General features: G+C 45.1%; 3 protein-coding genes, 2 long non-coding RNA genes and 1 pseudogene across 10 annotated transcripts in view; 2 read left to right on the top strand and 4 right to left on the bottom strand.

Annotated features, from left to right (window-relative positions):
* The window catches only part of LOC112907778 (uncharacterized), a 16,101-nt gene extending 11,293 nt beyond the window's left edge, over positions 1–4,808 (bottom strand). The window contains exons 1-2 of the long non-coding RNA XR_003232814.2: positions 4,577–4,808; positions 1,316–1,510 (exon numbers count right to left, since the gene is read on the bottom strand). This is a non-coding gene — a long non-coding RNA (uncharacterized lncRNA). The remainder of the gene's footprint in view (positions 1–1,315; positions 1,511–4,576) is intronic.
* Positions 4,809–28,748: 23,940 nt separating this feature from the next.
* LOC112907777 (BCL9 transcription coactivator) lies at positions 28,749–30,693 on the top strand. Its single transcript, XM_072766718.1, has 2 exons — positions 28,749–29,049; positions 30,377–30,693. Exon 1 carries the CDS (start codon positions 28,749–28,751, stop codon positions 28,953–28,955), a length of 207 nt encoding a protein of 68 aa, XP_072622819.1. The 3' UTR covers positions 28,956–29,049; positions 30,377–30,693.
* On the top strand, positions 28,918–42,942 carry BCL9 (BCL9 transcription coactivator). 6 transcript variants are annotated; one of them, XM_072766715.1, is made up of 7 exons: positions 28,918–29,049; positions 30,377–30,471; positions 31,922–32,111; positions 32,998–33,097; positions 35,784–38,025; positions 39,285–39,545; positions 40,562–42,942. In XM_072766715.1, exons 1-7 carry the CDS (start codon positions 28,997–28,999, stop codon positions 41,641–41,643), a joined length of 4,023 nt encoding a protein of 1,340 aa, XP_072622816.1. In that variant the 5' UTR covers positions 28,918–28,996; the 3' UTR covers positions 41,644–42,942. The 6 variants fall into 6 exon arrangements, with proteins under 6 accessions (XP_072622816.1, XP_025838916.1, XP_025838915.1 ...); XM_025983131.2 differs by having other exon boundaries at positions 40,526–42,942; XM_025983130.2 differs by having other exon boundaries at positions 30,377–30,693.
* Positions 42,908–48,098, bottom strand: LOC140599965 (uncharacterized). The gene is made up of 2 exons (XR_012003051.1): positions 48,014–48,098; positions 42,908–47,318 (listed from the first exon to the last, which is right to left on the bottom strand). It is a non-coding gene; the product is annotated as an uncharacterized lncRNA (long non-coding RNA).
* Positions 48,099–53,283: 5,185 nt separating this feature from the next.
* LOC112907796 (small nucleolar RNA SNORD22) lies at positions 53,284–53,396 on the bottom strand (annotated as a pseudogene).
* An 11,957-nt stretch (positions 53,397–65,353) lies between these two features.
* Positions 65,354–70,358, bottom strand: part of ACP6 (acid phosphatase 6, lysophosphatidic) — an 18,762-nt gene continuing 13,757 nt past the window's right edge. Inside the window, exons 7-10 of the mRNA XM_025983094.2 lie at positions 70,284–70,358; positions 67,845–67,940; positions 66,207–66,372; positions 65,354–65,544 (exon numbers count right to left, since the gene is read on the bottom strand). The exon at positions 70,284–70,358 is cut by the window's right edge and continues 26 nt beyond it. Coding sequence (XP_025838879.2) covers positions 65,404–65,544; positions 66,207–66,372; positions 67,845–67,940; positions 70,284–70,358 — 478 coding nt within the window. The 3' untranslated portion in view covers positions 65,354–65,403. The remainder of the gene's footprint in view (positions 65,545–66,206; positions 66,373–67,844; positions 67,941–70,283) is intronic.

The raw sequence follows: 70,358 nt of genomic DNA, 5'->3' as shown, positions 1-70,358 counted from the left end.
CTCTTCCACACTAGAACAAAAGAAGCAAGCCTTGGTTGTAGAATTCTAATTTTGTCCTAAAACTTGAGGTAAAAGCTGTTTTGTGGTTTATTGTTTGGGGGAAGGTGGGGGTGTTGGGGGTTAGGAACAAGAAGCCATCTGTGCCCCCCCCCTCACCCCCAGCCCCACTGCGCACAAGGACCCAAGGCAGCCTTTTCTTCTCGTACTTCTTTTTCTGGATATGTTCAGTTTAGGGGCAGTTGTAGATTCCAGGTCTCAGCTGCTTTTGATCAGAACTTTTTTTTCCCCCTCCTGTGGTGATTTTGCATGAATTTTAGACCCTGGCGACTTTCAGTTGCCTGGGTCTGGTTTTCATTGCAGATTTTGTCAAGATTTTACATTTTGGTTGTATTTGAAAGGCTTTTTTTTTTTTTTCCTTCTCTCACTATTCTGTGTGAACTTAAGGTTCTGGACTTTTTCCACCAGTTTATTTTATTTTAAATATAGTATTAGTGTACTTTCTTTTAAAAAAGATTTTATTTTTAAGTAGTCTCTACACTCAAGATGGGGCTCGAACTCACAACCCCAAGATCAAGAGTCACATGCTCCACCAACTGAGCCAGCTAGGCGCCCCAGTGTATTTTCTTAATTACAAAAGTAATAACTATTCACTGTATAGAATTAGAACAAAAGAATAGGGATCCCTGGGTGGCGCAGCAGTTTAGCGCCTGCCTTTGGCCCAGGGCAGGATCCTGGAGACCGGGGATCGAATCCCATGTCAGGCTCCCTGCATGGAGCCTGCTTCTCCCTCTGCCTGTGTCTCTGCCTCTCTCTCTCTCTCTCTCTGTGATGACTATCATAAATAAATAAAATTTAAAAAAAAAACAAAAAGAATAAAGAAAAATGTAATCACCCGCAAACCCAGCAACCAAGACTCTATTCACATTTAATGAATTTCCTTCATTCTTTCCTTTATGCGTATACATGTTCCTATGTAAATTGTATTACATATGTTTTGCAAAACTAGGAAATAGACATTTTGTCTTGTTTTTTTTTCACCTAACTTTATATTGTGAGCATTTTTTGTATGTCATATGTTTTTTCCAAAAGATTTGTAGCTGCATAATATTTCACTGTATGAATGTATCAGATGTACTTAAACCATCCCCACTCTGCTCAATGTTGAGATGCTTCTTTGTATAAATTTCCGAGTTTCCTCATTTCCTTTTTCCTTATAAATGATTCCTAGGGAGCGAATTATTAGGACAATTGGGGAAAAGAATATGTGCTTTTTTTATCCAAAGAAGTATTCGTACCTGCTTATTGTAATACCAACCTGTGCATAGCCTTTACAAAGTTTCTTGATTAGGGGATCCCTGGGTGGCGCAGCGGTTTGGCGCCTGCCTTTGGCCCAGGGCGCGATCCTGGAGACTCGGGATCGAATCCCACATCGGGCTCCCGGCTCCCGGTGCATGGAGCCTGCTTCTCCCTCTGTCTATGTCTCTGCCTCTCTCTCTCTCTCACTGTGTGCCTATCATAAATAAATTAAAAAAAAATTAAAAAAAAAAGAAAAAAAAAGTTTCTTGATTAAAAAATAAACAACAACAAAGTTTCTTGATATATAGTGTCAAGTTGATTTCCAGAAATGTTGCTCTAGGACAGGGAAAACTATACCCATGGGCCAAATCTGTCCCATGACATGTTTTTGAATGATTACTAATGGTGATTTTTATACATTTACATGGTTGGGAAAACTCAGAAGAACAATATTTTATAACACGTTAAAAATCATACGGAATTCACATTTAAGTTTGCACAAAGAACGCATTTTGGGGACACAGTCATATTCTCTCAGGTACATGTTGTCCGTGGCTGCTTTCACCCCACAGTGGCAGAGCTGAATACTTGCAACAGAGATTGCCCTTTACAGAAATAGTTTGCGGAAACAGTTTGCTGACCCCTGCTTTTCCTGCGTCCTCCTACAAACTACCAATGGGATTTTCTTACTCTTTGTTAATCTGAACAAGTCAACAAATACTTACAAAGTCAGTAACCATATGCCAGGCCATCACAGAAAATACAATTGCTGTTTCTTCGATTACTAGTTAGAATGAATGTTTTCACAAATTCAAGTGATTTTTTTCTATCAATTTTCTGGGTGTGTGTGTTAAATGGTAAATTTCAAAATGTTAAAAATTGCAATGTCAAACTTCAACTCAGGCGTTTTTTTCCTATTGCTTTATCTGAGTTTTTTCTATACTAATAAGAGTAATTTCTTTTCAGTCATATTTGTTAAAATCCTATTTGTTGGAAATACTTTGTTTCCATTAGGTCATTGGTCTTCTAGTTTTATGATTTTTTTTTCACACACAGAATTTTACATTTTTATGTAGTTAAATCCACCAAATTATTTATTTATTTTTCCTTTGGTTTTATTCTAAGAATATCTTTCCCTGTCCACAAGGTCAGATAAATATTCATCTATATTTTCTTCTAGTTTTTTTTAATTGATTCACTTTTATATTCATCTCTTTAATCTCTCTGATTTATTATACGATGTGAAATGAGGATCTTAAATTTTTTCCAAACAGTAAACAATTAATTATGCCAACAGTATTTCTTGAGTAATCCTCCCTTTTCCCTACTTATCTGTGGTGCCACCTTTACTAAATTCTTATGTATCCTGGGATGTGTTCCTGGCCTACATTCCAGTTCTCCATGTGTGTGTATGTATATGTTTTGTTGTTGATTTCTTATGGATGTCCAAATCACTGACAAGGTCCGTACGGTAGACAGATTTTAGTTGGACTTTGGCATTATATTTTTTTTTCTTTCTCTGGTGTGTTATTCCTTTAACGATGGTAAATTTCAGTAGCATCACCCTTCTCATGGTCATTTTGTCAGGAAAGCAGCATAAGCTTATCTCCTAAAAGTAAACAAATGGTAAGAAACCTTCCTACCAAACGAGAGGTAAAGGCCAGAGCCAGGCCTCACACACATGTGACCCGTGAACCGTAGTACTTATTCATAACCACTCCAGGTGACAAAGGCTTTAGCTTTTGTAACCTAGGAGGTTGGAGGTTTTCTACCTGAATAGTATCAACTGGCATAAAAAGAGCAAATCTCTGGAAGGGGTTCCCAGAAGAGCTGTTACATGATGCACAGTCCCTAACCTTCTGTTAACGGCTCACCCCAACCCGACCTTGGTTCGCAGTGGAGTTATTTCATTTACCAGGTGTGAAAATTGGATTTTACCACAGAGGAGGGGAATTATTACCTATCAGGTCTGCTCTTTAGGGGAGCAGAGATTGGTGTGGGATTTATTAAGAGATGTGCTATGCATGGAACATACCATTAGAGATGTGTTACTTTACAATGGATTTGCAATCTTTGTCATTTTAGGAGTGCTATTTTTTTTTCTTTTACTTTTTCTGCCTGACAGCCTTCTTTCCCTTGTAGATTGCATGCATCCTACCTAGGACCTGAATATTTTATATGGCACCATTCTGCCAAGAGAGGGACCTCAAGGGTGTGACAAAGAGTGCAGCATAGGGGGATGGTGGGTACTGCCTGCAGTTTGGGTACTATTAGTCACACATAGATACTTAGAATGGGAGGTGGGATGATATAATAATTTTCATGTTGATTAACTGCAGTCTGGCTCAGGCTCTCGGTTTGATGGAGGTATTAGGGTCACTCAGACTCTCTAATAAGGGAATTCTTGAAAATCAAGAATTTAGATCTAATTACCTTCCTATTAGAAGCTACAGACAGCCTGGAAGCTGGTACCTGGTTAGCCACATCTGTTTTTGAAAAGACACCTTGTTTACTATCATGGTGGAGGAGGCGGCTGGATTTGTTATTATTTAGCATTTCTAGCACACTTTGTTCTTGCTGAGTGTCTTAAACTTATTTATGTATGTATATTGGTTGCTCTCCAGCACTCCCATGAGATGAGTGGGTGATAAGTTTTATTATCACCTGCTTTTCCAAAGAGGAAACGGTAGCTCCTGAGAAGAGCAGGGACTGGCCTGGGTTTACAGCTCAGAGCTCCTGTCACCTTGTTGGGGTACCCTCCACGAACCGGTGAGGAAAGCCAGCCCTGCAGCCTTCTTCTGCCGCGGGCCAGTCTTGGCGGGCCACCTGTGTCTCCTCCTATATTCCACTAACCACAGTGTGCCCTCACTCAAAATAAAAATCAACAGTGTTCTCAGCCTGTGACCGTGCCAGAGCTTTCCATCGAAACACACAGCCTTCCTCACGCAGGCGCTTCTCTCCCCTGCTTTTCTGGTAAAGGTCCTGCTGTTTTCCTCATTGCCCAGCTCCAATCTCTGGAGTCATGTGTGACTCAGCCCCTCCACCCACTTCAGTTGCCCAGTGAGCCACGTAGCTTCTGTCACCAAACGTCTTTACATTTGCCCCTTCCCTCCTCTTCCCTGCGCCGCTGTCGCCGTGGTCATCGCCACTGCGATGATTCAGGCCCTCGTGACGCCCTACCTGGACCCCTGTAATAGCCCTTTCCTGGGTCCCCACACTTTCCATCCTCAACTCTTCAGTCCCCTAAAGCTTCTTCAGGCACCGTCGGCTCGGCAAATACCTTTCCCCCCTCGGGGTCCATTCTCCGCAGCGCCGCAAGGCCTCCAAGGGGAGCGCAGATTCTTAGCCCACCTTCCCGTCTGGCCTTTTCTCCGGCTCAGCCCCTCAACGATTCTCTTGCGCCTCAAGATCACCTGGGGCGTTTGGGGGACAGGCTCCAGCCCCAGAGGTTCTGACCGGGGGCGTCGGCTCGAGGGCCAGGGACCCGCGCGGCCACCACCGCGCCCCGCCCCGCCCCTCCAGCCAGGTGTGCGCCGCTCGCCGCCTCCCTGCACCTCGCACCGCGGCCGCGCCGTCCCCACCCGGCCCTGCGCGACTGGCCCCTGCTGGCGGTGTCCCCGGAGCCCCGAAACACTCCCCGCCCGCCCCATCTCCACCTGTTGACGTTTGTTTAATGGTTTAATGGCCCAGCTCAAACAGGAAGGCCTTCCTCCATGAAGACTGCCTGGTTGCTCCAAAGGAATGGGGTACAGATTCCTCCGCGTTAAATTTAAGATCCTTTCGCAGTACAACTCGGTTTTACAATTGCAGCCCCGTCTCCTCCCAGGTTCCTCCACTACCCCGAGACTCTCACTTCGGATGCGTCCCCAGAGCAGGCCCTCCACCCGCACCTCTGCCAGGAATGCGGTGCCCCTCTCCCCTCCCTTCCCCCATCCTATCTTTTTAAAACTTTTCCTACTAGGCTCAGCTCCTGTGTCACTTCCTCTGTGCCACATTCATCACAACCCGCAGTCTTTCTGGACCCTCCCCTGCCCCCACTGACGCCCCCTCCTCTGGGCTTCGCGGGCCCCGTGTACCTAACGGAGCTCTCAGCCGCCTAGCTTACTTGATGCTTTACCTGTTGAACGCAACCCTAGGCAGTGAACTTGGCCAGCGCTGTATTCTGAGGTTCATACTCAGTCCATCCTGGAAAGTGTGCTTGGAGTCCCTTTCCTCCAGGCCATCCCTTCCCCTGGATGCGCTTTGCTCCTTGCACTTCTCTGGGACCATTTCTCTTCTCCTGTCTTTTCTGCACTTGTTTTATTCCTTCCACTAGATTGCAAACACCCTTGAGAGGAGAAACCTTGGAGGATTTCACTCCCTATCCCTGAGCCTGGTTTCTTACCCGTGGCAGGAGCTCAATAAATGTTTGTTTAATTGAATTGTAGGGTGTTGTGCTCAGCTAGCTGCTAAACAATCCCATTTAAGGGGTTAACTAATAACACTCGGAGAAGTTCTTCTCCTTTGGGGACATTTGCATTTTAATGGGAATCTTAAAAACCCAGAGGAAATGTTGGCTAATGGTGGGATTGCCTGCTTTGTAGGGAGGCTCATTTTTGGTGGTGCTGGATAGAGACTGGGGTAAGTTTTTCCAGTCCTGGAGTTTTTCGACTTTTTTGTGACATGGACCTGCCTTGGGCTGTCTGGTGAAGCCGATGGATGGAATTATGACTTTAAAAAATACATAGCCTTACAAAAAAAAGTTATACTGAAATATGATCAAAATATCAAAAGCATCAAATCTGTGGTGTACTAATATATATGCTTCTTTATTAGAACATTAATAAAAGTCTACTGGCAGATTTAATAACTACCATAATGTTGCATCATCAGTGATGAGTATAAGCAATATTTGGGATATCTGCTACAACGGTAAAGTGATAACAAAAATATCTGTGATTCTTATCAGTGAAAAAGTTCTGAATGGCTCATGCCACCTTGATCTATTGCCTATGTTTGTATTTGAAGGCAATGATAAATTTGAGTTAGAAGTTAGTGAAAGTAAATGTATCTTTTTTTCCTCTATCCAAAATCCAGCCTTAGGCTCCAGGTGAACCTGGGATTAAGAGACTGCTTAGCTGCCCTTCATAGTGTGATGTGAGTGGGGTGGTCCTGAAGTTGGGGGTCAATGTTCCCAATCCTGGGCTTCTTTCTCTATACCCTGCTGTCTCTATCCTGAGCTCCCAGGTTCTTTTTTTTTTTTTTTTTTCTCCCACTTTATTTCACAACCAAGGACAGTGGTCTAAATTTGTTTCATTTTCACCGAGATGTGAAAGGAGAAACAAAAAAGGGCTGTCAGGCCTTGGGGGAAGGAGAGGATCTTTAGTCCCTAGCCTGGAAGGATCCCTCCCCAAAGTTCTCAGCCTGGGAGGGGGCAGAGGAGGATGGGTCACTACGTTCTGAGTTGAGAAAGCAGTTGCCAAGTTTACCTGAGGCTCTGCTGGCTCCTTCTAAATTCAGAAGTCGATATGGAGGCCAAAAAGCCTGATTCTAGGGTTGGTCCAGCATAATATCCACCGTTTTTGGTGGTTAGCGACTAAATGAAATGTCATTGCTCTCAAAACACCACACTCCCTAATGCTGATGTTATTTCTAATTCAGGTGAAAGTATTTGTGCAGTTCTCTTTTTAGCCTCAAAACACAGAGAATACATTCAGTCCATTTCCACTTATCCTTGTGTATTTTAGTCACTTAGAGGCAATTTTCCCCCACATAGACTGACCGTGCTGTTTGCCATGCCTTGGGGCACATACCTCTGCGCTCGGTGGTACGAGCTTAGAGAATATAAGTGAATTTTAATATTAGTGGGACAAATTGTTACCAAGGTGAACATCATTATTAGCCACCACAGTTATCCCTGCCCCTGGTGGTAGTGACACCAAAGGTTTTATTCTTGACATCTTCCTTTTATCTTGTGTGCCTTTTTCCTGGGTGAACTAATTCATTTATATTGCTTCAGCTATTTTTTTTTAAATTTTACTTATTTATTCATGTGAGACACAGAGAGAGAGGCAGAGACATAGGCAGAGGGAGAAGCAGGCTCCCTGCAGGAAGCCCAATGTGACACTGTCCTGGACTGGGATCACCCCCTGAGATGCTCAACCACTGAGTCACCCAGGCGTCCCTATTGCTTTGGCTTTTACCTCCGCACCTGGCAGGGCATCTCCACTTCAGTGTCCAGTTGTCACCTATAATTCTAAAACAACTCTTTTTTTCTTTCACAAGCTAGCTTCACTTTAGGTAAAAAATAAAAAGCTTTATTGAGATATAATTTATGCACCATAAGTTCACCCATGTTAAGTGTATAATTCAATGACTTTTGTTGTGAATTTAGTGTTGCGCAACCACCACCAAAATCCAGTTTTCAAATATTTGCTTCACCCCAGAAAGATCCCTCATGCCCGCTTGCTGCTGATCCCCATTCCTGACCCCACTAATCTGCTTTCCATCTCTATAGGTTTGCCTTTTCTGGACATTGCATATAAATGAAATGATGCAATATACAGTCTTGTGCATCTGGCTTCTTTCACTTCGCACAGTGATTTTGAGGTGCATCCATGTTATAGTGTGTATCAGTACTTCATTCCTTCTTATTGCTGAGGAATACCACACCACGTTTTATTTACCCATTCATCAGTTGATGTACATTTGGATTATTTTCACTTGTTGGCTGTTAGGAATAATGCTGCGATAGAACATTTGCATACAAGTCTGTGTGGGCCTGTTTTTATTTCTTAGGTAGACACCTCAGAGTGGAATTGCTGGGTCATATGGTAAAATGTTTAACTTATTAGGAAACTACTGAATTGTTCTCGAAGGTAGATGTACCATTTTACATTTCCACCAGCAACACTAGATGTCATCTGTCTTTTCTACCATAGTCGTCCCCAGTTGGCATATAGTATGTCTCCCTGTGAACCAGTGTCATTTTTAAACCACTCTTGTTTCTGACCACAATGCTCACCACCACTTCCACCCATTTTAGGCTTGAAACCAAACTTCAGCTTTTCTTTCTTCCTCTTATGTTCACATGCTTCAGAAGTGAGCTACTACAGCCTTCCCCAGACGGCGCCTAGATGTGCCACCTCTTCACTGTCCCCTAAATTACTCTGTCTGGGTCTGCATCACCTCATACCCACATTTCTGCAGCCTTCCAGCTGCTCTTCTTGCCTTCCTGGAGCTGCAGAGAGATTGTTAGAGGGCATACATGGATGTGGAAACTTGGGAGCTGTGCTCCTGTCCAGGAATCACATTCCTTGAATGAGTTCTGCAACTTATCTGAGGCCAACCTCTTTCATTAAATTTTTTAACCTCTGTGAGCCACACACAGTATCTTCATGTGCAAGGTAAGAATGATAACAGAGCCTATCTTACAAGATTGCTGTAAGTCAACCACACAATCCACGTGAGGCCAGGTGTATGGGGAGCATTTGGTGCTGCCTAATATTATTTTAGTGATTATTGTGACTGTTATTATTATTCATTATGATCGATGTTGGAGGTATCTTCTGAACCTCTCACATGGTTATCCTACAAGGATCAGATGTGGCTGTGAATATGAAAACACTTTGAAGAATGCCATACAAATTGCAGCAGTGTTATTTTTACCCAGTTTTTCCCTTGCCCAAGGAGAGAGGCAGTGTGGAATAGCAGCAAGAACACAGGCTTTGCTGCCAGCCTTGTGTTCAGTTCTGGACTGTGCTGTTTAATAGCTGTGAGGCTTGGCCAAGTCATTCAATGTCTCCATTTTGATTTTCTCATCTGTAAATTGGGTATAACTCTAAATCAAATTCTGGATGATACTGTAAAGAAGACTGCCTGTTCCACAAGCAGTGTTTGGTAAACTATGATTTTTGGTGGTGTTTTTTTTTTTTAACCTCACAGTATATAATTCTTGCATACTTTCTTTAAATTATATTCTTTGTGGGACACCTGGATGGCTCAGGCAGTTAAGTGTCTGACTCTTGGTTTCAGCTCAGGTCATGAGCTCAGAGTCAGGAGATCGAGCCCCACATTGGGTTCAGTGCAGAATCTGTTTGGGATTCCTTTTTACCTCTTCCTCTGCCCCTCCTCACGCTCTCTCTTTCTCTCTCTCTCAAATCAATAAATCTTTAAAAAATAAATTATATTCTATGTAATGAATTCCTACCCTATTTATTCAATTGTATTTTGCCACTGCATCCCAATACTTGCACCAAGAGAGGCTGTACTGTAGAAAGCTAAGAGCTTTCAACTCAGAATGACTTGGATTTTCGTCATAGCACCCACTTAGCCACATGATTTTAGAACAGTGACTTCTCTCTCAAAGTCTCTGGTCCCTTGGGATGCCTGGGTGGCTCAGCGGTTGAGCATCTGCCTTTGGTTCAGGTCGTGATCCTGGGTCCTGGGATCAAGTCCCACATCAAGTTTCTGCATGGAGCCTGCTTCTCCCTCTGCCTGGGTCTCTGCCTCTCTCTGTGTGTCTCTCATGAATAAATAAATAAAATCTTTAAAAAAAGAAGTCTCTAGCCCCTCAACTGTAAAATGGGAACAATAGTTCATACTTTGTGGGGTCATTGTGTGTATTAAGTGAGATGATATGACTATAGTCCTTAGAATATTGCTTGGCACATGCAAATACCAAATGCTCAGTAAAGGACAGTTCTCATGATGCTTGCTCTCATCATTACTATTATTGTTTTCTGTCCACACATGCTGTTCTCCTTTGAGTCTCTTGCTTGGCCCCTGGGACACCATCCCCTCCTAGAACCACTCAAATCCTATTCTTCAAGGCCCAGTTCAACTTCTGATGCTGCAAGTGATCGCTCCAGACTCTACTCATTGCTTTTTTCTTTTTTTTTTTCTGGAAGTCCAGAGTTTGTCTCATGTCTGTCATATCTGTAATACAATTTAGAAATCAATCGTTATTAAACTTTTTGTGTTTTCTCAACTGGGCTGTGAGATTTCTGACAAGGACTATTTCTTCACCTTTTTTTTTTTAAAAAAAAAATTTATTTATTTATTCATGAGAGACACACAGAGAGGCACAGACACAGGCAGAGGCAGATGGAGAAGCAGGCTCCATGCAGGGAGCCCGATGTGGGACTCAATTCCAGGTCTCCAGGATCACACCCTGGGCTGAAGGCGGCGCTAAACCACTGAGCCACTTGGGCTGCCCTTTCTTCACCTTTTAAAAAATATTTATTTTGGAGGGAGGGAGAGGGAGAGAGAGTGAGAGAGCACGTGCACAAGTGAGGGAGGGGCCGAGGGTGGAGAGAGAGAATCTCAAGCAGACGCCCTGCTGCACACAGAGAGAGCCCGGAGCCCCAGTCGTGGTGCTCATCTTAGGATCCTGAGATCATGACCTGAACCTAAATCAAGAGTTGGACACTTAACCGACTGAGCCCCTCAGGCACCCCTATTTGTTCAACTTCTAATGAAATTGTCACTCTACTTAATTTGGCACTATGACACATATTAAGTGCTTATTCATTTTTTATTAATAAATAATAACTAAGAAAGCAAACATGTAAAAGTCATTACGAAATCCTAAAGCTAGGGATTTCTTGACTACTTGTATAGTCTCCTTCATTGACATGATTCAACATTGATCCTGAGTGAAATTATTTATTCTGAAACACAGCAGAGTAGAGAAAGGGACAGTGGATGGAGAGTCCCCAAATCAAGGTCAGTACTGTTTGTTAAGTTAGTAAAGCATGTCTTTACTGACACAAATGACCTTGTTTTTGTTTTCTTCATTACTTCTTGGCATCTCTCTCCAATCCAACCCTTCTTCCAGTCCCAGAGGACCTACTGCCCTCAGAAAACCTGGCTTCAATTCCTGGGGAAGGTTGTCCATGCTTCAGAATTAGCCTTTTCTTTCTTCCCCACAATATTTCCTCAGTACAGTTAATAGTTAAGGATGATAGATGTCTGGCCAGATGATTATTAAAATAAAACAGGGCTAATCCTTTGTTGTGTTACCCTTCCCAAGGCCTTGGGGAAGTGACATCTTAAATCCAAAGGTATGAATATCTAGTGGCAGAATTTGAAGGAATGTGTTAGGAGAGTGGAAGAGATACCAGTGAATGAGATTTAAGTGTGGGAATAAGTGAAGTATTGAGGAGGTAACCTTCTCAGTGCTCCTAAAATCTCTGCCTAAAGCCAATCCCGTGGATAATCCAGAGATGATGAAATATATTAATAACTAACATTTATTGGTTAGGCACTTACTGTGTGCGAGGCATTAGTCCTACGTGTTGACATGTAGTTGCTCATTTATTCCTCATGCTACCCTGTGAGGAAAATATTATCGATGTTCCACTTTATGAAGTAAAAGACTGAACCCTAGAGAGGTTAAATAATTTTTCTAACATCACACAGCCATCTGATGGCAGAGCTGGGATTCAAAGCCAGGCGATCTGATTGAGGGCCCTAGAAATGACTCTGTTGAATCTTGAGTCTCCCCTTATAAGCATTCTAGGAAATCAGAAGAGCCAACCTCATGAGAAAAACCTAGATGTCATCATCATAGCTGTCATCATCATGACAGCAGGCAAAGTTTGTGCCATTGTGTGCAGGGCGCTGCATAGAATGCTGAGAAGACAAAGGTGTCTGGCCCCACTGCAGGTCTGGATCAACACGACCCCAGACGCCTTGATGTTGCCTCAAATGCCTCCACTTCCATGAAGCAGTTGCTGCTCATCTCACTCAACCCCTTCTAAAATGTATCTCCTCTGATTGCCATTTTACTTTTTGCCTCTGCTCTGCCACTTATTTATTACTTTCTATCTTGTATTGTGGTTATTTATATACATTGTCACACAGCTGAGCCTTTGCACATTGCTGAGTCTTTTGCCTGACTGACTCCTATGCATTTTTTGAGATTCTGCTCAGGTCTTGTTGAGTTCCCTGACTCTCCTGTCTGGATTAGATGTCTCTCTTCTGTGTGCCCCCAAACACCTGGTATTTATCCATTTCATAGCATTTATTATAATTGATTATAAATGTTCACTTGTCAGTATTCTTACCTAGATTGATCTCAGGTCCCAAAATGAGGGGACTTGTCTTACACTTATTTGAATCTTTGGTACCTTGCATGATACCTGGCACTTACTGAACTCCCCTTCCCCCAGCACATCTTTTTTTTTTTCTTTCTTTCTTTCTTTTTAAATGAATGAAGCCTCTGTATAAGTCTGATTAGATTTTGAAGACAAAGTTGGATACTTTGGATACTTGATTCATTTTTTGTACTTCCCCTAAGATGTCCTGCACTTAGTAGATGCTCAATAAATATAACAACTACTAAGTGACTGCAAAATGCAGAGAAGTGTACAATTTTGTTCTCAAGATAGAGGGCAAGACTAGGAACCACCTTAAGACTACTTTTTTCTTCTTTTTGAAATTACTTTGCTAGTAAATTGCAGTCCAATATGCAATCAAACCCAGGTCCAGGTGACTCTAAAGCCAATATTGTTCCTGTTTAACCACACTGTTGATCTTAGGGTAGAGGGGGTCCTATAATATATTATAAACAGGTCTTTTAGGAAGGTCTGTCTGGAGAAGGAGCATGGAGAATTGGCTGATTCAGGGAGAGGCTGGAGGCAGGAATGACCATTTAGAAGCTATTACAACAGCCCCAGGTTGGGACCAGAAAACAAGAAGTTGATTGAAGGAGAAATTTGTGGATGCAGGTGACTGAGGAGAGATTTAGAAGAGATAGATAGATGGAGATTTTGAATTAGGATTATGCCAAAGTTTTGAACCTAAACTACACTTAGTGTGGTGGTCATTTCACCATATATATATATATATATATATATACATCAAATCATTACATTGCGTACCTTAAACTTATACAATGTTATATATCCATTATATATCAATAAAATTTGGGTGTGTGTAGGGACACAAAACCAGAATATCACTGAAATTCAAAATATAAGAGATTCAGAAAGGAAATGATATTCATTGGATGCTTTGGGCAATTAGGTTTGGCCATGTTGAAGAGAGAATTCTTGCAGAATGGTTGGGTGATTTACAGAGGAGGAAAAGGATTTGTGATAATGTAGGTTACCCTTTGGATAAATTGAGAATAAAAAGAAAGGGAGAAAAGAGTATTGGAATAAGAAAGATTTTACAAAGGGTAAGTAAATGGAAGACATTACCAAGCAAAAAACCCCTTTAGAGGTGCGGTGAGATGACAAGGTAGGTCTTGCAATGTAGAAAGCATAGTGGATAGAATTTGGAATAATTGTTGTGGGAAATGATATAGGAGGTTATGAGGATACACAAAGGGGTTGCCAAGTAAATAGTAACGAAGTTCAGTTGAATTTCCATCACCTGAATTTTGGTCGGGGCTTACTTTCTTTGGTTTTGTGGGTTTTTTCTAGTAACGTCTGGCAGCCCAGGAGGGAAAACAAAAATGTGGGTTGATTTATTCCTTACATATCAGCATTAGGAATTGCCACTACTGGAATGATGGGTGGCCAAGGATTCCAACAGGGCATTGGAACAAATGAAAGCAGCTGGACACAAACCATGGAGGTGAATCAGGCAGCAGTAGTTGGATAGCAGTTCCAGAGAAGCTGGCGGAGACGATGACTGTGGGAAGTAGGAGGCATCCTGCATGAAAGGTAGAACCCAGAAAAAAAGAAAATAGGTGGATCTGAAGGGCGGCATTCTGAGAGAAATGTCTGGAAGAAGAAAATGACATGAAACGTAGAAATACTTACCCAGAATTATTGTTGGGAGCAAGGTGAAGAGTAAAATGAAATAGTAAATTAGTGGGATTTGAAGAGCAAAGGGGGGCATGGGACTATGAGGACAGGTGTGAAGAACTGGCATGAAGATGAAGGGGGTTTGGGGAGAAGTGGTTGGAGCACACGGAACACTCCCGTTGCTTCTGGTTAAGCCATGATGGGCTCCTGGAGAGGAGGATCAGCATTTATACATCAATGATTTAGGGCTCAGGAACTAGCAGGCTGAAAGTCACAACGCTTGACTTTGAGAAGGCAGACAATGAGGATGGGAGACACAATCATTCAGGTTTGAGTGTGAAAACAAAAGGGAAACAGGGATGGGAACTTTTTAAGGAATCTGAGGGTCAAGTCACAGATCCAGCCAAGCATTCACAGAGAGGGTGCCTGTAATTCCCAGATTGTTGGCAGCAGACTTGTGGTGACACAGAAGGAGACCCATACTCACCTCAAAGTGCCAGTGGCCCCAGGAGTAGCTGTAAGAAGGAAGGCAGTGGGGAACATTGATTTCTCCCTTTCTTCCTTACAAGACACGCAGCCCTAAATTTTCCCAGTAGGGATAAAGCTGGAAGACTCCCCACTGACTTAAATGGACTGGTGAAAGCTGGGGTAGGGCGATTTGTTTCTTCTTCATGGGCACCCTAACAAAGAAATGGTTTCTTGGCTATTTTCTTACAGCATTGGGCAATAGGACTGTGAAGGTCAAGACGCCCTTCCATCCTAACCCTTCACTGTCAGTCACAAATGACTCTCTTGGTGGTATTCCTTTGGGGTTGAAACTTGCCCACGTTGGTTTGGACAATGACATAGTTGAATTGGTAAGGAAGAGTATGAGCAGCAGGAAATTATGGACAAACCGAGGGCTTTAACCAAGGCAAGAATTCGGTGGGGGCCTCTTACAGCCCTAGCACCAGCTGGCTCAACCTGTTTGATTCTTACTTTCTTCATCACGAGGGTAGAACTTCATGTTCTTTGCTGCAGTGATAAATATTAGTGGGAATGAACAAACCACGGGAGTTAGAACCAGGCTGAAGAGTGTTGGACTTAAATTCTACTCCCTAAAAATGGACATAATCTCTGCAAGTCATTAAACCTCTGTGTCTTAGAATTCTCCTCTGTAAAATAGGATGGGGTTTCTTCCAACCCTAAAATTTTGGGGTAAATTTATCAAGAGCTGAGGAAACAAACATTTTGAAAGCAGAATTTACAGGCAAAAAAGACTGAAGGCAAACTTAAATAAAAGATACTGAGATTAGCTGAAGAACCAAGAAGCCAAATTTATACTATCCATGTTTGCATCACAGTAAGTACTTCTCATCAGCATGAGAAGCCAATTTCAAAACGGAAAAAAAATCAAGCCCAGGTCTCTTTGGCGTCAAAAGCCTTTATTTTTAACAATGTTACCATTTGGATCAAAAAATGATTTCTCCTAGAATTTCTAGAGTAGCAGAAACAGTTTGAAGCGTTTATTTACAGGATGCTTTTAAAAATGATTTCATCATTATCCATTAGTATTTACGTGTAGACAGCATGCTAGAGCTCTCTCTATACAGCAAAAGAGAATTCTTTCTCAAGTGAGATGGAAATGAATGGAAGTTAGAAAATTCAGAAGACAAAAATTCTAGTAAAATAAACTATTTGATAAAATAAATAATATTTTGAAATGCAGTTCTATCCCATGTGCAAATGTTGCTAAATTTACATTACTATGGAGACTCTAACCTTTAGGTTTCATGACTTCTAGCACACTTTATTCTTAATATTATTCCCCCTTTACCCTAGTGTTGCATGTTTAGTATTCATTTACACTTTTCTTCTGTTCAGTAAATAATTTTGAATTTTGACACATATCTTGGAGGGTGTAATGCCTAGTAAAATGGTTAAGACTTTTTAGTATGTGTATTGTTATAAGGAGCTTGTCTTTGAGGTTTCCGAGTAGAAGTGATGTGGTCTGGAACACTCCACTCAGGAGCTTATTTTAGTAGTGGTTTTCTCTTATAGGTACACTCTGTAAATCCTTTCTTTCCACCCACAACTGCAATCCCAAATGTTTCTTGCATATTTCTGCGTTTAGCTGTCTTTCCCTATGTGCACACCTTACTTTTTCCCTCTGCTTTCCTTTACAGAGGTTCTGACCTATCACCAAAACTTGACAAAAAGCATTTTAATTATTTCCCGTTTGGAATCCTTCAGCCAGTCTTGGGTTTATATTGTTTAATGCGTACTATCATGCTTTTTTCTTTATTTCAATCACCGGTCATAATGTAAGACAGAGAAAACATCTTGCTATGAAAAAAACGTTTTGCACGGGATCTAGGCTGCGGAGACATGGTATAGAAGCTTACATGGTCACTCAAGAATTTTAAATGTTTTGGAAAGCCTTATCGCTCAGGCTTCTCCTGCACCATCCTTTACAAGCTGCACCATTCGTTAAAAGATTGCCCCTTGGGCAAAGGTTTCCTATTTTATAGACAGGGAAACTGATACAGCATGAAGTAAATCCTGGTTAAAACTATGGGGGGCAGAAGCAAAAGCAGAAGAAAACTTATCTACTTCTCTTGGCCGCGTCGCCTCGGTCTTCAGGGAGAATACGCAGCTCATTATAACATAACCTAGGCAGTCTCCGCTTAACTGACTCAGAAGGGCTGTGGGGCCAGTGCACGTAGTTGCAGAAACCTCTTAGATCGAGCCTCTCCAAAGCACAAACACAGAGACGTAATAACAGTGTGTTCTGGGGAGGACCGTCAGTAGACAGGTCTGTAATAACAGTTGGTCACGGCAGCAACAAGGGCCACTAAGACAAAACAGGAGTAGCCAGAATCTGAGCCTTCTTCAGCAGCATGCGTTCACCAGGATGCCGTCATTTCTCCTTCCGAGGAAAAGTGCAACCTAAGGGGTTACCTTCTCACGTCCCCGGGGACCGGGCCGGGGTGCCTGGGTTTCGAGCTCTCTCTCCAAAGCACAGGCCTTCCGAAGCCATTCGAGGATCTGGACCCAGGTCCTCTAGGGCACTAGGTAGCGGTGCGTGAGCGGGGCTGGGCTGGGCCCGACGGGGAGCGAGAGACCCCGCGACAGCCACCGCGTCCGCAGGACCCCGGCGAGGGCGGAGAAGAGGGCACCCCCGAGAGGGGCCTGCTCCCTTTGGGGGTGGGGGGGAGAAGCCGGCAACCGTGAGCGCGGTGCACGGATCGTGCGGTGTAGACAGGGGGCCGGAGAGGGTGCGGGGAAGGCTGACGGCATCCTGGAACTGTGCGGAGGTGGCCTTGAAGACTGAGCACTAGGCCGGCAGCAGGGCAGCGGGAGAGTGAGGGAAAGACCCCTTCCTCTGGCAGCTTCCAATTCTTTCCTGTCAAAGATGGCCAAATTCCACGCTGCCCTGCCCCCCCCCCCGTTTTCTGCAGGTCCTTGGGTTGCTCCCCCGTGCTGCGGCAGGCGGTTGGGGGGGGTCCGGGTGCCTCGAGGAAGGTGCGGGGAAGAAGAGACCCGCCCCGGCCGAGACCCGCCCCGGCCGCGTCTCCCACCCCGCCGGCCCTCTGGGAGGTTCAGTTGAGAAAGAGGCTCTGCCGCTTTAAGGCGGGGAGTAGGCGTCCCCTCCGGCCGGGTGACGAACCGGGGCGGGGACCCGGTGGGCGTCTCCATGCAAAGCAGGAGGTCGTGCCGGCGGTGGGCGGCCCCAGAGTAGCCTGCTCGGGGGCGGGGCGAGCCCGGGTGGGCGGGGCGCGGGCGCGGGGCGGGGCCTCCCGGGCAGGCCGGGCGGGGGCCGGGCGGGGGCCGGGCGGGGGCCGGGCGGGGGCGGGGCGGGGGCGGAGGCGGCGGCCGGGCTGGTACCACTGCGCGCGGGCCGGGAGGGGGGCGCATGACATTCCCGGGGAGGGGGGCGGGGCGGGCCGGCGCCGAGGCGGGGAGGGGCAGGCCCCGTGCCCCGGCCGGGCGGGACGCCGGGGCCGAGGAGGGGGCCCTTCTCCGCTCGCGTCCGAGGCGGGGCCGGCGGGACCTTCCGTGGCGCGGTGCGGCTGGGGGAGGGCCGAGGGGAGGGGGAAGGGGCGGGCCCGGGAGGGGGGAGCCGGAAAGGGGGAGGCGCCGGCGGACAATGGAGCCTATGTGTGCCTGCGGGAGTGGGACGGCGCCGCCGCCGCCGCCGCCGCCGGGGGGAGACGCTGCGCCGCCGCTGCCGCTGGCCCCGGCCCCGGCCCCCCGGGGCTGAGAGCCGCCCGGACCGGAGCCGCCTCCCCGGCCCCGCTCCCCTCCCCTCCCCCACTCCCGCCTCGGGGGTAAGTGGCACCTCGCGGGGAGGGGGAGGCGGAGGGGGAGGGGAAGGACCGGAGCCGGGGTGGGGGGTGGGGGGTGGGGGGCCCGGGGCCGCGTCCGCGTGTTTTGAGCCGGCTTGGGGGTAGGGGCGGCCGCGGCCGCTGGGAGCCGGGAGCCGGGAGCCGGGAGCGGGGAGCCGCGGGGTGGGGGGGAGGGGAGGTAAGGGGCGGGGGGTCGAGGTTGCGGATGTGAGTGAGTGGAGTCTGGAGAAACCTGTGGGGGAGGAGGGGGGCGTCCTCCTGAGCGGTGGGAAGGGACCGCGGCAGCTCCGGATTTTTCAGAGGTGGTTTCCCAAGCGGTGCCTGGGAGGCTGCAGGAGGAGATGGGACGGTCCCAGGGTCCGGGGATGAAGGGGCTTTGGCGGGGCGAGACCGAGAGCTAAATAGGGGGATTCGGATCGAGTTTGGTGGGGTCTGTTAAGACCTCGGAGGCGGATAGAGAGCCAAAGGGGACTTTGCAGGCCAGTGACTTGACTTGTTGAAGGGTGAGGGGAAGTGAAAGCTAAGAAGGGTGTCTGAGTAGTAAAGGGCTCCAGTAGGTGAGGTGGTGATGTCTAGGTCACTGAGTCATTGTGGGGGTCGTGGACACACCAGTGATTTCCAAAGTGGAACCCTAGTCATTGACCTCTGAAAGTTGCAAAGACTATTAAGATGTCACTGGTTCGTGTTGGGGGAGCCTGGTGAAATGGAGATATCCTAAGGAAAACAACAGCAGGGTTGGTTATGTTCGGAGGGAAGGGCTAGAGGCCTGCAATATTGTCGCTGGGGGCCTTACCTGAAGGCTCCCAAGCCTGAAGGAGGAGGCCTCGATCTGTCCTCCAGGGGCCCTGGTCGGTGCTAGAGAGGAGGGACTGAGAGCCAAAATCACAGTGCAGTAGGGGACTGAGAAAGTTAGTAGACAAGGCAGAGAGATGGACATAAAGTATCCCTTGATGGAGAGGGCCTCTAAGGTGGATGGAACTGGAGTGAAGTTAGGCAAACACGGATAGATCCCTGTCAGTGACTGTTTGGCAGTGACTTTAGTGGGAAAGTGATATGGTGGCTTTGTAGAGAGATACATTTTGGTCGGTGATGTGTGGTGGATTACCAGCATTTGAATATTCCAAATATTCAGGAATTAAGTGTTTGTTCTTAGACCAGAAATTTGGACTCTGTGCACAGAGCACAAAATTATGAATCGGAAGTAGCAGGTGGGAAGGATGAATAGTAAAAGAGTTGAGAAATGGGGGTTGGGAGAGCAAAAGGATATGGTGGGTAACAGTCATATGTGGGTTAAGACCCTTTGACTCTCCATGGAGACTGCATTGTGATCGTCCTGTTGATTATGGTTTTGTCTTGATACTAGTGATTTGGGAAATTTTAGCAAGGAGTTGATGTTACTGTGAATAATGTTTTTGGTCCTCAGTACAATTTTAAGAAGTTAGTTAGTCCTTAGTAACTATTGAGAAAAGACCCAAGCTATTGAAGACAGAGATGACTTAATGAAAGCACAAGTTAGTTAGATGACATGAGGATGCTTGGAAGAATGAGGATTCCAATAACTGGTGGTTTGAAAAAGAAGAGAAAATTTAAGGCAAAGTTGGGGCAGAGGTGACATTTCGTAGTTTTAGGACCTTGGATCAATGGTATTAAAACCATTGTAGTAGTATTTTGTAATAGGCATTGAACATAAGATGATCACAGTTCCACAAGATACAGTAGGTAGATAAGGAGGTCATGGACTGAAAAATGAAGGAACAATTCCACACCGTTCTCTTCTTAGAAGGCAACTAACTTGTATGTAACGTGGCTTTTGAGCTCAGGACCCCTGACCTAGATTTTTAGAGGAGTAGCATAGGTGGGAAAAGTACTATGTACATTGGAATTTATTCTATGGGATATTAGCCCCATAGCCTTCAGAAGTGTCTGCTTTTGTGAATCAAAAGAAAATGCTCTCTGGCTTATGGTGGGGGGTTGGGGGACATACAGAGGTTTCACAAGCTTTATAATCAACTGAATATTTGATCATGGTAATTTGGTATAGTGGAGCCTTGAACTTGGAATCAGGAAACTGGCTCTCCCATTGATTTATGTGACTTTGAACCAGTCTTTCATATTTATTCTCCAGTTTTCCCATTTATGAAGTGGGGATACCACTGCTGTGACCACTCATAATACGTTGCAGCATTTAACAAGTAAATGCCTATCTACAAAGTGCTTTGAACACTTCTGAGAATGAGGGATTATGTAGCCCAACATTTTTCTCACTTCTGAAAGACTACTCTCTCTCAGGAGCAGACCAAATTCAGCTTTTGTAACAATTATGGCAGCATAGTTGATCAAGGAACAAAACGAGTACCTTATGCGTCTGTCTTGTTCTATCACCTGGGTTTTGGTTTTCTACTAATTTTGAAAGGTGATACCTCTTCCCTATTTAGTAGGAAGGTAGTGATAGTGATGACAATTGTAGAATGTAAGAAAAGGTCCCCATGGGAAAGTAGGAATACATGTGCTGTGAATGCTCACCTAGGCTGGTGCCCACCTAGGCTGATGCCCACCCTAAATTTAAGTGACCTTGGTCATATTATTTGGCTTCCTGGTGGCTTAATTTTCTTCCAACTATGAAGTAATATTGGAATAAATTACTTGTCTACCTTGTTGACTATGATGTTAGAGTCTATAGGAGGTCACCTGGGCGGCTCAGTCGGTTACGCATCTGCCTTTGGTTCAGGTTATGGTTCAGGTTATGATTGTCAGGGAAGGAACCACATGTCAGGCTCCCTGCTCAGCGGGGAGTCTACCTCTCCCTATGCCTCTCCCCTTGTTCCTGCACTCTCTGTCTCTCTCTCTCTCTCTCTCTCATGCTCTCTCTCTCAAATGAATAAAATCTTAAAGGAATCTCTAGGAACTTTATTTGTTCTTGAACAACTTTCTTTGTTCTTAACTTCCTCTGTCCTACATACCCCTTTGGCAAACTAACGAAGTGTAGGACGACTTTTGAGAATTGTGTTTTTAAAATGCATAAAAGAGAACATGTAGACTTACAAGTGACATGGAAACAGTTATAAAAATGTTAAACGATTATGATACAGTAATTTATCTGCTTCCTTCTAACACATTAAATAACAGAATGTAGCTGCAGGTCTAACCATATTGTAATTTTGAAATAGGGATGACTGTAAATATTGTGTTGAGATCTCTGCAACAAGTGTAATGTGACATGAAAGTGTCCTGTGGTTTGTCTTGGTGACAGTCACAGGATTGCTAATACTATCACTGGTTGTTACCTTCCTCTACAATTGAAGGCAGTGCTAGCTTCTGCTAGAGGTGAGTGAGGGTGAATGAAGATGGAAATTTTCCCCAGTAAGTTCACAGCTGTCACTAAGTCTCTCCACAGACTCCATGTGAGGCAGTGGATCCCACGTTAAGACCTCCTGCTCAAGACCAACTGATTTTTGAAAGTTAAATTATCTTATGGCCACTTGTACCTTAGGCTTTGCAGTATTTTTTCAGCATGTCCATCACGCTAAACACAAAGGCATAAAGAATATATGAAATAAAAGTTCATTTTGCAACCTTTTGATGACTGTTCTTGGCTGTGGAGCAAGTTAAAAATAATGATTAGCATGAGGCTTAGTGTCTGGTGGTTTTGCCTTTCTAAACAGCCTTGGCTTCAATGGGATGGATTTGGGCTACACTGCTCTATCTTCTTGCATTTTAAGTTTTAGTGGTTTTGCCTTCCTTCCTCATTTTTGACCTAATTATTTTCTTACTGCTCCTTCTAAATACTGTTTTGGCTACAGAGCACCGGGGAATGGGTGGTTTTCTTTGCAATTGGTGTGAATTGGGGTATGAACTTTTCTATTCTTCTCATCCCTGTAGGACTGAATGTGGGGCTAGCTGGTGTCACTCTACTTTGACCTAATAACTCCCTTCTGTTTGGGAGGCAGAGATCATTCTTGGAAAGTTCTTCTGTGTCCCAATGTAGAAGAGAGAGCAGATTGGACATCCTGAAAGGTAAAAGAACCTGATGATGAGCATATGACTCCTGTGATTCAATCTGGAGTATGTTGGATGTTTGTTTCTGTTTCTGTAGGGTCTCTTGTAAGTTAAAATCATATTTGTTAATTGCTATAGCAGTTGCAAAGGCAAAAGTCATCAAATTAAATGCAAGTCAAAACCATAAACGTGGTTACCTTCTACTTCCTATAAGCAGGGACTTCTGTAGTAGCTCACCTCATGGGAAAGGCAGGTGGTGAGAAATTAAACAGGTACTTAGCATGTCTTCATTGGTTTGTGTAAATGTGAGGCAAGGGTAGCAAAAGTTATGCTCCAAGCTCATTATAAGCCCTGGGTCGCCCAGCATTTCTTGAGTTTCTCCCGGATGTTGGGTGCTGAGATGATGACTCTTTCCTCAAAGGGCTCTCTGTCTACACATAACAGGGATACAGTTTTTTAAGTGTCATAGTAGCATTGTGACTATAATGCTGTAGGGCTCCAGAGTACGTTCCTAGGGACAGTTGGGAATCAAGGAGAATTTCACAGAGAAGGAACATTTGTGCTGAAATCTTACTTTGGGGGATGCCTGGGTGGTTCAGCAGTTGAATATCTGCCTTGGGCTCAGGTCGTGATCCCAGGGTCCTGGGATCGAGTCCTACATTGGGCTCCCCTTAGGGAGCCTGCTTCTCCTTCTGCTTATGTCTCTACCCCACTCTCTGTGTCTCTCATGAATAAATAAACAAGATCTTAAATTTTTTTTTTTACTTTGGATAGCCATTATTTTAAATGATAGAAATTCATTTTTGAATGCTTTTGTCAAGACTCTTTAGTTTGATATAAGTTACTTGGTTGCCTAAAGACTTGTTAGACCCAAGAACAATAGAGGCATTTCGACCCTTGCGTGTAAAAACATCCTTTAGTATTTTGTAGAGACCTGGGCTTTCTGTGCATGCACATGCTCGTCGTACAGTTTTCTTTTCTCCACATGTTGGGGAAAGGTTGGTTCTTTCTCTTGTGTACTTTTGCTGAGAGGAAGCCTGTTAGGAGTTGGCGTGCCAGAAGTTAAGAATGAGCTCGGTTTGGAATCCTGTGGCCTTTTAGTTCTGCATTCTAAGTTTGATACTCTGCCTTTTATGGAGTAGTGGTCATAGCATAGAAATGAACTTTGTTAAACATGACATCGTTGCAATAAACTTCTTAGAGCAGGAAAGTGGGAAAGGATGATTGGAGCAATTGAAATTGGACTCATAGAAGTGATTCTGAGCCTGGTCAGATTAATTGTGAATTTATTTACAACTTTGTGACAACCATATAGAGTTTACTTTTAAAGATTCCAAAATAATTTGGCTTTAGGACAATCTGGAAATTGGGTCTTCCTTGCAATTTCAAAACTATAAAATCTGAGCAAAGGGGGTCAGTGATATAATTCTGTTCTATAAGGACCAGTGTTAGAATTTGTCCCGCTTGACCAGTAGCTTGTTTTATTGACTTATCCAGCCCCATTCAACATAGCGTTTTGCACACAGTAGGTACTGAATCACAGGAAATCATCTGGTCAGGTTGTTCGGCCCCAAGTTCTCCCCAAAGCATGTGAAAATACATTTCCTTGCTGAGTACTTGCTGTGTGGGGTTATGGTTGCGGGTAGGGAGGACTGCAACTGAGTTCACCCTGTGAATTCAACAGCACATCTGCACTTTTGTCTCTTTTTCCTTCCCAGTCAGCTCCAGTTCTCTGTACTAATGAGGAATGGGCAGAAGCAAATGTGTGAGGGGTTTTTTTTTCCTACTAAGTGCCCAGAAATTTAAAAAGTAGAAACATTGATTTTCTTTGCCCTTCGTATTTCCCAGTCTCTGAAAGTAAAACATTTTGTTGGGGAGGAGGGAAAGTCACAAGGGCCTCGAGATGTCTCCAGATTGGATGATATACTCATTAAAAATTGGAAGTTGATTCCCTTTACGTGGGAGATGACAACTGCTTCTTAATCTAGCATTCTAGAATACATAGGAAATCTGTTCTTAAACTATTCAGTAACAAGACATATAGTTGATTTTTTAAAAATCCATTTATAAGTTTTTTTTCCTTATCCTCATGCAGGTGAGGGCACCTTTGAGAAAGGGGTTCCTGGACTCCTCCCACTCCTCACCTCCAGGATGAGCACTGCAGTATCGTGACCCTTGGGGTTTTGGTGAGTAGCTTGACAGATAGTAGCATTAGGGAACCTGGCTGGTTTAGAAAGATGATCTTGGGGAAAAGCTTCAACTTTTATTCAAGAGAGATTTTTTGAGCAAATTCCCTGTGCCAGGTGCTACAGTAATACTGGGAAGACAGGGCTGACCAAACCACTCTTGGTCCCCGCCTCGCCTTTCTGAAGCAGAAGTTCTGAAGCCAAGATTCCATTCATTTGGCAAAAATATTCAAACTCAATACGGAGGGTTGAGGTGAAGGAGGGACTTGTCCAGAAAACTCCTGTGTTTGCTGCATGAGCACGTGGGTGGGTGGAGGTGCCATTTTCTACGGTGTGGAGGACCGAAGGACAAATACTTTGGGGAGTATTTGTCTGGAGATAAAGAACTCCCCTCCCATCTTGTTTAAGTTTGAGACTTCTAGGGAGATGTCAAGGCGGCATCTGCGTGTGCGGGTCTGCAGGGCAGAAGCTGAGCTGGGAATGAGAATTGGAAGTTGTTGGCTTGGAGAGAGCATATGGGATGAGAAGAGAAGAGGTCCACGAGTCGTGGAGCTTGAGTAGGCAAGGGGCTGGCACAGGAGGCAGACAGAGTGACTTGGCGACGTGGGAGGACATCTAGGAAAGTTCAGCACCATGGAAACAGAGAGAGGAGTGTTCAAGAAGGAAACCATTGGCCAGCAGACTAAGAGATGGAGTAAGGTGAGGTTAGAACAGTGGCCAGTGGTGACCTTAACCAATAGTGGTTTCTGTGATTTGGGTAGGGATCTGGGGGTGGAAGTTGGTTTAAAACGGTGAAAGGGTGAATGGCAAGGAAGGAAGTGAAGACCATGTGTCTTGTTAACCCTGTGGAGAAACCTGGCTCTGAAAGGGAAGAATAACATGCTAGGGCTGGACTTTGTTTTCCTGTAATTTTGGGTTTGTTTTTATTTTTTCAATGCTGGAAGAGACTACCACATGTCTGAGTGGTGATTGGAAATACGCAGGAGAGAGCAGGGAAAGCCAAAGGACAGAGTGAGAGCTCTCAGAAAGCTGGAAGGGATGGGACCTAGACCACACGTGGTAGGCTGACCTTTGAGGAAAACTGGGCTGTTTTTTCTAGTTCAGGAATAGAGAAGAAGGAGAGGATAGGTACTCTGAAAGTAGGTTGGCACATTTGGTGGTGAGCATGTCACATCCTGCCCGGTGACTTCTTGTTAAGTCCTGGGCAAGACCATGCATTGAGAAAGGGGAGGAAAGGCAGGAAGGGGACAGTTGGAGATGAATAAGATATGAAATAACATTCAGCAAGATGAGCCAGCGTGCTGGCTAGAGAGTAGTAGTCATCATAGTCATAGTTAACCCCGCATGTTCATGCTCTGCTGCCAAGCACTATATTTTGTGCACTGGCTCCCCTTGTCCACCAAGTCCCCATCCTGAAAGGTGCCAGAGTGATGACGAGCACAGCCAGGGTGCCTGGCCCAGTGCCAGCTCTCCCACTTACTGGTGTATGGCTAACTCAGGTGTGATCCACCTTGTGCTCCGGCAAACAGCTAAATAATTCTGAGGCCCAGTTTCCTCATCTCTCAAGTGGGGAGAGTGGCATTGTGGTCTGTGAGTTTAGTATGCACAGACAGTGCTTAAAAGAGTGCCTGACACCTACTTCGGAAGAATGTTAAATAAGATCTAAGAAGAAAAGGGAGAAACATTGAATAAGTAGATCTTAAAGTTAGGAGATTTCGTTATATGGGAGGAAAAAATCTTTCTGTGGCTATAATGAAGCATCTTCTGTGGAACAGCTTTTCCAACCTTTCAGGTAAACAGGTGAGTACCGCCCTGCAAATGGAGGAGCCAAAGAACCTAATTCTAATCTTTGGGAATATATGATAAGACACTCGGTGGATTTTTTTTTTTTTTCTCAGCCAAGGCTAAGGCAAGGGTGACTTAGTTCAGCAACTCCCCTGGATCTTGGGTTGAAAACCCTGCATCTTGTTCCCTGTCATCACTGAGTCCGCATGCTAGTTTCAGCCTTCTGTGCTCTCTCTCCACCCATAAAGTTATGATGAAGAGGTGGCTTTGAGGAAGAGCAGAGTCAGGGAGAGCCAATGGCAAAACCTCAGAGAAGCCACACACACCAGTCATATGCACTCTGTCCATTCATCTGTAAGATGCCTGTTGCTCCAGGTTGAGCAACTTTCGAGAATAAGAAACTGTCTGTAGGAGTACTTTGAAATACAAGTGTTACATGCTCACAGTATTATTAGAAATAATCATTGCTCCTGACTCTTCAGAAATGCCTGGCAGATTGAGGTGATTTGGTATTTGTAATAGGTTTTGAGTTCCTTTGGAAAAAGAGTGCAACACAAATGCCAGGTGTTTCCGTTCTGGGAGAAGCTTGAGTAAGTCACAGAGGGTCCAAACACATCTTAGTACATCATGCTGAGTATTAGAGACAAGCCAAAGAACTTTTTTTTTTTTTTTTTTTTTTTTTTGCCAAAGAACTTTAAAACAGGATTCTTGTCTTCAAAGAACATAGTCTTCATAGGGAGATGAAACATAACACATAGGACTATTCAGTATGCCATATGATCGAGTGCTCGAAATGTGTGATGCAGACAGAAAGTGCCTGAAGTTATAGAAGGGGACTATCTAGGTGGTAACTGCTTTTCTGTTCCTGATATAAATGTTTTCTGATGGCTTTGTCCGTGCAAGATTCATTTGCTACTTCTATTTTACCGGTGTTTGCTGATGTTGGTGAGAGGTCACAGAATTGTGTATGATCACGTCTGTCAAATTTGACAACTGCAATCAATTTTATGGTTTAAACTGGAGAGAAAAAAAAAGCTGAAGGTGGTGAGGGATGAAAATACAACCTTAAGTATAATCAAGACCAAAATGTTTTTTAGGATGTTTTCTCCTAAGGTCGGCATAGAAACATTCTGTAACATTTTATTCTAGTTCTTTTTCCTGACTTCTTCATTTAAAAAGAAAAAAATGCAATCGTTTGTACCAAGAACCTCCACCAATTCCTTTCAGCGGCTCAGGTTAAATAGCTGGGACTATTGCACTTTCCAAATGAAAAAATGGACATTTCACACTTGGCAGTGATCCTGCTCAATGCCAAAACCTGGACTAGAACTACTCTCCTTTGTCCAGTCCTGGAGCCTCTCAAAGTGCCTATATATAAGCTGGAACACCTGAGCTACTTCTAATTCCCTTTGGTTCTTCAGGCACTAACTAATCCTGCATCTGGCATCTTCTTCCTTCAGCCCCATACCCTAGCAGCAAGATCACAGGAGGAGAGGAGGGAGTTGAGGAGAAAACCCTATTGGGAACTTCCCTGGAAGGAGCAGTGACTGAAATTGTACCTTGGTTTTCCCTGAACTAGTTTAGGCTTCCTTAAGTAAAGGGCTTTCTCATTTGTTCTCTGGCTAGGTTTGGGAGTATTTTCTTGACCTTTATGCTTCGAATTAGCCTTGCAAATTGGCTCAAAAAATATCTTAGCTTTCAAAGCTGTTCTTTTACCTTCAGTATTATGGATCATTCCCATGCTTACCCATGCCTGTGGTCCCTGTCATTAAACAGAGCTCAAGACACATCCTTGGCATAATTTAATAGAAAGATCATGGAAGTCAGGGGGCAGAACTGATTGTATTTGGTATTGGCTCAATAGCTGGTTTCAGGAGTACCTCCTCCAATGTCTCTCCATCCTGAGGCCCTGAGAATGTAAACACAGATTAATTTGTTTCATGGTTGGGAATCGGGATGGGTTTGTTACATTTCAGTGCCATCGTTTCCCATCGGAGGTGAAACACCAGACAGTTGCTTTGGATTTGGAGTAGTACCCTCTGGTTGCAAAGCATCGTTTTGAAAAAAGAAAAACTCAAGCTTTTGACGGGTTTGTATTTGAAAGTAGAGAAATGTAAGGGAGAATATGTGCCTGAAGATAAAATGTTTTTCTTATGTGCTTACAAACGCCTGGTACATGATACTTGGTGGGAGGCTCAAGTGCTTGGCAGAAAATCTTGTCACTCTTCAGCTGCCTGAGCGCCAGAGCATGAACATCGCTGCTCCCTTAACCCTGTTGGAAGCTGAGGAGTGATCTATCTGCCACATCCTCGAGTTGGCTAGTGCTTTAACTTTGATCCTGTTGTAAGGGTGTTTTGTGTCTTTTGTGTTTTTGCTCCCAACCCTTTTTGGGTGGCCTTTTCCCATAGTGTGCCCTGGAGATGCGAGATTTTCCTTTGGCAGCAGGAGGCACACACCCAGAGAATGCTGGAGCTGCAAGGGGAAAGGACCCACTTCCACAGCAAAGAAAAACAAAGAGGAAAAAGGCATACAGGTGGCCAGCGCTAAGGGACGCACCCAACAAGCAGCGGGCCGCTGCCACTGCCCTGAGCAGCTGCTTCTGTTGCTGCCCGAGAGGAACTCGGTGAGCCCATCCCTGTTTGTGACTGCAAGCTCAGGATTTCAATCAATGCATTCCAGTAACCCTAAAGTGAGGAACTCCCCGTCAGGAAACACACAGAGGTAAGGGCTGGGGCCTACCCAGCTGCCCCTTGGGGATTGTCATAAGTGGACCTCGAACTCTCACTGAGGGAACAGTGTGTTCAAGCGGAAGCAAGTGGACCCAAGTGGGGAAAGGAAGAGAAAACAGAGAAGTAAATAGTGTTAGAATAGTAAACGGGCCACAGTGCAATCAGACTTTCTGTTAGAGTTTTCTATTGTTATTCTTTTGCCAGCTGTTCTTTGACTGTGCTTCTTTACCACCACCTCCCTCCCAAAGCACAGAGGAAAGGACCTTAGAGCCCACCCAATACAATGTACTAAACCAAGGCCTGGGATGGTGACAAGGCCTTGGGTCTTAGGACAAAAGGACCAGCCCCTAGTCCCCCGCTGTGAAGTATTTTCCTGTGTTCCACAGTACTTAAATTGATATGTGTTTTTAAAAGATTTTGTTTATTCATGAGAGACACAGAGAAAGAGAGGCAGAGACATAGGCAGAGGGAGAAGCAAGCTCCCTGCAGGGAGAGCCCAATGCGGGACTCAACTCAGAACTCCAGGATCATGCCCTGAACCAACGGCAGACGCTCAGCCACCCAGGTGCCCCTATTTTTAAAGAGAAACAGAGGGAGAGAAAGCATGAGCAGGGGGAGGGGCAGAGGGAGAAGCAGACTCTCTGCTGAGCAGGGAGCCCAACTTAGGGCCTGATCCCAGGATCCCAGGATCATGACCTGAGCTGAAGACAGACACTTAACTGACTGAGCCACCCAGGTGCCCCCAAATTGATATTTTTTAAAGAATTTTTTCCTCATCCTTTGGGGTTCCAGTTAGTGTATGTGCTCTGGTACACAGTACTGCTTGTTGGAGGGATTCACATCCGGCAGGGTTTCCCTAACCCTCCACTCACCAGCGGGTTTCCTCTCATGCTCTCTGGGTCCTGCCCGTATTTTCCAGCAGGGAAGCTAGATTCCCGTTACAGTTGTTCCCTGTCATCAGCTGGGGTGGGTAGTGTTTTGATCTTAACGATGCCTGTTTGTTTACTCTGAGCTAGTCTTAGTGTGAGAGTGAGTTCTCTATGTACATAGAGACCATTGTCCTTTACTGACAGAAGCCCTAGAGATGGGTCCCCACGTGACTGTAGGATTCCCCAGCCCAGGCAGGCCTGATCCTCCTCTCTGTCAGCTCCAAGATGAGAGTGGGGCTGGAGGGATCAAGGAAGTGACTGAGGTGAAAGGTGGGGTGGTCCCTCAGTCCTTTGCATCTCCTTAACCTACTCTAGAAACTGCTTCTCCCTGATTTGGACAGACCAGCTGGATCCGGCATCTGATCTCCCTTTGTTATTTGTCTCTTTTAGTAGCCCTAAGTCAAAGCAGGAGGTGATGGTCCGTCCTCCTACAGTGATGTCCCCATCTGGAAACCCCCAGCTGGATTCCAAATTCTCCAATCAGGGTAAACAGGGGGGCTCAGCCAGCCAATCCCAGCCATCCCCCTGTGACTCCAGGAGTGGGGGCCATACCCCTAAAGCACTCCCCGGCCCAGGTGGGAGCATGGGGCTGAAGAATGGGGCTGGAAATGGTGCCAAGGGCAAGGGGAAAAGGGAGCGAAGTATTTCCGCCGACTCCTTTGATCAGAGAGATCCTGGGACTCCAAACGATGACTCTGACATTAAAGGTATGTCTATAAGATCTTTGAGACTCAGAGGGAAGTAGCTATTCCCGAGGGAAGGCCTCTGACATTGGTGGATGCTGGAGAGCCTCAGAGCAGCCGAGTGGGGAGAGTAGGTACCAGGTTCAGGAGTTGTCGCAGCTTGTTAGGGTGGAACTGCTTCCCCTTGTTTTCCCACTCCCTGAAGAATGGTCTGGGACTGCCTCATGGAAGAGTTCTTGCCCTTCAGGATGCACATGTTACGGGGGTGATGGCAGGATTCTCTCAGTCCTCACCACGTTCTTGGGGATGTTTCTGGCTTCTGTGCTGTTTCTCCTTCAGTCTCGAGCTCCCGTTTGTCTATGCCAGGGGCCTACACTGGAGCAGTTTTCCCGGCATCTCTTATTCTCCTCTGTCAGTTGAACTCTGTGAGACTGGGGTTCTCTCTGGTTACCACTTTGCCACTAGGCATGAGAGGAAGCCCTGGCAGTTGTGTGGGTCTGTCACAGCTGATTCCCGTGTGGCAGAAACAAGGGGTGACATGTGGTAGAAACGGGGGAGGCACCAAAATAGAGCTAGCCAGGAGGAATATGGGGCCAATGGCTGTGGCTTCAGTTGTTTTCCCTCCTAGTAGAAAACCAGAAACCTTAACTATGGCCAGAGTGTGAAGTCGCATTCCAGGGGTGGAAGTTTGACGCCCCCCCCCACTCCTTCCTGCCAGCCCACATTAGAAGTAAGAACGTGGGTGATTGCTCCCCCATCTTTCCTTCCATCCTCAGGTATTTGTGGGAGGCCTGCCATGAGCGCCAGCACTATGCTGCGCAGTAGGGGACCATGGTCACAAGATGCAGCTGCCATCCCCAAGAATTTGAGTGAACCTGGACTGCAGATCATTAAACAATTATGATAAAATGTGATAAATGCTGAAATAAGAGGATTTGGGGCTGTGGTTCAACTCACTGGGGCATCTAGTCCAAGAGGTTCCAAAAAGGTTTCCAGGAAGGAGGGACACTTGTGCTAATGTCTGAAGGGTGCATAATAGACAAGTAAGGAGGTAGAGGGAAAGAGTGCTTAGTGCTTAGTAATTTTGTCATTTGGGGAGAAGCGTTTTGGAATTTTTATGAGTTGAAGAGGTTTTCTCTTAGCAAGGTGCTTCCTCCTTAAAATTCTCAAGGTGGGTTTGTGTTGTGGTGCTGTAAATGCTGGCAGAAGCAGATTTTTCCTTTCTCTGACACCACTCTTCTCATTCTTTTAGAATGTAATTCTGCTGACCACATAAAGTCCCAGGATTCCCAGCACACACCACACTCGATGACCCCATCCAATGCTCCAGCCCCCAGGTCTTCCACCCCCTCCCATGGCCAGACTACTGCCCCAGAGCCCACACCTGCTCAGAAGACTCCCGCCAAAGTGGTGTATGTGTTTTCTACTGAGATGGCCAATAAGTAAGTTCACAGCTGGGTCTTGCTGTTGGCAGGGCTTGTGTGTTTGGACGCCTGAGTTCTTATTCCCACTGAAGGCTAATCCTTTTTTCCCCCACATGTGTTATATCACTTGAAGTTAACAGTACAGAAATGGGTAAAATAAAATAAAATACAAAACCTCCTGACCCTCTCTCTCCAGAGGCAACCACTGATGATACTTCTTTGGCTTTCCTTCCAGAAGGTTTTTGTGCTTGTAAGATACAGATCTTTTTTAAACATAAAAGAGATTGATTACACAGTAGACACTTTTCTCTAATTTAGCATTCTGTTTTAAATAACACAAGTAATACTTGTGTCTGTCTTAGAATGATTAGAAAATATAAATAGCTAAAAAGAGAAATGTGTCTGGAATAGAGGTAACTACTGTGAATGTTTTGGTACCTATGTTTCTGATGGATGGGTCAGCAGATTTTTTTTGCTTATTTAATTTATACAAAATGTGAATGTACCCTACATACAGACAGAGTGAATTTCCACAGCCTTAGTTTATTATTATGTGTTGAGAGAGTTCACGTTTGCTTTTCATGTTGGGGTTTTGAACTAGGATTCTATAAAACACCTACCACAGTGTATTGGTTGGAAGGAGAAAATCTTGGGGTTTTTTAATGCCTCTTTTGAGATTTTGCTAATAGTTATCATTAGATTCCAGGAGTCTGATGGTAAATGATAGACACAAATAATGAAAATTTGTGTTTCTTGATTCTTACTCAACATTTCTGATGGCTCTCTGCACAGAACCACCTTCCTTTCCGCACTTACAAGTTCACTCTGGGGTTAAAGTGTTTTGCAGTTACAGGTAGTGGAGTAGAAGCAAATCCTAGTGTGTGCATCTCTCTTGTCTCTGCAGAGCCGCAGAAGCTGTGTTGAAAGGCCAGGTTGAAACTATCGTCTCTTTCCACATCCAGAACATCTCTAACAGCAAGACAGAACGAAGCACAGCCCCTCTGGTAGGCCATTTTGGAAGTAGAGTGTGGTTTAAAGGCTCTCTAGTGCCCATAAAGGTGGGAGATAGTCTCGATGGTGTAAGTTGCATCGCGGGCATTTGACCTACTTGTGGTATTATGTGGTTTCAGGCAGATCATGCTGTACTGGCCTTTCCTTTAGCAAGCAGGTAAACTGAGGGATTACTAGGAGAGAAGGACACAGGATAAAACAGGAGGTATATGAGGAGATGTCCGATTTCTTTCATGTAGCCATCCCTGGGAAAATCTGAATTCAAACCGTGTGTACAGGGCAGGTTTTTAACAGCTAACAAATGCTCTTGAGTTAGTTGCAGAGCAGAAGAGGAACGACTCAAGCCTTCGTACTGGAGTACATGCTGCTAATCTGCTAATTAGAGTCTCAGTGACTTTCAAAATGATTCTTCCTTACTTCAAAGTGAGAGGACCATTAAATACTTTTAATTGCTTGATATTTCCAAAATTCCAATAAATGTTATTGTGTCTCCTGTCTGGAACTTAAGTACCTACCATAAGCCACGTTAGAAAAAACGTGCAGTGGTTGCTTGAATCCATGTAGCGTTCCACATGGAACCAAAAGTTGTTTCTGTGACTGGCATTGTCAGGGCATCCTGCCAAATGCTGCTGGGACACTAAGAGGTTCAAGACACAGACCTTGCTTTCAGGAAGCATAAAATCTAGTACTAGTACTGGGTGTAGTCTTCGATGTGGGAAAAGTTAAGTAACAATAAATGAGTTAAATGACAAGTCAAGATAAAACAGTGACATTTTTGTCTTTGTCATGGATCAACAAAGTCCCTCTCCATTGACATAGCAGAGCTTGGGTTTTCCTAGACTTAAAAAGGCATTTCACATTCTTCGTATACCTCTGCTATTCAAGAAGAGAGGAGGATGGACGTACATGATATTTAAAATGTATACATATCTTAGTTTATGCTTAAATATTTTATACACATGTATACATAGTATTTAAAACTTTTATCATCCCAGGATGCATGCACAGGGTACATTGTAATGCCAGCCAGTATTTCATTGACTTGGCAGCAGATCTTATTAGGGTTTGCATCTCTACCTTCTCTGGTGCTGAAATGAGTCAGAAATGGTGTTAAGGATGGAATTGGGAATAATCCAATGACCATTGCTCCAAATCTCAAATCAAAAGGGTGGCACTAAACTACTACTTCTATCCTGGTCACATGACACGAAGTCGGTGCCCATCCCAAACTAACCGACCAACCGAACCTGGCCAACAAAACCAAACCTAAAATGGCACCAGGAGGAAAATGAAAGTGACCTCCACACTGCAATACAGGAGTCAGGGACATGGGAGACATGTTGAGCATGTGGAGTCATGCAGGTTCAGCCAGCCTTCCCACCCCAGTCTCTGTGTGCAGACATATGTGCACGGGTACCTGTGAATGAAACATTTATATACATATTCACAGAACAGAACACGTGAAGATAGTCTTTGTGTTTATGCAACACAGACTGTTCGATGCAGAGATACACATGATTCATGATTCGTGTACAAATTTGCACACAGGAAAGCCTTCCAGAGAGCAAGTGGGGAGGTAAGGAAGAGCCTCAGGGGTTTGGAAATACAGACAGGATTAAGTGAGCAAGTAGGAACAAAGGAACACCCAAAGGAGGGTACATGCGGCTAGCTGGAGGCTGGCGAAAGATCCCTGAGATGGGGTTTGTAGGCTGGGCCCCTCTGTGCTTCTGCAGTACCCCCGACTTGGGCACCGCCAGCAGTGCCAGAGTTTAGACCCAGGGTACACGTCCTTCTTCCGCACGCAGACAGCATCCGTGTCACCGCAGGTGCATGTGCTTTCACCCAGGACTTAGTGTAGCGTCGGTACCTAATAAATAATAATGAGGCTGTCATCTGACCTATAAAAAGGGCAGTCTGCTGTCTATTGGAAAGAACAGATCAAGAGACACCGTGGGCTAGATAGCCTCAGATTTCCCCACAGACGCTTCCTGCTTACGGATTATCTTACTACAGTTAATGTACAAGTTCTTATCGAATATGGAATCAGTGATCACAAACTGAAAACAGAAACCAGAGCTATCAGGCTCCCTGGAAACTCAAGGAGAGGAGTACTGTGCTAGTCACCATGTCAGAAGAGACTCTCACTGAAACGGCGTAGCCTTCCCTGCTTCCTCTGGCTGCTAGAGTACAGAGCTGTAAGTGACAAGTATATTCCCTTGCAGCTGAAAACATCAGACCTCTTGACTGACAATGAGGAGCCTATATACCTAGTTGTACTTTCGGGGAAAAGAAGGGTGTTAGGTACAGCCTCCCACATACCAAGAAACTAATCTCTCTTTGAATCAGAAATACACAGTAGACATGTGATATCAAACCTGTTCCTCGAAATAGATACTCAAATATATTCACTTTGGCAGAGTGGCTCTCCCCTGGCATGCTTATAAAGTTATTGAAACATAATCTTCAGCAAGGGAAAGATGATGCCATTTGACAGGAAAGTGGAAGAAAAAAATCAGAACGTCTCCATGTCCAGACTGGGGTTGTACATGGGCAGTTTCTGCAGCAAATGTCAGAGTAGATTTATGTGAACTGGGACAAATCCTTTTTAACATGTCTTGCTTTTTAAATTGCCTTTCCATACCATTTACCAATGATTTTTAAAATCTTGTTTATCTTCAGAACACACAGATATCTGCCCTTCGGAATGATCCGAAAACCCTCCCACAACAGCCCCCAGCTCCAGCCAGCCAGGACCAGAATTCTTCCCAGAATACCAGACTGCAGCCGACTCCACCCATTCCGGCACCAGCACCCAAGCCTGCTGCACCCCCACGTCCCCTGGACCGGGATAGTCCTGGTGTAGAAAACAAACTGATCCCTTCTGTAGGCAGTCCTGCCAGCTCTACTCCACTGCCCCCAGACGGTACCGGGCCAAACTCGACACCCAATAACCGAGCAGTGACCCCTGTGTCCCAAGGGAGCAATAGCTCTTCAGCAGATCCCAAAGCCCCTCCGCCTCCTCCAGTGTCCAGTGGAGAGCCCCCCACGCTGGGAGAGAACCCCGACGGGCTGTCTCAGGAGCAGCTGGAGCACCGGGAGCGCTCCTTACAAACGCTCCGAGACATCCAACGGATGCTTTTCCCCGATGAGAAAGAATTCACAGGAGGACAAAGTGGGGGACCCCAGCAGAACACTGGGGTATTAGATGGACCTCAGAAAAAACCAGAAGGGCCAATACAGGCCATGATGGCTCAATCCCAAAGCCTAGGGAAGGGACCTGGGCCCCGGACAGATGTGGGAGCTCCATTTGGCCCTCAAGGACATAGAGATGTGCCCTTTTCTCCAGATGAAATGGTTCCACCTTCCATGAACTCCCAGTCTGGGCCCATGGGACCTGACCACTTGGACCATATGACCCCCGAGCAGATAGCTTGGCTGAAACTGCAGCAGGAGTTCTACGAGGAAAAGAGGAGGAAGCAGGAGCAAGTGGTCGTGCAGCAGTGCTCCCTCCAGGACATGATGGTCCATCAGCATGGGCCTCGGGGCGTGGTCCGAGGGCCTCCTCCTCCATACCAGATGGCCCCAAGCGAAGGCTGGGGGCCAGGGGGCGCGGAGCCCTTTGCCGATGGGATCAACATACCCCACTCTCTGCCCCCAAGGGGCATGGCTCCCCATCCCAACATGCCAGGGAGCCAGATGCGCCTCCCTGGATTTGCAGGAATGATAAACTCGGAAATGGAGGGGCCGAATGTCCCCAACCCAGCATCTAGACCAGGTCTTTCTGGAGTCAGTTGGCCAGACGATGTGCCAAAAATCACAGATGGTCGAAACTTCCCACCTGGCCAGGGTGTCTTCAGTGGTCCAGGCCGAGGGGAACGCTTCCCAAACCCCCAAGGATTGTCCGAAGAGATGTTTCAACAGCAGCTGGCAGAGAAGCAGCTGGGTCTCCCCCCGGGGATGAGCATGGAAAGCAGCAGGCCCAGCATGGAGATGAATAGAATGATCCCAGGCTCCCAGCGACACATGGAGCCTGGGAGTAATCCCATTTTCCCTCGAATACCCGTTGAGGGCCCTCTGAGTCCCTCCAGGGGTGACTTTCCGAAAGGAATGCCCCCACAGATGGGCCCTGGTCGGGAACTTGAGTTTGGGATGGTTCCTAGTGGGATGAAGGGAGATGTCAGTCTAAACGTCAGCATGGGATCCAACCCTCAGATGATACCTCAGAAGATGAGAGAGGCTGGGGCAGGCCCTGAGGAGATGATGAAATTACGCCCAGGTGGCACAGACCTGCTGCCCACTCAGCAGAAGATGGTGCCCCTGCCATTTGGTGAGCACCCCCAGCAAGAGTACGGCATGGGCCCTAGACCATTCCTTCCCATGTCTCAGGGTCCAGGCAGCAACAGTGGCTTGCGGAATCTCAGAGAACCACTTGGGCCCGACCAAAGGACTAACAGCCGGCTCAGTCATATGCCACCACTACCTCTCAACCCTTCCAGTAACCCCACTAGCCTCAACACAGCTCCTCCAGTTCAGCGTGGCCTGGGGCGGAAGCCCTTGGATATATCTGTGGCAGGCAGCCAGGTACATTCCCCAGGCATTAACCCTCTGAAATCTCCCACGATGCGCCAAGTCCAGTCACCAATGCTGGGCTCACCCTCGGGGAACCTCAAGTCCCCCCAGACTCCATCGCAGCTGGCAGGCATGCTGGCGGGCCCAGCTGCTGCTGCTTCCATTAAGTCCCCCCCTGTCTTGGGGTCTGCTGCTGCTTCGCCTGTTCACCTCAAGTCTCCATCACTTCCTGCCCCGTCACCTGGATGGACCTCCTCTCCAAAACCTCCCCTTCAGAGTCCCGGGATCCCTCCAAACCATAAAGCACCCCTCACCATGGCCTCCCCAGCCATGCTGGGCAGTGTAGAGTCAGGTCAGTATGCTTGCGTCCTCACAGCAGTTGCACCTTGTAGCCGGAGATTGCAAAAGCCTCATTTATGTACTTTAAGAAAACTGGTGTCCTAATTTGATTATGCAACCGGAGGAGGTGGCCTTTGCCGAGACGGACGTATCCGTGGCCAGGTGCGTGATTGGTGCTTCCGCGGGGTTACGCACTAAGTATCCAATCCTGGCAGAGACACACAGCTCTTAGTGCAGAATGTGTTTGTCAGGTAGGACTGTTCAGAGGAAGAGGGAGAATGGGACACATGTGTCACTCCACAGAATAATTTACATTTGCACAATGCACGTGGGTTGGTGAAGTAAAATGCCTCGGACAGTGGGTAAATATGACTTCTTTCAATACTAGACCTGCCCACTTGAAGGGGGCTGCCCTCGTGTCCACAGGCCCTGAGTATAATCCTAAGCAGAAGGGAGGCTGTTGAAAGACTTTAGTGGTTCTCATAAATACATGCTGACCACAGAGACAGTTACCAAAAACCTTCTCCTTGGTAGACTGCTGTTTTCACAGATCAGCTGCAATTTCTCAGCATTTTCTTCCTGGGGGAAGCTCTGGCTAATGATGGTAGTTTTGTGAATGGGGCCGGAGGTGGTCAGTGGAAGATGAGCGTCAGGGTATAAATACTAGGTCCATGTGGTCTCTGCTTGAGAAAAAGTAGACTCAGAATAAGATAGAAGATGTATCCCAGCCAGCTGAAGCGTCTCTCTCCCATTTGGGTAGCGGATCACAAGAGCAGTACAGTAGAACCAGCCTCCTCAGAACTTCTCAGTGCAGACGTTGTGGTTGTGGAAATTAATCAAGAGCATGTGTAGGGTGACGCAATTAGCACCTGGGGTTGAGTCGCTGGGCCGGCTCCACGGCGTCCTAAATACCTGAGTGGAATTCTGAATCATGATCGGCAAGGGAGAGATCTGCTTATTTTGCATTCTTTTCAGTGAAATAGTTGTCCCTACACCATGCACTTCCCAAGCTTGAGGTTCCGTCTCTACTGCATTCTTGGTGTGTGTGTCTTCACGTCTTCTGGTGCATTGCATCCCTATCACACTGTGGTCACCCCTCTGCACACACACACAGCTTGACCAGAAGACTGATGATTTGTGCTCTGGGTCTAATAACACTGTCCTGTTCATCCATCTCATTCTTGGCCTTGCTAGTTCATAATCATAAGCCTGATAGCCTTTAAGAGGAATCTAATTTCCTGCCCATTCTTGTTTTATTTTGCTTTCTTGTAGGCGGCCCCCCACCCCCCACAGCCAGCCAGTCTGCCTCCGTGAACATCCCTGGAAGTCTTCCCTCTAGTACACCTTACACCATGCCTCCAGAGCCAACCCTTTCCCAGAACCCGCTGTCTATTATGATGTCTCGAATGTCCAAGTTCGCAATGCCCAGTTCTACCCCTTTATACCACGACGCCATCAAGACTGTGGCCAGCTCCGATGACGACTCCCCTCCAGCACGTTCTCCCAACTTGCCATCAATGAATAATATGCCAGGTAAGAAATCAGGAAGCTAGGATACTGAGCGAGTGTTAGACAAAAGAGAGAATTCTTGCATGCTTTTCAGCCGGCTGCAGACCCCCAATGGATGGAAGCGGCACACGCTGGGAAGTACCGTCAGTAGAATCAAGTGTCTTAACTAGAGGAAGAGAACGTGAACAATTTTGTATTCATTTGATTCAGTGTGTTTGTTAGAAAGCAGGTTTCCTTAGGATTCTTACAGTTTCCTCAAAGAAGTTCTGATGCTTCTGTTTACCTGGATGGGTACTTTTTTCCCTTTTGAGGGGGTGGGAGGGCAGTGGGGGTCCTCCTGGAAAAATACTGAGAGGTGTTTCTTTTTAACATGCAGATAGGAGTGTCTTTAATTCTCAAGTGTTTTTCTGGAAGGGCTGCCTCCAACCACTGAGCAGCCACAGGATTTCAGACAGGGCACAGCCTGTTTCCTAGCACCATCCTCACCATACCTGGTGGTTATTCTGTAGAGACAGCAACTCCTTAAATGGCTTAGGGACTATAGTAGAACCAGCATGTTGCCTTATTTCTGATTCCTGGATTTGTAGGGCTAATCCTCTCTGTCCAAAGAGGACCCTTCCTAAGTGATTCAGACAAATTCGTTTCATCTATGTTCCATGCCTCCCATGAAGAAGGCTGAATTAATTTGCCTATATTAATTTGTGACTTTTCACACAGACTTTCTTCCTGGCTATTTTCTACATACCCTTACGTTGTAAGGTTTACAACATATGTAGTCTGAGTTTAAGACTCAGAATATATCCTTTTGTAGGGCTGTAGGCCTGTATGCTCCAAAATGTATTTTGATCTCCCTGAGGGCAGGGATTTCGTGTTGTATGTTTTCCTAGCAGAGCCCCTTGCACATTTGATACACAATGATCTTGTTGTTGTTAATTGGGTTTATGATAGTTTTTCTAAAGCTGCTCTTGGTTAAGGTGATTCCTTTGATATCTTTATTTTTCTAGGAATGGGCATTAATACACAGAATCCTCGAATTTCAGGTCCAAACCCTGTGGTTCCGATGCCAACCCTCAGCCCAATGGGAATGACCCAGCCACTTTCTCACTCCAATCAGATGCCCTCTCCGAATGCCATGGGACCCAACATACCTCCTCACGGGGTCCCGATGGGGCCCGGCTTGATGTCACACAATCCTATCATGGGCCACGGGTCCCAGGAGCCTCCAATGGTACCTCAAGGACGGATGGGTTTCCCCCAGGGCTTCCCTCCAGTACAGTCTCCTCCACAGCAGGTTCCGTTCCCTCACAATGGCCCCAGCGGGGGGCAGGGCAACTTCCCAGGAGGCATGGGTTTCCCAGGGGAAGGTCCCCTCGGCCGCCCCAGCACCCTGCCCCAGAGTTCAGCAGACGCAGCACTTTGCAAGCCTGGAGGCCCCGGGGGTCCCGACTCCTTCGCTGTCCTGGGGAACAGCATGCCTTCGGTGTTTACAGACCCAGATCTGCAGGAGGTCATCCGACCCGGAGCCACTGGAATACCGGAGTTTGATCTGTCTCGCATTATTCCATCTGAGAAGCCCAGCCAGACACTGCAGTATTTCCCTCGAGGGGAAGTCCCAGGCCGTAAACAGCCCCAGGGCCCTGGACCTGGGTTTTCGCACATGCAGGGGATGATGGGTGAACAAGCGCCCAGAATGGGACTGGCATTACCTGGCATGGGAGGTCCAGGGCCAGTGGGAACTCCGGATATCCCTCTCGGGACAGCCCCATCCATGCCAGGCCACAACCCAATGAGACCACCAGCCTTTCTCCAGCAAGGCATGATGGGACCGCACCATCGGATGATGTCACCAGCACAATCTACAATGCCTGGCCAGCCCACCCTGATGAGCAACCCAGCTGCTGCCGTGGGCATGATTCCTGGCAAGGATCGGGGGCCTGCTGGGCTCTACACCCACCCTGGGCCCGTGGGCTCTCCAGGCATGATGATGTCCATGCAGGGCATGATGGGACCCCAACAGAACATCATGATCCCCCCACAGATGAGGCCCCGGGGCATGGCCGCTGACGTGGGCATGGGTGGATTTAGCCAAGGACCTGGCAACCCAGGAAACATGATGTTTTAAGCTGCTAAGATTGGATGTGCCGATCCTTGTCAAGATGAGATTCCAGGTCCTGCGAGCTGCTTTGAGGGAGTTCCAGGAACACCGTTGGTCATGCAATAGGAGAACAGAGACCCGAGGGCTGCTTTGGGGGAGGGGGGAACTTGAGAATGTATGGATTTACCTGAAAACAAATGATTCATTTAATCAACAGGTGTGTTTTTTTTAAGATTTATTTTTTAAAAATTATTTTTGTGGACTTGGGTATCCTGTGATGGCACCTACTTTTGGGAATCTGTAGCTGTGCTTTGAGAATTGCCATCGGTCATGTGTTGCACCGTTCTCTGTATGTTTACGTCCTTTGGACTGGCTTCTCCCAGGATTCTTTTCTGGTTTTGTTTTTTGCTTTGGGCTTTATTTTTTTGTGTACTGTACTATATTGTAAAAGGGATTTTAGCAGAGACTTTAGTCTTTGGGACAAGAGGAGAACAGGAATGCTGGGCTGTTTACTTTAGGTGGAGAATCCATCTTCTGACCTTTGGACTATTTTCTTTCAACTCCAGTGTATAGAAAAAAAAAAAACCAAACTACGACCTCAGAGCAGAGTATTAATGAAAAGCACAAAAAAAGGAACTAAGTTCAGCGAGGGGTGGGGGGAGGGGGGAGATTTTTCTTTTTAAAAATAATGAAACTTAGGACGTTTGTTTTTCAGTTCGAGTGCTCTCCGCACTTGTCTGTCTCCCAGTCTGCAAACCCACCTTCACATTTTTCTCTCTTCCCTCTCTCTCCCTCTCCCCTTGGTTGAGTGTGTTTCCTTCCCCCCACAGCCTGCCCGCCACCGAGGACGACCTCTGCTTTCCTCTTCTTTCCCTTTGGCAGCTGCAATACCCGGTGTTACTTGGGGGAAGTAAATCTAAGGAAGCCTCGCCTTCCAGGCCAGGTGTCGCCTTCCAGGCCAGGTGTCGCCTTCCAGGCCAGGTGTCGTCCAGGCCCGGCTCCGGCTCCGGCTCCCGGAGGGAAAGGCCTGTGTTTGGGATGCTCGGTGGGCTGCTTTTCCCTTTCTCTTCCCCAACACGCCCTCCCCTCCCCACCTGTTTTCTGTTCTCCTTTTATTAGGAATTCCCAAGTGAATTTTATCAATGTGGGAGTGGAACAGATGCTAAAAGCTATCCAGGATTTTGTTTTTGTTTTTAATTTTGTGGTTCCTCCCTTCCCTCCCCTCCCATGCGTAAAACGTTCTGTGTAACCTCCATTAAATTTGGTACAAAACCACTCACCAGAGCTGTGGTGTCAGAAAAATAAAATATATTGTTTCTTACAAAATTGAATAGCCTTTTGTGTTCATTTCAGTTCCGGTCTGCTTAGTACTGGGCGTGGTAGCTGCCACACGACCCAAGGAACACAGTGGCTTTGTGTCCCAGCGGGTAGATGAAGGTGAGGGGAAGCCTGCAGAAGTGCCTGCCCAGGTGGAGCATCTTCTCTGGGTGGTTGAGGAAGAACCACTAGAAGATTTGTCCCGGGACCAGTCCTGTCTCTGTTGTGAAGCCTAGTGGTGGGCAGAAGAGCAACCCTGGCCCCCGGTGCTGAAATTTACCTCTCGGGGTAATGAATGGTCTCTACCAGGAATTTTTGGGAGAGCCAGTTAAATGGTGTGAAGCAATTCAGGCCAAGGGTATATTTTCACTCTTTTGCAGAAGCTCTGAAGTGTCCCTGAATCTTGCTAAGGTAAAACATGACCACTGTGCCTGTGAGCCGGGGTTTTCCCCAGCCTGTGGGGGTGTCCCCTGCCTCGCTGCCTGCCGGCGTCCCCACTGTGGCCCCATTCAGTCTGGGCACGGCTCATCGCCCACCACTCGTGCCCTCGGCACGGCAGTGTGCATCCTGCAAGCCATGTGTGTCTCTCTGCACTTGAATTTGCCCTGGTGTATTTCTTCATGTTCTAGGTGGTTTTAGCTGAGTGACTGGGCGTCTGGGTGTGAGTTTGTTCACAAGTGAGAGAAGAAGGGAGGAGCAGCAGGTGCAGAGTCATCTGCAGACAAACTGGTACAAATTGGGCTCTGCTGGCGCTCTACAGTCGGAGTCCTTCCTGTGACTGTGACGGTTTCTGCGATAGGTGTGTTTGAGAGCCAATTTCTCTTCCACTGTTGGCTGCCCTGTCATCTCAGAAACACAAGAGCCCCAGGCAACAAAAGTGAGATGACTGCTGCGGCACCTCCCCCACCAGTCACCTCCACGTGTGTGCTCCTGCTAATCTTTGGAGGGCCTAAACGGTATGTGGTGTAATCATCTCCTTTGCAGATGAGAAAGCTGAGCTCAAGTTTAAGAATTCAGGCACAATCGGATCTATTCAAATGGCCCTGTGTGGTGAACATTTTATGTTAGGAGAGTAAAATGAGTGTTTTGTTCCATAAATTTAGCCGTATTCCTCGGTTCTCATTCCTCAGTTCTCTGGCTTCGAAGTTTATGGAAGTGAGCAGGGAAACATCTAAGCACGGGGAACGTGAGATGCGAGCCCCAACCAAGGAAGGTTGGGCCCTGGCATCTGTCCACTGGACTGGCTTCTGGGTGGCCCTGCTCCCGGCTGCACCTGACAGTGCTGTGGTCCCTGTCCTACTGGCCCTCGGAGGGAGCCCAGAGCCAGCTCTAGCGGCACGGTGGCCCCTGCTGGGAAAAGCTGGGGATGTGGCGCTGCTCGCTCGGCCCCCTGCTGGGCAGCATGCAGCAGTGCGAATGAGCTGTCCACTGCCCCGAAGTTGAGTTTTGAAAAGACCCCTTCATAAATCATTCATTTACATTGTCAGCAGATACCACCATTTCATCATGATGATATCTGATAAACTGAGTTCATTTGGGGTTTAAACAGAACAGTATCTAATTTATTAAGAATGCTGTGAAATAAAATCACATTTGAGAGACTTGATACTCCTATGTCGAGAACTAATTTTTTAAAATTAGCAAAAGGTTGATAAAGATATTTCTTGTTAACATAACCCTGTGAAAGCCCAGCCAGTCTCCCCCAAATTGGGGGACTGAGTGAAGGAAATGCAATAATGATGTGTTTACTTCATTTCAGGGGTTAAGTGGTGGGGTGTGGGTGATATAGCATTTCTTAAGGACTAAAAGAGTTTGTGTTGTTTTTCCTAAAGCAAAGTGAAATAAAATAAATTTTGAGAAAATCTGTACTTCTAAATGAAAATAAATTACTGTAGGGGTCTTACGAGGCGTGAGGCGTGAGAAAATAGAAATTCTAAAACAAATTTTACAGATTTTAAAGCTACTTTTAGAAAAAAAAATTGATCCAAAATTTTTCCCAGCCTCCCTACTCTCCTGCTGTCACCAGGGCCAGCTTCCATGGCTACATGTGACCTGTGTAGCTGCCCTGGGCTGAGGCTTGGGCTGCTGAAGTTCTCAATAATCTGGACAGGGGACCCCACATTTCCATTTTTCACACACCCCCCTCCACTGTTGGCTGCACAGGGGTGTGAAAAAGCCAGCCCTGGCTATTGTAAACTAGAGAAATCACAGCACCTCCACAGCCGTGCTGGGCTCTTGGCCTCACTCTTCTTCTTCCTTTTCCCCACTGGCAGGGGGGTACCCCAGGTAGGGGGGTGGTTGTGTTTCCTTTAAATGGTCTCTAGTCATTTCCTTTTCCTTTTCTGAGAACTTTCAAAGTGCTGAAAGGACAGGGAAGCTGTATTCAACACAAGGACTCATTTCCTCAGCAACTACCACCTAGGGAGCACCTACTGTGTGTCTGGAACTGTGCTGAGGCTGGGATGAGGAAACAGGTGCATGAATTGATCATGACAGTGCAGTCCGGTCGTTGCTGTGGTGATGGCTCAAAGGGCCGAAGGCCAGAAAGGAAGGTGCCACGAAGCCTCAACGGGAAGATGATTTTTCCTGGGTGGAAGGCAGGTGGCAGGCATTTAAACAGAGGAAGTGGGGCGGTAAAGGCACAGTAAAGGCCAGGAAACTGGAAGGGTACTATAAAGGAGGTGGGGTAATAAATGAGCAGAGGGAGAGAGGTCACAGGGAGCTGGGTGTGGCCCCCCTAGGAGCCTGAAATTCAACAACATTTTAAGGGAGGGATTTGAGTGATCATCTTGGCAGTTCAGCAGGAGGAGTGTACTGTGGTGTAGGAGACAGGCTGGGGGTGGGAGGGAGAATGCAGGAAAGTCACTGACAAAATCCTTCAGCTCACGAACTCATCTCTTTTGGTTTAAAAAACATTAAATTGAGTTGTACTTTCTGTGCTGTTTAAAGAACTTGAGCCTTACCGCCACATTCTTTTCTCCAACCCAGACCAGTAATTGTTCAAAGTCACCAAGTCACAGCATCTTAATTTGGTGGTAAAATTCTCACAACACCTCTATAGCAAACAGTTTGTAAAGCACAGAAAACAGTCTGTGGCCAAACATTTTATGTTGGAGGGAGTTAAATAATAAACTAAGTTAAAAAGAAAGTATGCTATGAGGACCAGAGGAATAAAAATGATCTCTCTCTTTAACATGGCTCTTTATCTGGTTTACTGTAATAGGCGTGATCTGTTTTCTGCTTACAGGTGTCCACACTCTTAACTTTCTGGCTCAGTGCTCAGTTGTGCTTGGCAACCGGTGCTGCTAGAGGAAGAAGGTGAGTATATGATCACAGAGAAGATAAAGAGAAGGTTCAGAAATTATTTCCTTACACATATTTAAAGCATGGAAAAATGCAGCTATTTCACCAAACACACAAGAACTCAATTTCTCCTTGCAAAATACTCCCTCAGAGCCCAAAGCAATTATGAACGACCCCGAGATTCCAAAGAACAGCTTGAAAAAATCCAGCCCCAGCAAAGTGCAGGTCTTCGCTGTGGTGGGGAGACAGGGACAGGACAGGACTGGGATGGTGCTTGGCTCTGGGAAGTCTGGTTCTTCCTACCGTACAGCACAGCGTGCTCACAGCTCTAGGCTGGCCACCCACTTCCTTTCCCCAGTGTCTGGAGCTAGAGTTGAGGACAGAAGGAAGTTACAAATCTCAATGTTATTCAATGTCTACTTAGTTAATGGTCAGGATGGATTGATGTTTTTAAGAATCTTTTTTTTTTTTTCTGCAGCCCAAGTTCTTTCTGTTAAAGACCCCTGGGAACTTGTGTTTATTTCTCATCTTTTCCAAGCTTCACGAAGCTTTCTTTCCCCACTTCTCATACAGAAACCCTCTGTGAGCTTCTTTCCCTGGAGACTCCTGCCCATCCTCACACATCGATCTGATCCAAGCATGAGTGTTCTGCTCTCAGTGGTGCTGTAAGAGCTCTGGAGCACATGCTTCTGGCTTCTTGGTTCTTAGTGTCAAATGCAGCCGAGCAGAGCCTAGCACCTTGCTAGAGACTGAGACATCACCACTGCCTTCAATCCAAATGTATTTGGTTACAGGGAATCATGGATTACTGTGATTTATTTTGTCTCCAACTGCAAAAGTTCTCCCAGGCTCTGGTGAAGTTCTTTATTCTAGCTGTTAGTACTTGTGCTATTAAGAATTTTTACACATACACACAGATTTATTTATACAAGTGTATATGCACCTTTGATTATACTAAGGTATGTAAATAATTAAATGCCAGTTTTGAAATGTCAACATGCTGCCGTGCAGATTAGTTTGTTTTTTCCTTGTTGATGAAGCTGAAGAATCCCTAGAATTCTCTTCATCCTTGTTCTTAGTGCCTGCAAGAAAGGCATTTAAAACATAATCATTGCTACCTAAAAGTGTAATAATACCAGTAAGGAAATACAGGGATCATATCCATAGAAAGAACCAGGCATCACTTGGCCCAGGAAAGAAAGGATCTATAGCATTGTGTAATGGAGTTCATGGTCTCAGCAAGGACCTTTATAAAAAGTCTTACTACCACTTAATCAAGAAGCGCTGAGCATCTACTTCATATCCTGCACTGTGCTGGGCTTAGGGGAATCTAAGGAAGGTATGGTAGTTGCCTGCAAGGAATGCACATAGGTTTTAGTGAGAAGATACATGGTAGCAATGAGTATGGAGTGTGACCATTCTCTGCATCACCATATTCCATGTTCACATTACACGCTGACTTAATTACTGAATTTGCCAATAAAGACAGACTAGGGCCACATAGAATGAAGTTACTGGTTTTGTGATTATACCTCTGATCCCCTTCCTACATTACTAATCTCTCCCCTTGCTTTCAGTCATTCCCATCATGCAAACAGGCCCTTGACTTGGTCCCAGGCCTTTTGCCTATTCTTCTAAGTCATCCGGTCATCATCTGGCTGCTAATAGCTCTAGGATTTCTATCTCACTCTCTGCCTTTTTGTAGGACATCTAGATTTTCAGTCAACTGGCACCATAACACTGCTTTGTGAGATTCTTGCAGGCACTTCGAACTTACCTTCTGAATTTCCCCCACATCAAATCTCCATAAATGATATAGGTCCAACCACCTGCTTCTCAGAACAGACACAAGCAGTCAGTCATTCATAATTCTTTACTCCTCACGTAAAATCATCAGCAAACCCTTTTATGTCTATTTCCAAATATATCTTAAATCCATCTACTTCTCTCCATTCCAGTTCAAGTTACCATCTTTCACCTGATCTATTACATTCATTTCTTTTTTTCTTAACTTTTTATTTATTTATTCATCTAAGCAATCTCTACACCCAACATGGGGCTCAAACTTACCACCCTGAGATCAAGAGTTGCATGCTCTTCCAACTGAGCCAGCCAGGCGCCTCTACCCCCACATTCGTTTTTTTCCCCACATTCATTTCTTAACTTCTACTTCCACTCTTGCTGTTCTTCAGTCTACTCTCCACATAGTAGCCAGAGTGATCTTAAAAAGTTGAGTTCATATACATCAGTACCTTCCTTAAAGATCTTTAATGGCTTCCCAATACAATTCTAAGATCCTTCACATGGCTTACCAAGCACCCTGGCACCTCTCCAGTTTCACTTCATGCCCTTTCTATCCTTATTCACTATGCTCCAAACAAACCATTCTAAGTCCAGTATCTCCAGTGTGCCAAGTTCTTCCTCTTGCTTCTGTAATCACATACTGGTTCCTTGGGCTAGCATGCTCTTGACTCTAGCTCTTCCTAGTGGCTGACACCTTCACCTCCTTAGGTCCCAGCTTGTTACCTCCTCAGAAAGGTCTTTTCTGATTATCCATCAAAACACCCACCCATCCCCAACACACACACACACACACACACATCATTTTGTATCACAACATCCCATTTTTGTTCTTAACAGCATTGTTTATTCTATCTCACCCACTCCATGATGTCAAGAAATGGATTTTTCTTATCACATATTCACTAGCATCTAGCACAGTGCTTACATTCTAAGAGGAATCCGTAAATATTTCTTAAATGAATGAGAGAAATGAAGGACCCATGTGAATTTGGGTGGCCAGGAAAGATTTCATGGTGGTTGTGATACATGAGGTGGTCCCTATAATAAAGCTGGGGGTGGAGGACCCAAATAACACAAATGATGGAATGGACGTAGGGAAGAACAGGGGAAGATGATCAGACCAGTTGACACTAAAGGAACAGCTGCACTAAAATAGTCTTTTGAGTAATAGAATGAAATTGAAAAGAAAGAGAAGGAAGGATGGCCCCAAAAGCCAAGAAATCTCATCTTGATGTGGGAAGCTGTAGAAACCACCCTTTGGTGTAATTGGGGAAATTACATGATAAGATAATTACTGTATAAAATGGGTTTGACAGGGGCAAGCAAGGGACAGCCCAAAAGCTGGGAAAGCTGACTGGTGGCATGCACAAGTCCTCCAGTGGAGGAGGACAAGGAGGTGAGGCTGCTGGCAAAAGAAAGTGAAAGGTGGAGCCAAGAGAGCTGTGAGGGAAGAACTCCCAAGATTTCATCAGACACTTGGGGGGGGGGGGGGGCGGGGGGAAGAGGGAGGAGTCAAGATGCCAAGATTTTGAGACAAAGAAACTGAAAGAAAGAATCATGCACATTGTTGGAAAGGACAAACCCTCTGCTCTGCAGTAGTACCAGCAGGTGGGCCATCCAGTAACAGGAGGCCATGCTATTGAATGTCATTGGTTCCAATATTTAGAACCACAATGAATCAAGCTTCTTTTAGCTTTTTGTCCATCCCAATTTCACCCTTATGAGTAAATACAAAACAAGGACAGTCCTTAGTTCATATGCCAGCCTTTCAAATATTTGAAAACAGCTATTAGGTCCCTCCTAATTTTCTTCTTTCCTGGCTAGTCCCCTTCCTAGCCCATCAAACAATACCCATGGGGTCCAAGTTTTGAGTTCCCTAACAGCTCCCATAGTTCTATTCTTTTTTTTACAGTTTATAACCTTCTTGAATGTACATTGCTAAGAACTAAAGACAGTGTTTGGTGCCCTCGTACTGTCTGATCAACACAGAGCACAGTGAGACAATTGCCTCCTTTTATCTAAACACAGTTCTTCTGGGATCCCTGGGTGGCGCAGCGGTTTGGCGCCTGCCTTTGGCCCAGGGCGCGATCCTGGAGACCCGGGATCGAATCCCACGTCGGGCTCCCGGTGCATGGAGCCTGCTTCTCCCTCTACCTGTGTCTCTGCCTCTCTCTCTCTCTCTGTATGACTCTCATAAATAAATAATAATAAAAAAAAATTAAACACAGTTCTTCTAAAAGGACAAAGTTTACCTCCCTGCCTCCCGACCCTCCCCCACCCCCTCTGCCCTTACTATGGGATTACTTTAGAATTTTAGGAAATGAAAACCCCAAGATCTTTTGCATGTAAAACAAGTCATTACTCCTAATTCCATATATTTTTTGCTTATTTTTTTATCTTGAATCCAGAATTTTACAATTAGTTCCTCTTTAATTTCAATGCTAATTTTGACCTATCATTCCAGAATCCTAAAGTCCTTAAAAACCTGTTCTAACATCCTTTGCATTGGTTCTGATTTTTGTATCAAGTATGTTAAGACTTTCATCCAAGTGATGAAAGGTCCCAGAATAAAATCCTGAAGTTCACAACTATAGCTACATTTTTAAAATCCGTTTGTTTTTATTGTGGTAAAAAATAAAAAAATACATAACAAAATTTACCACTTTACTAAGTGTATAGTTCTGCAGTATTAAGTACATCATTTTCAATGCAGCCATCACCACCATCCATCTCCAGGACTCTTTTCATCTTGCAAAACTGAAACTCAATACCCAATAAACAATAATTTCCCATTTTCCCCTTCATCCAGCCCTGGCAACCACCATTCTATTCTCTGTCTCTATGATTTTGACTACTCTAAGTACCTCACATAGGTGGAAACATATGGTATTTGCCTTTTATGAATGGCTCATTTCATTTAGCATAATGTCCTCAAGGTTCATCCACATGGTAGCATGTGTCAGAGTTTCCTTCCTCTTTCAGGCTATATAATACTCCACTACATGTATTTAGCACATTTTGTTGATCCATTCCTTTGTCTATGGACACTTAGGTTACTTCTATCTTTTGCTATGGTGAATCATGTACATGTGTGTACAAATATCTGTTTGAGTCCCTGCCTTTACTTCTTTTCTCTTTAACTATTTTTCCCCTAAACTTATTTTAACTTCTTTTCAAATATTTTTACTTCTTTAACTACAGAGGTGAAATTGCTGGATCATATGGCAATTCAAAGCTTAAATTTTTTTTAAATTTTATTTATTTATGATAGTCACACACACACACACAGAGAGGCAGAGACAGACAGAGGGAGAAGCAGGCTCCATGCACCGGGAGCCCGACGTGGGATTCATCCCGGGTCTCCAGGATCGCGCCCTGGGCCAAAGGCAGGCGCCAAACCGCTGCGCCACCCAGGGATCCCTCAAAGCTTAAATTTTTGAGGAACTGCCAATACAGTATCCCACAGTGGCTATATACCATTTTACATTCCCAACAGGAATGTGCAAGGGTTCTACTTTTTCTACATCCTTATCAATATTTGTTATTTTCTGGGTTTTTAATTTTTATTTTTTAGATTCTATTTATTTATTCATGAGAGACACAGAGTGCCAGAGACATAGGCAGAGGGAGAAGCAGGCTCCCGATTGGGATTCTGATGCGGGACTCAATCCTGGGACCCTGGGATCATGACTTGAGCCAAAGGCAGATGTTCAACCACTGAGCCACCCAGGTGTCCCTTAATTTTTATTTTTTTCTTTTTTTAAAGATTTTATTTACTTATCCATGGCAGACACAGAGGGAGAGGCAGAGACACAAGGCAGAGGGAGAAGCAGGGTCCATGCAGGGAGCCTGACATGGGACTCGATCCTGGGTCTCCAGGATCACACCCTGGTCTGAAGGCAGGGTCGAGCTGGGCTGCCCCTTAATTTTTATTTCTTAAAAGATTTTAAGTAACCTCTATATCCAACATGGGGCTCAAACTTAAAACTCTGAGATCAAGGGTTGCACGCTCTACTGATTGAGCCAGCCAGGTGCCCCTGGGTTTTTTTAAATAATAGCCATCCTAATGAGTGTGAAGTGGTATCTCATTGTAGTTTTGATTTGCATTTCGTGATGACTAGTGATGTTAATCATCTTTTCATGTGCTAAGGGACTATTTGTATATCTTTAGAGAAATGTCTATTTAAGTCTTTTGCCCATTTTTGAATTTTATTTGTGTATGTGCATATGTTTGTGCATTGAATGGTAGGAGCTCTTTATATATTCTAGAAGCAATCCTTTATCAGAAATATGATTTATAAAAATTTTCTTTCATTCCGTGGACTGCCTTTTTACTCTATTGGTAGTGTCCTTTGATATATAAACGTTTTAAAATTTTAATGAAGTTTAACTTGTCTATTTTTTCTTTTCTTGCCTGTGCTTTTGGTGCTGTATCCAAGAAATCACTGCCAAATCCAATGTCATGAAGGTTTTCTTCTAAGAGTTTTAGTTAGAGCTAACCTTAGACTGACATCAGTTCAGTAATTTATTAATTTTTAAATGTACTTTTGCAATCACTTATAAGTCTATTACCACCCAGCTCACATTTTACATCTACTTATTAAGTAACTGATTCTTTTATTTTTTTAGTCAGAACATACAAAACTAGGAACTATGGATACAGCAACAAAATAGGCATGATTGTATCCTGTCCTCATCAAGTTCATAGTCTGCTAAAAAAGTCAGACATTGAACAAGTGATTACAAACACAGGTATGGCATGACTGAGGAAAAGGAAGTTGCCAACATGAAGACTAAAAACATCACCTGGAAAGATTTTTATCAAATTTCTTGGGAATATTTGATTTATTGGTCTGTTAACCAAACAGAAAAGAGATAGTTTCACTAACTATGATTCCTAATGCTGATTACTGCTTTCTTTCCTAAGTGCTCACAGACTTTTACTTATTTAAGAGTCCACTCTAGATGCTACTGGGGACAAAGAGCCCTTGGTCTTCAGACTCTGGAGTCTCTCATTTTATGGATCTTGAAACACTAGGACCACATTTGCCTTTGTATTTTGGTTCTCTGAAACTAAAAATCCAAAAGTATCTTAACTTTTCCTAGACTGTTCTCTGAAGTAACATCTAGAACTTCTTTTGCTATCTCACAGCATTATGCATCTGTATATGAAGATCTGAACTCATTTCTTTTTACTTCACCAAATGATTTATTCCCTTTTCCCATATTTGGAAATCCCTTATGATCCCTCAGACAGTTCTAGAGCAAGCTTCCTCCTTTCCCCCAGCCAGCCCTGGTGGTTCACTGCTCTGGGACTAGGACAGGAGGTAAGACATGTGACTGTTTCTTCACTGGGAAGGATCTGAACTCATTAAAAACAACCTGGCACTACGTAGTCACCTACGTTTTCATCAATCCCAACAATGTTTGGCCTTTTTTGGCTTGAAGATTGGTTCCATTCCTAGGAAAGACTTATTAGGGAGGAGAGAAGGATCTGGAGTTAAATGGTTTCTTTTGTTGTTCCTCTATGAAATCCTTTTCCCCAGATACTGAGCCTATTTTTTACTTCTTATTTTCTCAGAATGTAGCTTAGAGGCCTTTAGCTTTCCCCCCTGCCATACCTCATCCAAGCCTCTGGTATCATGGGTAAAAATTGGGGAAGTTGGGAGCCAGTGTTCTTTGGGGTTGAGGAAGTGCTAAGTATGAAGGGATGATGTAGCATCTATGTGCAGACAATTGGACATAAGGGCAGGGAGGGTGAGAGGTTTGGAAAAGCTATGGAAATATGAATTCCTCCACATGGAGATGAGTGTGGATTATTTCTTCATGGAAGTAAGAGAAGAGAACTAAACGGAGGGCAAAGAACTAAGTCATGAAGGACCGGCACAGTCAGAAGTGGGGGAAGAAGTTCCAGCAAAAGAAACTGAAATTTATAGTATAAGAAGAAACCCTAGAAATGACCCTAGCCCACCTCTCTCATGTAACTGATGTGGAAATGGTTGTCCAGATAAAGAAATCAATCACTGAAGTCGCTACAAAAGTATAGAGTTACCCGAGGGGGTGGAAGAGTGGCTTTTAAGAAATAGGAGGTGATCCACAAGGCCAAATGCTACTGAGGAATCAAGAAAGGTGAGAACACTAAGAATGGTTCTCAAAACTGATCAACTGATGCTGTGGTCTCCTGGAGGGCATTTCTGGTAAAGAAATAGAAGGCAGATGACCAGGGAAAAGGGTCTGAGTATAAAAGAGACTGGGGGCCATGGAATTATACACACTCTGTAGGTTTGGCAGTACTAGTCAAGAGAAATAGGATGATAGGTAGAAGGAAAACAGAACTAAAGTTTAAGATCATGGAAATATTATTTTAAGAGAGGAAGAGAAGAACCAATTGAATGGCAGGGACTGAGGATACAAGAGAACTCATGCCATCCTTGGCAGAAAGATCACAAGAAGGAGGTAAAGAATCAGAGCACGGTGGAGGTAAGCTTTGGAGAAAGGAAAATACCAAAAGGAAGGAGGCAAGCAAAGGGAAAGCAACACTCCAGAGGACAGATGTGGGGATGTGGACAGAGATCAAGCTGACCCTGAGGTCAAAGGTGGGAGTCTGAGTCCTGCCTCTGCCTCCTACTCAATTAGCTGCTTTAAATTTCAGTGTCACAGAGTTTTTGGGAGATGGGTATCAGATAACATATGTGCATATGCCTAGCACAAGCTGAGTTATCAGAGCATTTTTGAGATTTACCTCAGGCTTGCAATGCAGAGATCTGAAATGGCTGTTCTATTGAGTAAATTCAAAAGCTTCACAGATGTGCTGGCTGGGCTGTTAGAAGATTCTAGCTGGAGATGGGAAATGTTTCTTCTTTCAGAAGGGAGACCCACAGAGCCTTCTTGTTGCTCTCCTGGCACTGAAAATTCACACAGAAAAGCCTTGGAGAAAGCTGCACCAGAGTGGAAATTCTAAGATGGGATGGTGGTAGCAGCAGGACTAAAGTATTCCCTGGCACCTCCAAGCCCAACTGGCCCAACATGATGGATTTTTTTAAAGGGTTACAGTGAGGTCACCAGATTCTCAGGTACTTCCCTCTTCCTTCTTTAAAGTTCAGAATCATCAAATTAGGGGACCAAACCCCATCCCTGACCACATAAAAAGAAAAATGAGGCCTGCCTCTGACTCAGACTGTTCATAAGGAATGAAAGATGCTGTGCAATCAGAGCCATAGATTCTCAGGGTGGGTGGAGACTTTAAAAGCCACTTATTCCAGTGCCTGGATGGTGTATGACCCTTTACAACACTCTAGCTAAATGCCAGTGTAAGCTCAAAATCCTTCCGTGACAGGATTCTTCTAAAGTAGCCCAATTCATCCATGGCCAACTTGGATTATTTCACAGATTTTCCTTATATGAACCTAAAGTCTGTATGTCCCTTTAGCCTACACACTGGTCTGAGTGTGGTCTTCAGCCCCTTTGATCCCTCCTCCTTGATGGTCCTTCTCCAGTTGGCATGTTTGCTTATTTCTGCTAGCAAATCTGGCTCCCACATCTGAGCACAGTTCTTTGGGTGTGCTCTGAGCTGTGCGGGATGGAACAGGACCATCACCTCTTTCATTCCAGGTACCACAGCACATTTAAAATTTTGAGAAACACATCATACTATTGATTCACACTGAACAACCTTGTTGTGGGCAATTGATTTTGAAATCAAGAACTTTGTATTTATTCCTAGTAAGTTTTATCTCATAATATTTGGCCCAGGATTAAAAAAAAAAGATATTGGCATGGACATATCAAATATATCCATCATTTATTCACTCATTCATTCAGTCATTCAATAAGCTATTCTTCCTGGTTTTATGTCTTTAGTAAGTATATCCAGCCTGCACCCTCTGGTTATTCAGTTGTATTTTTCCTCAAACTATTAAATAACATGTCCAAATGGGCAGAGGCCTAGAGGCCTACCAAACAACACAAAACACTTCTCTGAAAAAAGATTGACTACTGAATTGGTTACTTTATTAATTTGGCAAATACATTCAATAAATATGTATTGATGCCCTACTATGTGCCAGGTCATGATCTATGTGCTGAAGAAACGTCCAGCAGTGAACAAGCCAGACAAGGTTCCTGGTGATTATAAGAGGGGAGACATAGCATAATAAAAATAAAAACAAAAAATAATAATGGCTGACATTTATTGAGCATTTCCTATGTGCCAGGCATTGTTCTAAACACTGTACATGTTTACTCTTCACAAGGTCTTGTGAGGTAAATACTATCATTATTCCCATTTTCTAGATTAAGAGTCCTGAGACACAGAGGAGTTAAGTCACTTGCTCAAGATCACACAGATCCTAAAAGATGGAGCATCAACCTAGGCAGTCTGGCTGTAGAGCCTGTGTTAACCACCGGGCTTCTGTTGTACCTCTACAAAAGTAAATGTTAAACTAAACATACACATAAACGCGTAAGGAAATATTCCACCTGAGACAGAGTCATGTTTAAGCTGAGATCTAGATGACAAGCAGGAGTCAATATCGCGAGAATTGAAGGGAGAACAAAAGGCAGGGCATGAGGCTGAGGGGTGAGAGCAAGGGTCCTGTCATGTGGGGTTACGTAATACCAGGGATTCAACCAGTTATGAATATACATAACTGTTTCAGTATTCAACCTATACATACCCATCTTGCCCACAAATATACAGTGAATGATACCTTACCCCTACTCTGTGATACAGGACCCCCTCTTTCTTCTGGCCAGTTCCCTTCCAGCTGTCACCATCAGTGTAGCACAGCAAGATGCACTCTGGATGCACAATCAGGACCCAGAATCCATTACAGTTCCTCCATGCTATGTGACCTTGGCCAAGTCACAGCCTCTCTGATCCTTCAGTTTCTGGGGATTTTTCCCATTGCTCATTCCCAGAGTAGAACCACTAAGGTACTGAGCATTTGGGGATACTTCAACTTAGGGAGCAATCACTTATCCTTTCGCCTTCCTGAGCTCTTCCATCCTCATCTCCATAGGGCCCAGGTAAGCTGTATCTACTTTATGCATCTGGCTTCAGTTACTAACTGCTCCAGGGACTGCTCTCTCATCTCCCAGAAGCCCTGCTGGTTTGACCCCATCAAGTTCTACTTACCCAAGTGTTATACAACCCTCCCCTTAATTACACACTCAATCAGTTCCTTCCGAGCTCAGCAATTTGTGGTCTCTGGGCATCCCCAGGCTGCTTTCCTGGATGTAGCTCCCAGGCTGGGCCTTGGCAAGCCTCTGAAGTTCCGACTGGGTTTCTAAGGCCATGGTGCCCAGAGCTGAAAGCCTTGCTGCTATTTCACACTCTATTTCCTTCCAAATTAATTCTCTGATGAATACTGTCCTTTGCAGTGATTCAATGCAGGCCATTTCCTTACATCTCTCCTTTACCTTTGAGACTTTTAATCTCTCTTGAAACCAGATTTTCCTCTGCGGAAAGCCTGCCTCAGAGAAAAATGCCCTGCTTTCCCAACCAATATATACAGCCCCACCACCACTGGCCCCAATCTCACAGCATTCATCCTTTACTGGCTAACCTAGGCTATGTCTTTGATTTTTTTTAAGATTTATTTATTTATTCATAGAGACCCACAGAGAGAAAGAGAGGCAGAGACACAGACAGAGGGAGAAGCAGGCTCCATGCAGAGAGCCTGATATGGGACTCGATCCAGGGTCTCCAGGATTACGCCCTGGGCTGCAGGTGGTGCTAAACCGCTGCGTCACCAGGGCTGCCCTATATCTTTGATTTCAAAGCACATACCTGCCTTCTCTAAAAATCTTGGCAGCACAAGGAGTGACTCAAACTTCTGGACATATGGGGAGCCGCTGAATTCTAGTTTAAGGCCCAAACACATGAAGATGCAGATTCTAAGTTTACACTTGAGCAGCTACCATGATCCGGATCTTTCATATAGTGATTTTGCTTTCACTCTCTACCACTTGCCCCGTCCCACTCACAGAGAGCATCCTCCTTCTCAACATACAAATGAAGAGAGGCTCTGAGTTGTCCAAGGTCACAGGGCATAGGAAAGTGGTAAGACTGGAATCTAAATCCCTCTTTACTCCAAGGTAGATGCTTCTACCATCCCATAAGTGGCTGAAACTCCCCTAAAATAGTCACTAGGATCTTATCACCAATGGCACAGTATCCAGGACTGGATGCCCATGCCTTAGGAACCCTCAGAAGAACACTCAGAACACTGCCTGAGGAACACTCAGAAGACGTTTTTTGAGCAATAATACAAGCAATGCCCTACATTTGTATAGCACATTTCTCTTCACGTTATTAAGTGCATGACATACCTAATCTGTGAGAACCCTGGGATGATTCTGTGAAGGAGACACTATATTACAGTATCATTTCACAAATGAGGATATACTGGCTTGTTAATAGCAAGTTAACAGATTTACCCCAAATCACACAGATGGTACATAAGGAAGTAGGACTTGAACTCACAGCCTGTGACTCCAAGACCAGTGCTCTCTCAAGTTCTGGCACTAGTTTGGATCTTTACTTCCAAAATGGGAGTTTTGGGACATTCTACTCACCCCCCTACACACCACCCCACACTCCAAGTCCAACCTTCAGGGAAGCTTACATTTCAAAAGCCAGGTAGAGAAAAAAGAGTCCTGGAAGACTAGTTGTGTATTGAGGATAGTGCTTTTCAGCTCTCTCTCTCCCCACCCTTACTTAGACAGGAACCAGGTTCCTAGAAGCTGGCAGTGTGGACTGGGAGGGTCAGGACTGTGAGGCCAGTCCCCGCAGCCACCAGGAGGTAGGGATTGAACAGAGCAGAGCCCTCTTCCTAAAGAACTCCCCAGCCAGGCAAAGGAACTCAGACTTTCTCTTAGCAACTCCAGGGTACACAGGGAACCTCAGCTTTAGCCCCAAGGTTGAAGAATGATACTTCCCTGGCATATAGTAAACAAAATAGTTGCTCTTAACTCTTCCCATCATCCTTTGCAGATAGATGGACAGCACCCTAAAGGATTCCAGCTGAGGAGAAGGGGTGCCAGGTACCACTTGCAAAGACCTGAGTTGCTTACAATAAACACAAACAGGTCAGCATGCCAGGTCCCAGTGCACTGAGGACTGGGGATGAGGTGAGATGGGGACTCTGTCTTCCTCCTTCTCTACAGGTGGGCCGTTCAGAGTTTTGAACACCTCATGTCCTTTTGAACCGTCTACATGAAACTATTAAAGAGGACTCAGCACATAAGAGTGACTGGCCTTGTCTAATGACAGTTATTTCATCTCAGTGCCTGCCAGAGCCAAGAGCTCTGTGAGTAAGATAAGCCATGTGGCCCCGGGGAGGATCTGTCAGGTGAATTCCTGTTGAAGTCAATCTACCCAAGCAAGCCTGGGTATGTGGGAGAAGAGTGACCACTCTATCTTGGGAGGCCCTAACTTTGGCCATCCAAGGAGAGACCCATGCTGCAAATCCTTTTAACCTTACAGCAGACATTAAGAGAAACAACTCAAGGCCAAGGGCAGGTTAGGAGTTTATTTTATTTTTTTTTAAGATTTTATTTATTTATTCATGATAGACACAGAGAGACAGAGACACAGGCAGAGGGAGAAGCAGGCTCCATGCAGGGAGCCCGATGTGGGACTCGATCCCAGGTCTCCAGGATCACGCCCTGGGCCAAAGACAGGCGCTTAAACCGCTGAGCCACCCAGGCTGTCCAGGTTAGGAGTTTATGAAATGCTTTTCACATCCATTCTCAGGACAGATTGTCAAGTAGGCAAATATTAACATCCCTGTTTAATAGTTGGGGAAACATAAATTCAGAGAAGTTAAGTGACTTGCCCATAGCCACATAACTGGTGACCAAGGGAGCCAAGGTCCCTCTGTACACACAGGCACACTCCCCCCAGTAAGGGATAATAGAGGAAGCACTTCTGCGGTGAGGGGAGCTAAAAAGCACACTCCCAAAGCTTCCTACCAGGTGAAGAATCTGTCACAGCTCAGAATCTAGAGGGCAGAAATAGCAAAAAGGTAAAAAAAGACTTTGAAGATCCTTACATTTACTCAATTCTCACAAAAACCCTAATTAGTAGGTATAATCATTTCCACTTGACATGAAAGGAAAAACAGACTCAGAAAACCCTGTCCAGGGGTCACAAAGAGGCACATAGTATTGCCAGAATTTGAACCCCCAGAAGCCGGCTTGTTTTCCCTTACTCCATGGTTCCTCCTGGTGGTGAGTGGGGAAGAGTGCACAGAAGCCACCTTTGTACCAGGCAAAGGGAGTTCAGAATCCATTCAATAAATCTTTGCTCAAGTCCACTTTGTGCCAAATCTTGTACTTGGCTCTAGGAACACAATAATGAACAAGACAGATGGCCCTCTACTGAGAGACAAGTAGAAACATGAGAGGTGTCTCAATGAGCAGGGATTAGGTGGGCAAAGGGTGTGTCAGGGGATAGTGAATGTGTACTGAAGTCGAGAGACCAGAGGAGTGGGATTTCCTTTTTCTAAAACAGTTCAGTTTGGCTGGAATGGGGCAGGGTGGGGGTGTGGAGATGGGTAATGTGTGCTATGTGAGGGGGGTGTGAGGGATGAGGCTGGACAGGTAAGCAGGGGACAGGTCTAAAAGAGAAACAAAAGGCAAGAAGGGATAGGACTCATTAGGAAGTCACTTAATAACCCAAGAGGATAATTATGGGCCCCAGGATAGTAGTGACAGAAGGGATGTGTTCATTTATTCAACAAATGTTTGAGTGCTAGCATGTGTTAGGCACTATTGGTGTTAGAGGCATATCAGTCTGTCTTTATGGAGCTTGCTTTCTATCAAGAAAACAAACACATCAAACATTGATAAATACTATGGTCAGAGAAAAAAAACCACAGGATTAGGTTGATTGGTTGATTGGGGCTGCCATAACAAAATACTACAGAGCAAGTTGCTTAAACCACAGAAATGTATTTCCTCACAGTTCTGGAGGCTAGAAGTCCCAGATCATGGTATCGACAGGATTGGTTTCTTATAAGGCCTCTCTCCTGAGCTTATGGATAGCCACCTTCTCCCTGTGTCTTCACATGGTCTCCCTCTGTGTCGGTGTCCTAATTACCCCTCTCATGAGGATCCTTATAAGTCACTGGATTAGGGCCCACTTATATGACCTCTTTTTACCTTAGTTCTCTTTAAAAGCTCTATCTCCACACATAGTCACATTGAGGTACTGGGAGTTATGACTTCAACATATGAGTTTTGAAGGGACATAATTCAGCCTGCAACACAAAGTGACAGAATGTAACTAAGGCTGGAGGTAGAGGGAAGAGAAGGGCCTGAAATATTTTACGTAGGATAATATGGGGAGGGCCTCTCTGAGATGGAACTGATCTGAGGTGAGGACATGATGCAGGGCTATGTGGCATGAGAACAGCAAGATGGCTATTGCAGCTGGAGGATGAGGATGGAGAGGATGTCATAAAGCCTTGATGACTGGCTCTTTGAGGTGGGAAGCTGGGGTGAATTCTGAGAAGAGTGACATGATCCAACCACATTTTAAAAGCACCTATGCTGAGAAGTTGGGGGAGAAGGAAGAGCAGAAATAGTAAGAGATGACGCTGAGACTAAAGTAGCAATGGAAGTCTTGAGAGGTGGTCAGCTCTGGATATAGTTTGAAGAGGGCACAATAGGATTTACTGATGCATTAGATGAGGATATGAGAAACAAGGGGGAGGCAAGGGTAATTCCCAAGTTCTTAGCCCAAGCAACTGAAGGAAGGGTGGTGCCATCTACTTAGATAGGGAAGCCTGTGGGAGAAGTATGTTTGAAGAGGCAGGAGAATTAAGAGTTTATCGTGGACAATGGGAAGTTAATATAAATTAAATATATTAAATATCCACATAGAGATGTTAAGCAGACAGTTGAAAATGACACGAGAATTCAAGGGAAAAGTCCAGGCTGAAGGTATAAATTTAGGAGGCATTATGTAAAAATATTTTAAACTATGGAACTACTTGCAGGAAAAAATATCCAATGGAAAAAAGTCAGTCTCTTCAACAAATGATGTTGGGAAAACTGGATACCAACATGCAGAATGAAACTGGACCACTTTCTTATACCATACACAAAGCTAAATTCAAAAGAGATCAAAGACCTAAATGTGAGACAGGAAACCATCAAAATCCTAGAGGAGGACACAGGCAGCAACCTCTTTGACCTTGGCCATAGCAACTTCTTACAAGACATGTCAGGGGAAGTAAGGGAAACAAAAGTGAAAATGAACTCTTGGGACTTCAAGATAAAAATCTTCTGCACAGCAAAGGAAACAATCAACAAAACTAAAAGGCAACCTACAGAATAGGAAAAGATACCTGCAAGTGACATATCTGATAAAGGGTTAGTATTCCCAAACCTATAAATAACTTCTCAAATTCAACACCCAAAAAAACAAATAATCCAGTTAGGAAATGGGCAGAAGACATGATTAGACACTTTCCAAAGACATCCAGATGGCTAAGAGACACATGAAAAGATGTTCAACACCACTCATCACCAGGGAAATACAAATCAAAACGATGAGATACCACCTCATGCCAGTTAGAATGGCTAAAATTCACAACACAAGAAACGACAGGTATTGGCGAGCATGCAGATAAAGGGGAACCCCTCTTGCACTGTTGGTGTGAATGCAAGCTGGTGTAGCTACTCTGGAAAACAGTATGGAGGTTCCTCAAAAAGTTAAAAACAGAACTACCCTACAACCCAGAAGTTGTACTACTAGGTATTTATCCAAAGGATGTAAAAACACAGATTCAAAGAGGTATATGCACCCTGATGTTTATAGCCACATTATCAATAATAGCTAAACTATGGAGAGATCTCAAACATCCATCAACCAATGAATGGATAAAGAAGATCTAGTATATATACACAATGGAATATTACTTAGCCATCAAAAATGAAATCTTGCCATTTGCAATGATATGGATAGAACTAGAATGTATTATGCTAAGTGAAGTCAGTCAGAGAAAGAAAAATACCATGTGATCTCACTCATGTGGAATTCAAGAAAGAAAACAGATGAACATATGGGAAAGGGGAAAAGAAAAAAGGAAAGAGGGAAACAAACTATAATAAACTCTTTACAATAAAGAACAGAGAGTTGATGGAGGCAGGTGAGGGATGGGCTAGATGAGTAATGGGTATTAAGGAGGGCACTTGTAATGAGCACTGGGTGTTGCATGTAAGTGATGAACCACTGAAACCTACTCTAGAAACCATTGCAATGTTCACTAACTAAAATTTAAGTAAAAATAAATATAAAATAAAAAACAAATGAACACATAAAAAGCAGAATCAGACCTATAAAAAAATAAACTATGAAACTGCTTGAGATCATGTAGGGGGCTGTGCATAGGAGAAAATGTAGAGAAAAGATCCAAGGACTGAGCCCTGAGATACTCCAACACTCAGAAATTAGGAAAATGTAGATTCAGCAAAAATTAAGAAGTTGAGAAGTTGGAGGAAAACCAAGAGAGTATTTGTCATGGAAGCCAAATGAAGAAAATATTCCACGACTACTGATGAGAAGCTGAGTAAGACTGGAAATTGGCTGTTGGATTTAGCACTCAGAGGTCACTGATGATGTTGACAAAAGCTGTTTCCATGGAGTGGTGGGGTGAATACTTAATCATAGTTGGTTCAAGAGAGAAAGGGAAGAGAAGAATCAGAGATGGCAAGTATAAACAACTCATTTGAGAAGTTTTGCTGTAAAGGGGGAGGTAGCATGGTAGTTCAAAGATGTGGGAAAAAATTTCAAGACGGGAGATTTTACAGCATATTTGTATGCTAATGGGAATAATTAGGGTAGGAAGATGAAAGTAACAATTCAGAAAAAAGATAATTGTAGGAGTCTCAGTGTAGAGCTGGAGGTTGGTCTTGGATAGGAGCATGGATGGTTCATTCTTAGTAAGAGGAAGGAAGGAAGGTCTTATAGGTGAAGAGAGTTGGCGGTAGTCGGGGGCCGGGATATAGGATTCTCTTCCGTTGCTTTTACTTTCTTAGTGAAAGTAGAAATATAGTAATTAGTGAGTAATAGTAATGAGTGAGGATGGGGAGGGACAGCAGTAGTCAAATGAAAAGATGTGGATAGACTGAAACAGTGAACAGGAGAGACTTATAGAACTTAACTGATTAGACTTGGAAAACATGGGAGGAAAAAGACAAGGATGGATTTCTGGTTTGACACCTGAGTGGATGGTGGAGTGTCTTTCATTCAGATACAGAAGGCTGAGGGAGGAGGTCTGAGAGGAGAGAGGGGTTTGATTCTGACACAGAAAATTCTGTGCCTCTGGGACATCCAAGTGGCACAGATGAAAAAACCTCAGCCAGAAAAGTAGGTCTGGGAGTTGTCAACATAAAGACAGTTAGAAGTGGACAAGTTTTTTGACTGCTATTTTCCCTAAGAGGTAAAGACATTGGTGGTTTAAGATAAGTGCAAGTTTGAAAGAGATTCTGGGGAAGAATAAGAAAATTGATAAAGAATAGGAAATAGGGAGACCATCTGGTACCCCTCGGGCCTGGTAAAGGTGGAGTTCATATTCTGAGAGTGGTTCCAGCCCTCCACTGCAGAGCCCTCATCCTTGCTCCTGGAGCTACAGCCACCAGAAGCCGAGTGTCTGTCCTGCATCTTCCAGGTGGGTCTCCACAGCAGGGCTCCATCTCCTGACCAGCAAGGTCCCCTGACCTTCAAGCTTACTTTCTACCTACACATAACACCCTTTCCCCCTTACTTAACTGGTTAATTCCTACTCACCTTTCCTACCCAAATCAAGATGGAACCTCCCTAGAAGCCTTTCTAAACTGCTCCCCACCAGTCCCTGCCAGCTGGGGCTGGGGGATTTCTTCTTTGTACTCAGAGAGCCCCTGATACGCCTTATCATACAGTGAAACATACTGCATTGTCATCACTGACTTACCTGCCTCTCCCACCAGGCTGAAACAACTTGAGGACAGACCCTGTTCACTTTTATAATGCTCACTACTTAGTAGGTGCTCAATATATGTTTGCAAAATGAAGACAGAAGAAAATAACTCAAGTCCCAAACCAACATTTCCGCAGGGTCATAATGTCCCCAGCATACATCATGGCAGAGGCATCTGGCCATGGAAATCAAGCCACAAAAATAGGAAATACTTCTTTGGCTTCAACATAACACCTCTCTTCCTTTCAAGAAGAGACTTCAGTAAACCTAGTAGAAAGAAATAATACCCTTGCTAAAATACATTAACCCTTGTTCCTACCTTCCCCAAATATGACAGACAGAGGCAGTGTGTATAGGCATTTATTGAAAAACCAACACCTTCTGTTTGTATAAATCAGTCACTCTCCATTTCCATCACCTGTACTTGAGAGCAGAGTGTGTGGTATTTTTCTGGGCTCAAGGCGTAAACTGACAAGGTGTTTAAGAACTTGTCCAGTGGACAGAGCCGGTCAGGACAACCTTTTGGCACCTGCTCCTGTGGAAGAGACAAAACTCAGCAGAGCCACTAAGGACCCTGGCCTGCTATTTTCTCCTATGCCCAAAGATCTGAGAGGCTTTGACCCAATGGTGTGTGCATGCACACATATAACAGCCAAGGAGGCCCCACTACCCAGTCAGCTTCTAGAGTAGGAGCACCACGCCCTGCTTGGTCACACAAGTACTGCTTATTGAATTGACTGGGGAGACACAGTCACATTATACCCCAAGCTGGAAGGGCAAGAGGTCTAATCACTAAGGAGTGCTCTAGCATCTGCCCTGGGCAGCAACTTGCTGAAGCAGCCAAAGCACCCACAGCTCTGAAAGCGTACACTGCCTCCCAAAGACATCATCATTAATTTTCAAAACAGGCCTCCCAGTCAGGATGTTACATCCTGGCAGAGACACTCAGGGGAAGAGGAAGGTGGTCCCGTTCCTGAGTCTATAGCAGATGTGTGAGAAGGCCCAGGTCCTAGCCTGCCACCTATTTCCAGTTCTGCCTCATCTCTGGGTTACAGCTATGAGTCATTCCATTGGATCCAGAGAGCTGACCATACCAAGGAGACTCCACTGAGCCTGAGGAGGGAGGCTTGGTGCTAAGACCGGAGAGTGGGGCTGGAGGGGCCTAGCTACCACCCAGTTGCACCTCACAGGTCTTACCTCCCCACGGTAATAGAGCTGCACAAACCACTCCTTAGATTCCTGGTGCTGATAGAGTTCCATGGTCAGATCAACAGCAAATGGGGGCCATTTGTGGTCAAAAATCCCCAGGGTGATTAAGAGAGGCACGAGGGTCACATCATGAGCAGCATAGAGGTACAGCTTTCTGCAAGGAGAAAACAGTCCTCCACAGTCCTTTACCTCAGGACTCTGGAGGCCAGGATGCTGTCTGCCTCCTTTAAGTAAAAAACAGCACTTGCCTCAAAACCAGGTAACATCTAGAAGTCAGTTAGCCTGGTATAAAACTTCTTTGATGTAGATGGTGGGGAGAAACCTTATTCCCACCCCCATGTTTTCATGAGGAGGGATCCCCACCAGAGCAGCTCTCTTGGGCCCTTCCTGCCCACCTGCTTGCCCGCCCACCCACCTACTTGCTCCTCCCCAGGTGAGCTTTAAAGTAGAAACTGAGCATGTGTGGCTTGGCCCTACCTCTCTTCTCTCCTTGGGAGCCGCCTGTCTGTGGCAAATGTTCTTCCTACTTACAGCTGTGTGATGCGTTTAGCGAACACTCTCTCCTCCTTGTTAGCGAGGCTTGTAGTTTGAGGGAACTAAGCTCATTTTGAAGGCATATTAATAAGGTTGTTCGGCCGTCAACACATTCTCCAAATGGCTTTAATCGTAAGAAAGGTGCCATTTTAATCTATATCTGCTTGTCCCTTGTATCTATCTCTTAGGAAAGATCAAGGATTTTATGTGTTGACTCCTAAGCTAGAAGACTAGCATTGGATCCTATAGTATTCGACAGATAAAAAGTCAAGGGGGGCAAGGTAGCAAGGGCCGGTTAGAAATGTATTGTCATTGCAGGTGCTGTGAAGTATAGGGAAGGGCACTGGCATATCTGCTATTATAAATCTGGCCCAAAGTTCTTGAATGTTCCTATTACCTCACTGACCCATACTATTCTGGTGCTTGTGAGTTTCTAGCTATTTTACGGTCTCTCTCTTTCTAAAGAAGGCAGCCTACAAGAGTGCTTCTCCAATAGTAGGTGCATACAAATCCCCTGAGGATCTTGTTAAAATGCAGATTCTAATTCAGTAAGTCAGAATCTAACAAGCTCCCAGGCAGCAGTGAAGCTGTTCATCTGCAGACCACACTGCTCAGCCAAGTGCTTAGGACATAGAACATTCTAACTCTGTGCCTCTTAACTGGGGTTCCAGGCACTACAAAAGTGGTGATGGAAGTTCAGAAGCTAATTCCAACATTTAAAAATGCCTAGTGGATATCATACCCTTCTAAACACTCAGTGAAGGTGTTCAAACTAAACAACCTATTAAGCTGTTATATCAGTGTGACATCATAATCAGCTACTCTTTCACATGTGTTCAATTAGTTAAAAAAAAAAAAAAGAAATTTAGAGTTCTTTCTTGCTAACATAAAAATTTCAAACCATGGTGGGATGGGTGCAGCAGGAAGAAAGGTAACGATGTTGTAAACATCTTTAGGACTCATGACATCTTCAACAGCTACCTTCAGGGACTGACAACCTGGTCCTTGCCCCTCTAAAACCTGGGTCCCCTCCTTGCAGCCAGAGCCCCCCCTGCCCTCAGCTGCACAAAGCAGGATTACTGTGGCAGGTACCTGGTCTTGTCTGGGGGAGTGGCAGGATCCACGACTTTCAGCAGGTTGCTCTCCAGGATGTGGAGGAACGGGCCTACTGCCATCTGAAGGCTTTCCCTATGGCGAGTAAACAACATTGAAGCAACCAGTGGGCACCAGCACTCAGGAATGCAAGCTGGTTCTGCCCTGAGGACCTCCTGAGCTGAGAAGACAAGTAACGCCTGAGGGACAGAGACAGGCAGGAAGGGGAGAAATGGCGCCATCTTCAGTTTGAGTGTTCTCTGTGCACGAAGACTTCCAACAATACAAGCACCAGGATATGGACCTGGTATGAAAACAACTGAGATGGAAGTGGTAACCAGGATAAATCATGAAGAACTAGTCCTTCAGGTATAAAAGAACAAAGCTGGGAAGGACAGGGTGTAAGTGGTTTCCAAGAATTCCAGAAGGCCCTTAGAAAAGTGATCAGAATAAATAGCATCCTAATCCATGCTTCCCAGAGGCCAACCCTCCCTCTTTGGAGTTTAGACCATAAGGACATGTCTTATCTATTTGGTATTACACAAAGTCCAGCAGTAGTGCGCACAGGGTTGGTGCAGTGGCTCCGTCACTTTCTTTTTTTAAGATTTTATTTATTTATTCATGAGAGACACAGAGAGAGAGAGAGAGAGCAGAGACACAGGCAGAGGGAGAAGCAGGCTCCATGCAAGGAGCCTGATGTGGGACTCGATCCAAGGTCTCCAGGATCACGCTCTACACTGAAGGCGGCCCTAAACCGCTAAGCCACCAGGGCTGCCCATCTCCACCACTTTCACCCTCAGGTTTGCCACCTTATCATCACAAGGTGGTTACCGCAACCCAAAGCCTGTCATCTCACAGTGGTAAACAAAGCAGGCAGCTGTGCCAATTAAGTGGCAAAAAGGCTTGGTTTTGGTGCCTCTTACCTTTTATCAAAGAGGAGGAAAAACCTCTTCCAGAATTCCCACAGCCTAATCACGGACTAATGAGAATGCGGTTGTCCTGATTGGCTTAGGCCAATCTTCTTTTGTGGTGACAGGGTAAATAAATAACCGCCTTTATAAATCAAGGAATGTTGAAGCAATGGGTGAGGAGTAGGCAACCAATACCGTATGCAACATATACTTTCCAGAAGAATGTACACAGGCCAAGCCAAGCTGGATGGCACTGTGAGGTCATCTAATTTGTTCTTGAAGAAACATCAGTTTTATGAAAGCAGGGCTAATTTAAATAGAAAGAAGAATCAGACCTTATTTAAAATGCTTTACACTGGGAGAAAATAAACTCTGGCCATTTTCCAAATCCAACCCACTTGCCTATTTTGTAAATAAAGTGTTATTGGAATATAGCTGTGCCCATTTGTTTGCATATCATCTATGGCAGCTCTTCTGCTACGTGGTCAGAGATGAGTAGCCGCAACAGATAATGCATGGGCTGCGAAGCCTAAAATATTTACCAAATATGTGTGTGTGTGTGTGTGTATGTGTGTAGGGGAGGGCAGTGACAATTTAGGCTGGTGGGGCCACTTCAGGAACAGATGGGGGGAAGGTGGTAAGTCATAGTGAGTGGTGGCAAGGTGTATGGCATGGCTGGAGCCTTCTGGATGCACTGACTTTGAGTGGGAGAAAAGCAGCCAGAGGTTCTTACTCTTATGTAACAGGCCCTGAAAATTCTTGAAATGTTAGCCACTTTTTTTTCCCACTCATCTCCCCAGGACTGATCCTCTATTACACAGCTCCTCCTCTACCAAGTTACCTATTCTCAGTGCAAGCCAAATGTTCTTAATCTATCAAAGAAAGGTGTTGTTTTCTTTAAAATTTGGTAAGAGAGAAACTCTCCATTCTGGTAGACAAGAAACAGGCCTTCTAAAAACAGATCCCAGGAACACAAAAAACACTCAGGGCTGATAGGTGATCTGGCCTAAGTCCTGGCTCTGCCTTGCTCGTCAAGCCTAGGTGAGACAACCCACATCACTCAAGTCCAGTTTCTTCAGCTCTCAATCCAGGACGTGGACACTGTCAGGGATAATGACATCCCCCTCATAGCGAGAATAGGAAAATGACTTTTAAGTTGTAAACTAATGAACAAAGTGGGCAGTCATTATTTTTCTGTTAGCTATCCCCACCCAAACACCCAAACCCTTTGAAACTTAAAGTAAAAGGGGGAAAAGTCAGTGATTATGAGAAACTCAGCGGTGAGTGGTGGCTCCTGGTTTTGTATAACAGTGAATGGAAGCACCCCAGGTCACCAGTCCCAGCTCCAGAAGTGTAAGGTCTTAAAGCTGAATCCATTCAATAGGCCAGCAGAACATGGTGATTTCTACCTCAGCATATATGGAGACCCAGCTGGCAGGTGTGAACAGGCCTGGTGAACTCTCTTCCCCACATACTGGGAGGCCTGGCCAAGCATGACTTGATGCCAGCAGCTGAAGAGACTCCTCACCTGTCTTCCCCTTGGATAACATACAAGGCTGTGTCCACAGCTCTCTGCTCAATCATCCGTGCAAACCTCTTCAGT

This window comes from Vulpes vulpes, chromosome 8 (genome assembly GCF_048418805.1).
Source record: "Vulpes vulpes isolate BD-2025 chromosome 8, VulVul3, whole genome shotgun sequence".
Lineage (NCBI taxonomy): Eukaryota > Metazoa > Chordata > Mammalia > Carnivora > Canidae > Vulpes > Vulpes vulpes.
This window is presented reverse-complemented; position numbering and strand designations above follow the sequence as displayed.

What these genes read in the sequence shown, in the direction of transcription:
- BCL9 (XM_025983129.2), top strand. Translation starts at nt 28,997, where the DNA reads ATGCATTCCAGTAACCCTAAAGTGAGGAACTCCCCGTCAGGAAACACA. An exon ending in AACGAAGCACAGCCCCTCTG is followed by an intron (nt 33,098 to 35,783) that starts GTAGGCCATTTT and finishes GTTTATCTTCAG; the next exon opens with AACACACAGATATCTGCCCT. An exon ending in GCTGGGCAGTGTAGAGTCAG is followed by an intron (nt 38,026 to 39,284) that starts GTCAGTATGCTT and finishes GCTTTCTTGTAG; the next exon opens with GCGGCCCCCCACCCCCCACA.
- LOC112907777 (XM_072766718.1), top strand. Translation starts at nt 28,749, where the DNA reads ATGCGAGATTTTCCTTTGGCAGCAGGAGGCACACACCCAGAGAATGCT.